At 34.9% G+C, this 72,089-nt stretch overlaps 2 non-coding genes across 2 annotated transcripts; both read right to left on the reverse strand.

Annotated features, from left to right (window-relative positions):
• Window positions 1–15,058: 15,058 nt before the first annotated feature.
• LOC131183520 (small nucleolar RNA R71) lies at window positions 15,059–15,165 on the reverse strand. Its single transcript, XR_009151570.1, has one exon. It is a non-coding gene; the product is annotated as a small nucleolar RNA R71 (small nucleolar RNA).
• A 17,217-nt stretch (window positions 15,166–32,382) lies between these two features.
• On the reverse strand, window positions 32,383–32,489 carry LOC131183732 (small nucleolar RNA R71). Its single transcript, XR_009151758.1, has one exon. It is a non-coding gene; the product is annotated as a small nucleolar RNA R71 (small nucleolar RNA).
• Between the last annotated feature and the right edge of the window lie 39,600 nt (window positions 32,490–72,089).

Below are 72,089 nucleotides of genomic sequence, written 5' to 3' on the forward strand. Positions count from 1 at the left end.
AAGACATAAAATAATGAAATACAAGAAAAAAAAATACAAGAAAAGAAAATACAAGAAAAACAAAGGAAAAATAATAGCAAAGAAATGTGATCAAGTTAAGCGAGCCGGGAAACCAAACGATGGGTGACCGCACTGGGAAGTCACGGCGTGGACCGTTGACTAGCCCTGGACTGCGGGGAACCCTAGAAAATATTTGTAGGACTTAAATAGACCCTTATTGAAGAATAAATATCAATAGAAAGATCAAAGAAAAATTAAATAATTAGTACAAAGAAAAGTGAGAAATCGAAAAACAGACAAAACCCGGTATTACCGAAAAATCGGGAATGCATCCCGAACAGGGGCATTATGGTCATTTGACATCCCGAATTGTCTTTTGACCTAAATGTCCATTAAAAATAAATAATATTACACTTAGAAAATGAAATGAAAAATTAAATTGGTGGTACCTAATGTGAATAGCAAGAATTAAGGGTTAATGTGGAATAAGTGAAAGTTAAACATAAAATATGATTTAACCTAAGTAAGTGGACCACTAAAGGAATAAATTAAAGATAATGGGGCAGGTGTACACTCATTTTATCATCTGCAATTCATCTTTCTCACTTGAATTCAACATTGCCGAATTGAAGGAAAGGAGAAAACCTCCATGGGCGTTTGCATGCAACCTTCATCCACTCCCTCATTTTACCTCTAAACACTTAGGTTCCTTCATGAAAAATTATCTACACATCACAAGGAAGAGTTTGATACCAAATTTAAGAAGTTTAATCAAGGTTTAACAAGTTCCAACTATAAGGTAAGTTAGCATTTTTGAAGATAGCTTTGTTAAACTTTGTGTGCATGTTATGGGTGTTGAATTTGTGAAGAAAATTTTTAAGTTTGAAGAGTTATTAAGATGTTCATTTTGGACAGCCATGGAGTCATGTATTTGATGAAATAATTGTGTTTATATTTGATGAGAAATGTTGTTGGTTATGGTGATTTAATATCCTAATAAATTACTTCATATGTATATAGTGATTTTTGCACTTGGATGGAAACTGATGAATTGTGGGATACTTTGGTGTTGAGGAAATTTTCGGCAGCCTTGAGATTCTTGAATAAATGTATATGTTCATGAAGGTATTGGCAGAATATTGACCTTGAGAATTGATGGATATGTATAAAGATTAATTGTGTAAAGTGTATGTAAGAATTAGTGATGTTTAGGTGTGTATATGATTGTATTTAGACTTTGTAAATGTGAGCTTTAATTGGTGTATTAAGGATGTTTGTAATCTGCCCAAAGTGATGTTAATGTAAAGTGGGATATGGTTTTGGTAATGAACCAAAACAGGAATGGTAAGGGAAGTGAACATATGGTAAGGTACATGTGTAATTGATGTGTGTTTAAGCATGGTAGTTAAGGGCAGTATGCATTTTAGTCAATAACTTTAGATGTGTAACCTCAATTGGTATGAGACCAATTGGAGGTGGAACTAGGCACAAAATGTGCCAACTTTCATTGAGAAAGCATACCAAAATTCTGCTTGCAAGGTGACATGAAAAATGACCAATTCGGATTAAGTGCAAGTGAAACCTAAAAACTGACCATTTGGGCAGCAGTTAGTGTTTAAGCCATAACTCACTCCAAAAAGGTCCAATTGACCTGACATTTTAACCATGAATAGTTAAGACCCATACCTACAAGTCTTATGAAGACACCAAAGCCCATAAATGACCATAAGAAAGTCAAAAAGCTTGCACAAGTTCGGGTCCAAAAACTGGCCGAACCAAAGTTGACCAAATTGACCTAAAATTGACCTAATTTGATACCAATTGACCAGCAATAGTATAATGACCATAACTTGGTCTACTTAACTTGGATTGACCTAAAATTTTTCCCCGCGTGCAATAAGACATAGATCTACAAGTTTGTAGTTTTGACCGAAAACCGAGGGAACTAGGTCGTCCGGCTAGGTCAAACTAATATCCCGGAATCCAGCAATTTGCAATAAAATGCAAGGAAACGCAGTATACATAGAAATGAGTTTGGTAAAACGTACCAACCCTAAAACGCTATCGAATGTGAGATATTAAGGACACTAAAACCTAATTTACCTAAAACGCATCGGGGGTCAGTATATTAGGTGATTAAGCAAATAAAGGTATTCAGTGAATAATTGAAGTCAGTGAATTATTTATCGAACATTATCGTTAGAGACAATTTAATTTAGTACTGAAACACTTCAAATTGTGTTTCTCAGTTACCAAAGACTCAGGAAAAGGGAAGGAAATACTGAGTCCAGACCAGGAGACAATTATCAGAGGTTTGTGCACAACGTCTATTTCTTTTGAATTTTTCAATTGAAATGAATTGTGACTATTGTACATTATTGTTTTAAATTATGTTTGTGCACAACTAGTTTTCAACTGATTTTACTCTGAATAAGATTTCATATGATTAATTGTATGTTATTGATTTAAATTGTGTTTGTGCACAATAGTATTTCTTTTGAATTTTTCAATTGAAATGAATTATGACTATTTGTACATTATTGTTTTAAATTGTGGAAATGTGTTTGAATGGATATTTATTGCTTGAAAAGCATTGTAAATGATTTGGTGGATACTATTGATTGAAAAGCACTGTAAATGGTTTTTGTGGAAATTAAAGATAATTATGAATTGTGTTGCCATTTTGTGAATGAAATTATAACTTTGGAAATTTATTGGATTCTCACGAATCATTTGAATAAAATGTTTGGAATTGATTTTGTGTTCACACTTAGCATGACAGTATCGTATCATTCCTTCTCCATTTAGGGGGTTGTGATCGTTTATTTTCCTTCTCCATTTATGGAGTCGTGATCGTTTATTTTTCTCCCTCTCTGGTTTACCAGTTGAGGTGATCGAATGAGTACTCATTATATAGCTAGCTCCCTTCCTCATTGATTTCGATTAGTGGGGTTGTGATTGCTTTGTCGTGGTGTACAACGCGGCATTGATCGAAAATATGTGTCATAGCTTAAGTTGTGAATGAATTGGCAACACTGTATTCTTAAATTATTTGACTAAATTGTGTTGTTATGCGATTTGATAATTTGTGAAATTGAGTTTAAATTCTTATTGACATTCACTGTCTTCTGAATTTAACTATGTTTTGATTATTGAGATTTATTGTGATATTGTGTTAAATTCCTTATGACAGTATTGTCTTGAATTTAACTATGGTTTTTAAGTATCCACTATTTATTTGAATTATGAATTGTGATTTAAATTTGTATTTAGTTAATGTTGTGCACCACTGAGACATTGTCTCAGCGATAGCTTTTTATTGCTGTCGCAGGTAGACAGATAGACAAGGCAGCAGATTAGGCTGCTAGTACCTCCAACGAGAGACTACCGGGTATAATAAGTATACCAGTATTTTGTATTTTGTAATGTAATGTATGTTCACTGTATGTACATATTGTTGTTGGTTTTGAGCAGTTGTAAATTAAAATTGTACATTGGAGTTGTAAAGTAAATTATGAGACATTTTGACTTGTAAAAATTGTATTATATTTCCTCTATCTCAGTCCTTGAAAAATTACTGTGAATTTGACTTGAGAACTGTGTTGGGTTGAGAAAATGTTGAAGTTGAGATTTGGAAATTTATTGAAGTGTTTTTCACAGGTTTTCTGAAGAACTGTTTTATCCAAAATACAGATGGCACTCTGCCAAAATTTTTACAGAAATTCCAAATAATCTAAATGAGTTAGCTATTTCACTTCAGTTCACAAAAGTTTTTAACGCCTGTAAATAGTGCTCACCACTGTAAAAGAAGTAAGAAAAGTTTTTAAAATCCCTTGTAGTGTATTTAATGGATTATTAGTAGACGAAGTTGGTAATTCATTAGGTATACTACGGGATCATGTTATGCCTTACAGAGGGATAGGGTGTGACATGTTTTAGTGGTATCAGAGCAAAGTTTTTAAATTCTGTTTTCACCTGTTACTTGAATATTCTTTCTTCATAGTACAACTGCTCAATATCATTGTTTGATACATACAGTACATTACATTATAAATATGCACTAACGGGAGGAAATCTCCTTGTGTTATTGGTTCAGGAGATCTAAAATCCTCGCTTTTACTATGGAAGAGGGTGATCGTTCAGTCGATCAATCTATTGAGGCTGAGGTGCAAGGGGATGCCCCAGGCCTACATAATGTTAGTGGTTCACCGCACCACCCTGCAAGCTGATTTCTGCTCGGTTGCTCAGCAGATGGCTGCAATGTTCCAACAAATGGCTGGTAATGTACCTACTCAAGTCCCAATACAGACACCGGTGGTACAACCACAGTCTCCTACCAGGCACTATGATAAAATGATGAAATATGGGGCTACAGAGTTCAAAGGGACAGTAGATCCTTTAGAAGCTGAACAGTGGTTAGAGAGGATGGATAGGGTATTCAAGAAACTGCATTGCACGGAGGAGCTCAGATTTGAATACTCTGTGTCCTTGTTACAGGGGGATGCTTATGATTGGTGGAAAACCATTCCCCACAGTCTGGTAGAACCTGCAGTGCTAACATGGAATGACTTTCTCAGGAATTCGCATGAAATATGTCCTCGATGCTTATGTAGACCGAAGTCGCAAGAGTTCCTAAGTCCAAATAGGGGCGATCGGTCGAGTATGAAAGGGAATTTTCCCGCCTTAGCCATTATGCAGTGAGTCTACTCTCTACCAGCAGGGAGAGATGCAAGAGGTTTGAAACTGGCTTGAAGCCCAGTATCAGATTACAAGTAGTCGGCTTCAAACACACTAACTTCTCTGAACTTATTTCTCAAGCTCTAGAGTTAGAAAGAATCGAGTTTGAAGCTGCTCCTGAGAAAAAGAGATCAGAAAAGACAGAGAAAGAGGGAAAATCAGTAGAACAGAGTTCTAGTGGTCCCACTGGAAAGAGGAAGAACTATGAGGGACACAGCAGAGGTGGCAAGAAGTCTGGTAGGGGAAGACATTCAGGACAGAAACCTCCTCTATCCAGTCAGCAGAGTACCGGAGGTTCCTACCATTCCCGCCAATGTGAAAATTGTGGAAGATATCATGGTGGGATATGCTATAAGGCTATTGGAGCCTGTTATAATTGTGGAGGCACAGGACATTTTGCCAAGGACTGCACCAGTAGTCGCAGAGTTGGACCACCTCCTACTACTGCAGAAGGGTCAGTTCAGAGCCCTGTCACCAGAAGCTCACAACCACCTAGCAGAGGTAGAGGTAGGGGTAGAGGTAACCCAGCAGGCAGCCAAGGCAAGGTAAAACATTCAGAGCAAGATAGTGCTCCGGTCAAAGTCTATGCATTGAGACAGAGGGAAGAGGCCGAGACATCTGATGTTGTGGCTGGTACCTTCTCAACTTTTAATCAGAATGTGTTTGTGTTATTTGATCCGGGTTCTACCCATTCTTATGTGAGTGCTAGCATCATTGATTGCATTGCTGTTCCATGTATAAAAATGGACTTTGAGGTGCTAGTAACAAGTCCGCTAGGACAGGAGGTCAGGGAAATAAATTTTGATACATTAGTGATTAGTCCTTTAGGATAGGGATTGTGATAATAAGTGAAATTAGTTTTGGAAGAGTTTATCGGCGAAAAGTATTTCCTCACACACCATAAATTATAAAGCTAATTGGCGAGCCTATTTAATGTAAAGCAAGAGGACGTAAAGGTAAGTTACAGTAATAGAATTGCTCTAGATGAAGGCAGAGATGTTACTATTAGTAATTGTTAATGGATATTGTAATCAGAATAAGTTCGGATATCAGTGAATTCAAAAAGGACAAAGGATAGGAAAGTTTGATCTATTGGGATGTATTGTAGTAACTATGCAATGTTTTTGATTGTTTATACTGTAAACTGCAGATTACAGTACTAACTTGAGATTATTGTGTAGAGCTACATACTATCTGATAGTACACCTAGATGAGGATAGTTGCCAACGGCATCTGTTTTGGTATAGTTAAGCCAGGACATAATTTAATTGTTAGAAATAAGTTTGAAAATCCTACTTAGGGATCTAAAACTCAAAAGTTAGAATATCGAAAGGTTATAGTTCGGTACAAAAGAAAGTAAGTTATAAAATATTGACAGATAAAAAGAGTTATGGAAGTAGAGATTTGAACAGTTGATTCATATATAACAAAGAAATATTACTAATGTGAGGAAGACTATGGACCAGAATGGTCAGAGGACCAATGACTGATGAATGATTCTAACATGACCTCAAGGGTCATTCAAGAAGCAACGTGAACCAAAATATTAGACAGCATAATTATAAGAGGAGATTGGTGTTATCCAAACAAATTAAACATTGTATTAGATTGTTAAAAGTCTTACGATCATATAGAAAGGAGAAAATAAACATATGACTATTGTAAGATGACTATTGGGTAAAATTGCGTGGACGAAATTTATTTAAGGGGGGGAGAATTGTAACACCCCTAAGTTTGGTAGTGCGTTCTGCTGTTCCGGTGACCAGTGTTGTCTAGACAGCTAAGATGCCTAGAACTACACTTCGATATGAGTGAGAAGACATAAAATAATGAAATACAAGAAAAGAAAATACAAGAAAAACAAAGGAAAAATAATAGCAAAGAAATGTGATCAAGTTAAGCGAGCCGGGAAACCTAACGATGGGTGACCGCACTGGGAAGTCACGGCGTGGATCGTTGACTAGCCCTGGACTGCGGGGAACCCTAGAAAATATTTGTAGGACTTAAATAGACCCTTATTGAAGAATAAATATCAATAGAAAGATCAAAGAAAAATTAAATAATTAGTACAAAGAAAAGTGAGAAATCGAAAAATAGACAAAACCCAGTATTACCGAAAAATCGGGAATGCAACCCGAACAGGGGCATTATGGTCATTTGACATCCCGAATTGTCTTTTGACCTAAATATCCATTAAAAATAAATAATATTACACTTAGAAAATGAAATGAAAAATTAAATTGGTGGTACCTAATGTGAATAGCAAGAATTAAGGGTTAATGTGGAATAAGTGAAAGTTAAACATAAAATATGATTTAACCTAAGTAAGTGGACCACTAAAGGAATAAATTAAAGATAATGGGGCAGGTGTACACTCATTTTATCATCTGCAATTCATCTTTCTCACTTGAATTCAACATTGCCGAATTGAAGGAAAGGAGAAAACCTCCATGGGCGTTTGCATGCAACCTTCATCCACTCCCTCATTTCACCTCTAAACACTTAGGTTCCTTCATGAAAAATTGTCTACACATCACAAGGAAGAGTTTGATACCAAATTTAAGAAGTTTAATCAAGGTTTAACAAGTTCCAACTATAAGGTAAGTTAGCATTTTTGAAGATAGCTTTGTTAAACTTTGTGTGCATGTTATGGGTGTTGAATTTGTGAAGAAAATTTTTAAGTTTGAAGAGTTATTAAGATGTTCATTTTGGACAGCCATGGAGTCATGTAATTGATGAAATAATTGTGTTTATATTTGATGAGAAATGTTGTTGGTTATGGTGATTTAATATCCTAATAAATTACTTCATATGTATATAGTGATTTTTGCACTTGGATAGAAATTGATGAATTGTGGGATACTTTGGTGTTGAGGAAATTTTCGGCAGCCTTGAGATTCTTGGATAAATGTATATGTTCATGAAGGTATTAGCAGAATATTGACCTTGAGAATTGATGGATATGTGTAAAGATTAATTGTGTAAAGTGTATGTAAGAATTAGTGATGTTTAGGTGTGTATATGATTGTATTTAGACTTTGTAAATGTGAGCTTTAATTGGTGTATTAAGGATGTTTGTAATCTGCCCAAAGTGATGTTAATGTAAAGTGGGATATGGTTTTGGTAATGAACCAAAACAGGAATGGTAAGGGAAGTGAACATATGGTAAGGTACATGTTTAATTGATGTGTGTTTAAGCATGGTAGTTAAGGGCAGTATGCATTTTAGTCAATAACTTTAGATGTGTAACCTCAATTGGTATGAGACCAATTGGAGGTGGAACTAGGCACAAAATGTGCCAACTTTCATTGAGAAAGCATACCATAATTCTGCTTGCAAGGTGACATGAAAAATGACCAATTCGGATTAAGTGCAAGTGAAACCTAAAAACTGACCATTTGGGCAGCAGTTAGTGTTTAGGACATAACTCACTCAAAACAGGTCCAATTGACCTTAAATTTTAACCATGAATAGTTAAGACCCATACCTACAAGTCTTATGAAGACACCAAAGCCCAGAAATGACCATAAGCAAGTCAAAAAGCTTGCACAATTTCGGGTCCAAAAACTGGCCGAACCAAAGTTGACCAAATTGACCTAAAATTGACCTAATTTGATACCAATTGACCAGCAATAGTATAATGACCATAACTTGGTCTACTTAACTTGGATTGACCTAAAATTTTTCCCCGCATGCAATAAGACATAGATCTACAAGTTTGTAATTTTGACCGAAACCCGAAAACCGAGGGAACTAGATCGTCCAGCTAGGTCGAACTAGTATCCCGGAATCCAGCAATTTGCAATAAAATGCAAGGAAACGCAGTATACATAGAAATAAGTTTGGTAAAACGTACCAACCCTAAAACCCTATCGAATGTGACATATTAAGGACACTAAAACCTAATTTACCTAAAACGCATCGGGGGTCGGTATATTAGGTGATTAAGCAAATAAAGGTATTCAGTGAATAATTGAAGTCAGTGAATTATTTATCGAACATTATCGTTAGAGACAATTTAATTTAGTACTGAAACACTTCAAATTGTGTTTCTCAGTTACCAAAGACTCAGGAAAAGGGAAGGAAATACTGAGTCCAGACCAGGAGACAATTATCAGAGGTTTGTGCACAACGTCTATTTCTTTTGAATTTTTCAATTGAAATGAATTATGACTATTGTACATTATTGTTTTAAATTATGTTTGTGCACAACTAGTTTTCAACTGATTTTACTCTGAATAAGATTTCATATGATTAATTGTATGTTATTGATTTAAATTGTGTTTGTGCACAATAGTATTTCTTTTGAATTTTTCAATTGAAATGAATTATGACTATTTGTACATTATTGTTTTAAATTGTGGAAATGTGTTTGAATGGATATTTATTGCTTGAAAAGCATTGTAAACGATTTGATGGATACTATTGATTGAAAAGCACTGTAAATGGTTTTTGTGGAAATTAAAGATAATTATGAATTGTGTTGCCATTTTGTGAATGAAATTATAACTTTGGAAATTTATTGGATTCTCACGAATCATTTGAATAAAATGTTTGGAATTGATTTTGTGTTCACACTTAGCATGACAGTATCGTATCATTCCTTCTCCATTTATGGGGTTGTGATCGTTTATTTTCCTTCTCCATTTATGGAGTCGTGATCGTTTATTTTTCTCCCTCTCTGGTTTACCAGTTGAGGTGATCGAATGAGTATTCATTATATAGCTAGCTCCCTTCCTCATTGATTTCGATTAGTGGGGTTGTGATTGCTTTGTCGTGGTGTACAACGCGGCATTGATCGAAAATATGTGTCATGGCTTAAGTTGTGAATGAATTGGCAACACTGTATTCTTAAATTATTTGATTAAATTGTGTTGTTATGCGATTTGATAATTTGTGAAATGGAGTTTAAATTCTTATTGACATTCACTGTCTTCTGAATTTAACTATGTTTTGATTATTGAGATTTATTGTGATATTGTGTTAAATTCCTTATGACAGTATTGTCTTGAATTTAACTATGGTTTTTAAGTATCCACTATTTATTTGAATTATGAATTGTGATTTAAATTTGTATTTAGTTAATGTTGTGCACCACTGAGACATTGTCTCAGCGATAGCTTTTTATTGCTGTCGCAGGTAGACAGATAGACAGGGCAGCAGATTAGGCTGCTAGTACCTCCAGCGAGAGACTACCGGGTATAATAAGTATACCAGTATTTTGTATTTTGTAATGTAATGTATGTTCACTGTATGTACATATTGTTGTTGGTTTTGAGCAGTTGTAAATTAAAATTGTACATTGGAGTTGTAAAGTAAATTATGAGACATTTTGACTTGTAAAAATTGTATTATATTTCCTCTATCTCAATCCTTGAAAAATTACTGTGAATTTGACTTGAGAACTGTGTTGGGTTGAGAAAATGTTGAAGTTGAGATTTGGAAATTTATTGAAGTGTTTTTCACAGGTTTTCTGAAGAACTGTTTTATCCAAAATACAGATGGCACTCTGCCAAAATTTTTACAGAAATTCCAAATAATCTAAATGAGTTAGCTGTTTCACTTCAGTTCACAAAAGTTTTTAACGCCTGTAAATAGTGCTCACCACTGTAAAAGAAGTAAGAAAAGTTTTTAAAATCCCTTGTAGTGTATTTAATGGATTATTAGTAGACGGAGTTGGTAATTCATTAGGTATACTATGGGATCATGTTATGCCTTACAGAGGGGTAAGGTGTGACAATGTATTGACTATCGACAGTTGAATAAGGTGACAATAAAGAACAGATATCCATTACCCCGCATTGATGACTTGTTTGATCGGATTAGAATGGCTGCTCAGAATGATAAGAAGTATCAGAAGCTGATGGAAGAAGTCCAGCAGGGTAAGAAACCAGAGTTCTCAATTAGAGATGATGGTCTATTGCTACACCAGGGTAGAATATGTGTTCCTAATGATGTTGATTTGAGGCAGATCATTTTGAAGGAAGCACATGAGTCTCCTTTTGCCATGCACCCTGGTGGTACAAAAATGTATAGAAGGCTTAAAGGAGCATTACTGGTGGATGGGTTTAAAAAGAGACGTGGCAGAGTTTGTATCCAAATGCCTAACTTGTCAGCAAGTAAAGGCAGAGCATTAAGTACCCACTGGGTTGTTACATCCACTACCATGCCAGAATGGAAATGGGAGAGAATAACTATGGATTTTGTAATGGGACTTTCGAGAACACAGAAGAGTCATGATGCAGTATGGGTCATTGTTAACAGACTGACTAAGTCTGCTCATTTTCTGCCAGTCTGAATGGACTACAGTTTGGACAGATTGGCCAAGTTGTACATTGATGAGATTGTGAGACTGCATGGAGTGCCAGTATCCATTGTGTCAGACAGAGACCCTAGGTTCACTTCTAGATTCTGGGGTAGTCTTCAGAGAGCCCTAGGAACTAGATTGAACTTCAAGATCGCATTCCACCCACGCATGCATGGCCAGTCTGAGAGGGTAATTCAGATCTTGGAGGATATGCTACGGGCTTGTGTGATTGAGTTTAAGGGTAGTTGGGATACACACTTGCCTTTGATTGAGTTTGCTTATAACAACAGCTATCAATCAAGCATTGGGATGCCTCCATATGAAGCTTTGTATGGCAGCAAATGTAGATCCCCGTTGTGTTGGGATGACGTGGGTGAAAGAAAAATGATTGGACCCGAAATTATTCAACAGACAGAAGAGAAAATTAGGGTAATCAGAGATCGACTTAAAGCTGCATCAAACCGTCAGAAGTCGTATATTGATTTGAAAAGAAGGGATATTCAGTATGCAGTGGGTGAGAAAGTTTTCCTCAAGGTTTCTCCTTGGAAGAGGATTATGAGATTCGGCAGGAAGGGGAAACTAAGTCCTCGTTTTATCGAGCCATATGAGGTATTAGAAAGAGTGGGTCCTTTGGCATATCGTTTGGCACTACCTCCAGAGTTGGAAAAGATACATAATGTCTTCCATGTGTCTATGTTGAGGAGGTATCGATCAGACCCATCTCATGTACTACTAGTAGAGGAAATTCAAGTAAATCCAGACCTCACATATGAAGAAGAACCCATAAAGATTCTGGTCTATGAGGTGAAGTAGCTATGGAAGAAGCAGATACCATTAGTAAAAGTGCTATGGAACCATCATTCGGGCCAAGAAGCTACTTGGGAACGAGAGGAGGACATGAGGAGACAACACCCACAGCTGTTCAAAGATTGATACCAGGTAAAATTTCGAGACGAAATTTATATTAAGGGGGGGAGAATTGTAACACCCGTTTGCATAGCCTGGTATATTTCACTGTTCCGATGACCGGTGTCGGTCCGAACAATTAAGGGGATTAGAACCATACTTATGACAACTAGAAAAGCCATAAACACAAATAATTAGTAATGTTCAATTAGTTAAGTATAAATAAGAAAAACAGAACATAAAAAGTTAAACGAGCCGAGAGTCACAGCGATGGGTGACCTCCTCGGGAACGACTGCAAAGTCATTTTAAACTCAAATTTCAAACCGTAAAATATGACGCTGTGGTCCTTAGGACCATTATAAACACAGTGGAAAAGAGAAAATCACGAAAAAGAACTGTTAAGCCAGTCAAATAATTAGGTCAGGGAGTCGGAAGAAATATGGAATTATTTACAAACCGGGATGAACCGGCGAATGGCAATTTGGTCAATTGACCCCGAGAGCTGACTTCTGACCTAACTGTCAAACAAAATCGGAGAAAATAAAATTTCGGAATCGAAAATTAAATTAAAGAACTAATAGAAAAAAATAAATAGAAAAAAAAAGAAAGAAGATGGAAAAGTCAAAAGTGATGACATCATGCATGATGTCATAAACAAATTAATTAAATTATTTATTAAATTAGATTTTTAATGGTCTTCCATAGCAAAATAAATAAAAGCAAACAAAAGAAAAGAAAAATAGAAAATCTCTTCTTCTCCTCCCTTGGTTGCCGCCTCACCATCACCACATATCCTCCATGGAATTTTCTTCCATTAAGCTTACACTAAGCTTAATTTTCCTTACTCAACCTTCATAAATCCTATAAAAACTCTACTAAAGCTTGTTATTACTACATTGAGCAGTAATGTTTGAAGGGCTATAACTCTCTTTAGGAAACTCTGATTTAGGTGATTCTTGAACCGATGGAAACCTAAGACATAGTAGAACATTTCATATGAAGAAAGTTAGACCAAATTATGAACTTAACTTGATCAAATTACTAAACATATTTGGACCAAAAATCTACCAGAACCAAAATCTCAGCATGAACAGTGCACGTGAACAGTAATTGTATTTTGGCCATAACTTGAGCTAAAAAACTCCGATTGGTGTGATCCAAAAATGATAATACACTTAAGACAATAAGGAACACTTTCTATGAAGGAAGTTTTGCCAAATTCCAACAGTAGATTGACCAATGGAACAGTGCAACTTCGGAGCACCAAAACCGAAAATTGGCAATTTTGCCAAAATGACTTAAGCTTTGAGAAAATGACCAAAACCAACAAGTTTAATGACCAAAATGTGGTATGTGGGTGAAGTTGGAGTTCCCATACCTATTAAGCCTTAGAAAGTCAACTATTTGAATTGAATAGTGCAGTGAATAGTAACCCGAAACACAAAATTTAAAGAACGTCGAATTTAGCACGTTAGAGCTAGGTAATTGTGAAGCTAAATTTATTTTGGATTTATGTTAAGTTCTAGTACTGAAACATTATAAAATTGTGTGTTTCAGTTGAAAAGAATATCGGGAAGGAACCCGAGGAACCGAGTCGAGGCTAAGGGACGACTCGTTTGAGGTTTGTGCACAATAAACCCTATTTAAGCATTTTACCCTTGAAAAATTGATTTAGCACGCATTATGAATTTATGAACTTCTGTGTTGCCACCTTGTGATCAAATTGTAACTTTGGAAATTGATTTGATTTTTGTATGCAATATTTGAATGAAATGTTTGAAATGGATTTTTGATTCACACTTAGCATAACAGTTACTTATTATTCCTCCTCCATTTATGGGGTTGAGATCGTTTATTTTCCTCCCTCTCTGGCTTGCCAGTTGAGGTTGTAGATCGGATGAGTACTCATTAGCTAGCTAGCCACCTCCCTCATTGATTTCGATTAATGGGGTTGTAGATTGCTTTGTCATGGTGTACAACGCGGCATTGATCGGAAATTTTGTGTCATGGCTTAAGTTGTGTATGACTTTGGCAACACTGTGTTTATGAAATTGTTTGACTAACTGTGTTTAATGGATTATTTGACAAAATGGTGTTATTATGAACTTTGATCATTATTGAAATGTGATTGAGAAACATTTGAATTGTGTTTGGCAATGAATGATTTATTTATTGCATTTTAAATTTTTATTGTGCACCACTGAGTACTTTTATACTCAGTGATAGCTTATTTTGCTATCGCAGATAAGAGCAAGGGAAAAACAGCAGAGTGAGCTGCGATTAAATCGAGGATTACATTGATCTTTTGTACGGGTATTATTTTATACCCTTGTAGATAATCTTGATGTAAATATAAAAATGTTGTATGTATCAATGTAGTTGAGCAGTTGTAAATAAATTGTAATAATATTATTTTGGATTCTCTTCTGTAAATTTAAAATTTGTACATATGGATTTTCTGCTTTATGCTTGGTGAATGGAAATATTAAATATTTTGAGATGAGAAAACTTGATTTGTATTGTGAAATTATTTTGAAGTGCATTGAATTGAGATGATTGAGTTATTGAAGGTTGGGAGTTGTGAAATATTTTTGGAAGTGCTTTTTACAGGTCTTTGAAGAACTGGTTTCTCAAAATATAGAGGGAACTCTGTCAAAATTTTTATAAAATTTGCGGCAAAAATAAAATGGACAAAAATTTTTACTAGTATTTAAGCTTTGAATAAATGGTTTTTAATTCTCACTAAAATGCTCACCACTTCCAAAATGTAAGAAAATCGTTTTAAAATCCCTTGTAGGGTACTTAATGAGTTATCAGTAGGTGAAATTCGGTAGTTCATTAAGTATTCTACGGGATCATGTTATGCCTTACAGAGGGGTAAGGTGTGACAGGATCCACATATTCATTTAAAGGAATTTCATGTTGTGTGTTCCAGCATGAAACCTCAAGGAGTTTCAGAGGATGAAATCAAGCTTTGAGCTTTTCCCTTCTCACTGGAGGGATCAGATAAGGATTGGTTGTATTACCTTCCTTCCGGATCTGTCAACTCATGGAATGGGATGAAGCAGATATTTCTGGAGAAGTATTTTCCTGCTTCCCATGCTGCCAACATTAGAAAAGAAATTTGTGGCTTTAGGCAGTATAATGGAGAGAGCTTGTATGAGTACTGGGAGAGATTTAAGAAGCTGTGTGCAAGCTGTCCCCATCATCAAACAAGTGAGCAGCTGTTGATTCAATATTTCTACGAGGGACTTATACCAATGGACCGCAGTATGATAGACGCTGCTAGTGGAGGAGCTTTGGTTGACAAGACACAAGAAAAAGCAAGAAGGCTGATTGCTAACATGGTAGCAAATTCTTAATAGTTTTGAATGAGAATGGATCACACACCTATGAAGGTTAATGAGGTAAGTACATCTAACCTTGAGAAACAAATTTCTGATTTAACTTCTTTGGTGAGACAGTTGGCTGTAGGGAATATGCAAACTATTAAGGCATGTGGAATTTGTTCGGGTTCGGGTCATGCTATTGATATGTGTCCTGCGTTACAAGAGGATGAATCAATGCAACATGCTAATGCAGTAGGACATTATGGACAGCCACAACACAGGTATGATCCCTATTCGAATACTTATAATCCAGGATGGCGAGATCATCCCAATCTGAGTTATGGGAATCAACCAGTGCAAAACCGATACCAGCAGCAAAGACCACAAATGAATCAACCACCTCCACCTCCACCTCCACCTCCACCTCCCTCAAATCAAGGTATGTCACTTGATGAAATTGTTAAGGCTTTGGCTAACAATACCCAAAAGTTTCAACAGGAGACCAGAAATAGCATTCAAACTATAGAGAGGCAGATTGGTCAGTTAGCCTCATCTGTGAGTAAGCTGGAAGCTCAAGGTTCTGGAAAGCTTCCATCACAAACAGTCATGAATCCTAGAGAAAATGCAAGTGCGATACTGTTACAAAGTGGGAAAGAAGTTGATAATCAGATTCCACATGAGCCAATAAAAAAGAGGAAGCAAGGAGAAAAAGAACAAGGAAAAAAAAGAGTCTGAAGTTCCTGAAGTTGAGGTAAATACTGAACCTAACTTGAATACGATGGATAATTCGGTTCTTCCTCCATTCCCCTGTAAGTTGGCTAAAAATAAGAAAGAAGAATGAGAGAAAGAAATTTTGGAGACTTTTACGAAGGTAGAGGTGAATATACCTTTACTTGATGCGATCAAACAAGTTCCTAAGTATGCTAAATTTCTTAAGGAACTATGTACAACAAAGCACAAGTTGAGGAATAATGAGAAGATCAGTGTGGGGGAAAATGTGTCAGCATTAATTCAGCAAAAATTAACCCTAAGTGTAAGGATCCAGGTTCGTTTTCTATTCCCTGTAGAATAGGTGATTTTAAATTTGAACGTACAATGGCAGATTTAGGAGCATCTATTAATGTTATGTCAAATTCAGTTTTTCAAACTTTAAATTTGGGTCCTTTGAAAGAAACCAGTGTCATTATTCAGTTAGCTGATCGTTCTAATGCTTACCCATTAGAAGTAGTTGAGGATGTGTTGGTGCAGGTTGGAGAATTGATTTTTCCTGTAGATTTTTATATTTTGGATATGGAAGAAAGTATTCCCACATCAAAGTCAGCTTTGATTTTGTTTGGAAGACCTTTCCTAAAAACTGCCAAGATAAAAATTGATGTGGATGATGGTCCCTTAACTATGGAGTTTGATGAAGAGACTGTCAAATTTAATATCTTTGATGCCATAAAGTATCCTGCTGATGATCATTCTGTTTTTTTTATTGATGTTGTTGATACAACTGTGCAGGATGTTTTTGAGTTAAGTATGGAGGATGACTTAGAAGTGGTGATTAGTCAAGAAATTCAAGAAATCGGTACCAATCAACCATTAAGTGTAGAGGTTCAAGAGGCAGTAACGGCATTGTAGGCATTGTAGTCATTAAGTATGGAGGATGACTTAGAAGTGGTGATTAGGCACCAGCCCTTGAACTCAAGCCTTTACCTGAGCATTTGAAGTATGTTTACTTGGGAGACAATGAGACACTTCCAGTTATCATCTCAAGTAATTTAACAAAGATTGAAGAAGACAGATTGACTAGGGTTCTGAGACTACACAAGGAAGCAATTGGATGGACAATAGTTGACATCAAAGGTATAAGTCCATCAGTGTGCATGCACAGGATTTTACTGGAAGATGAGGCTAAATCGAGTAGAGAAGCCTAAAGGAGATTAAACCCACAGATGATGGAGGTTGTGAAGAAGGAGATTTTAAAGCTACTGGATGCAGGAGTGATTTACCCAATTTCAGACAGCAAATGTGTAAGTCCAGTCCAAGTAGTGCCAAAAAAATCTGGAGTCACTGTGGTAGCGAATCAAGATAATGAACTTGTTCCAACAAGGATTCAAAGTGGATGGTGAATGTGCATAGACTACCGCAAGCTGAATTCAGCAACAAGGAAGGACCACTTCCCACTACCATTCATTAATCAGATGCTTGAGCGGTTAGTAGGTAAGTCTTATTTCTGCTTTCTCGATGGCTTTTCTGGATATAACCAAATTGTGATTGCACCGGAGGATCAAGAGAATACTACCTTCACTTGCACTTTTGGAACTTTTGCTTTTAGAAAGATGCCCTTTAGGCTTTGTAATGCACCTGCCACATTTCAGAGATGCATGCTGAGCATATTTTCATATTACATTGATACTTGCATTGAGGTGTTCATGGGTGATTTTACTGTGTATGGTGATTCATTTGATGCATGTTTACATCATTTAACTTCTATTCTTGAGAGATGCATTGAGAAAAATCTTGTTTTGAATTATGAGAAGTGTCATTTCATGGTGGAACAGGGGATTGTTTTGGGTCATGTTGTCTCTAATAGGGGTATTGAGGTGGATAAATCTAAAAATGATTTAATTGTGAACTTACCCTACCCCACAACTGTGAGGGAAGTATGCTCATTTCTTGGTTATACAGGTTTCTATCGTAGGTTCATTAAGGATTTCTCTAAGATAGCATTGCCTTTGTCTAAACTCTTGCAAAAAGATGTTTCTTTTGAGTTCAGTGAAGAGTGCAAGGAGGCTTTTGACAAATTGAAATCTGCATTGACATCACCTCCTATTATCCAGGCTCCTGATTGGATTATACCATTTGAAATTATGTGTGATGCGAGTAATTATGTAGTGGGAGCAGTTTTATGGTAGCTTGTTGGGAAGCTATTTCAAGTGATTTATTATGCATATAAAACACTCAATTTAGCGCAGCGCAATTATTCTACAACCGAAAAAGAGTTTTTGACTATAGTTTTTGCTTTAGATAAATTTCGGTCATATTTGTCTGCTTCTAAAATAATTATCTTCTCTGATCATGCAACGTTGAAGTATCTCTTGGCAAAGAAGGAAGCAAAACCAAGGTTGATTAGATGGATCCTTATGCTGCAAGAATTTGATCTTCAAATCAAAGATAAGAAAGGAGTAAAGAATCTGGTAACAGATCATTTGAGCAGGTTTGGAGTTCATAGAGGTATAATCAGTGACTAGGGCACACATTTTTATAATAGAACTGTTGAGGCATTATTGAGGAGATATGGTGTTTTCCATAGAGTATCTACAGCTTATCATCCTCAAACAAGTGGGCAAGCAGAGGTGTCTAATAGAGAGATCAAGTCTATTTTGGAAAAAACAGTGAAACCAAATAGAAAAGATTGCAGCCTTAGACTTGATGATGCATTTTGGGCTTATAGGACTGCTTATAAGACACCAATAGGTATGTCCCCCTTCGGATTGGTATTTGGTAAGTTGTGTCACCTTCCTGTGGAGTTAGAACATAAGGCTTATTGGGTTGTTAGACAATGTAATTTGGATTTGGATACTGTTGGTGTGGAAAGAAAATTGCAATTGCAGGAATTAGAGGAAATTCGACTTGAAGCTTATGAGAACTCTAAGATCTATAAAGAAAAGACCAAGGCATTCCATGAAAAACTAATTCTAAGGAAGCAGTTTGTGGTTGGACAAAATGTTTTATTGTATAATTCCATATTGAAGTTGATGCCTGGTAAGTTGTGTTCTCGTTAGATTGGACCCTTTGTTGTTATTAATGTGTTTCCTTATGGTGTAGTTGAAATTCAAATTTTAGAAACTAATAAGGTATTCAAAGTCAACGGTCAGAGACTCAAGCCATTTTATGAAGGGTTTCAGGAGCATATAGTGGAGGAACTCAAATTGAGTAACCCAATTTATGAGGATTAAGGAGATTTGCCATGTCGAGCTAATGACAATAAACAAAGGCGCTACTTGGGAGGCAAACCATGGGTGGCTTGTTAGCCACAATCAGATTTGTTTTCTTTCCTCTATTTTATTTTATTTTCTAGCATTTTTTTTCTTCTTTTCTTTTGCATTTGGGCTTTACATTGGGGACAATGTAAGTTTTAAGTGTGGGGGAGGAGAAATTTGTTGCTTTAATTTAAAAAGAAATAATAATAATAATAAAATAAAAATAAATAAATAAAAATAAAAATAAAATTTGTTCTCATAAGCTTTATTCATGATTCTATATTAACTCTCGGAGAGAAGTGCTTTGTCCTTGAAATGACTTTTCTATTTTAGATTGAATTTTTGATATTTTAGTAAAGGTAATAGTAACTTTAATGATGGATTTTCCCTTTTCTCCATACCATAGAAAAATTTTTTCTAGCATAAATCATTTAAGCTTGACTTAATGGTGAAATGATTAATTATGTGTACTTTAAACAGTGTCATGCATATTTCAGAACTTTGTTTAATCTATCAGGGCACTTTATAATATGTAGATGCATAAATTGGGGGAAATAAAATGTTGAACTTGAAAATTGCTCTGCTATTTTAGTTAAGCAAGCTAACCAGGGGTCTTCATGAATTCCATGTCGATTATCAGGCCAAAAGCTAGCTAGGATTTGTGCAAGGTACTTCTCTAAAGGTGACGGTTGAAAAAAAAAAAAACGGTGACACCCCTTACTCATCTACAGTGTAACCGAGCAGGATATGCAACTCAGTGTGCCGGAGCACCAATTCATATTTTAATTACAATTTATCCCTTTTAATTCATTTATTTACAATTTTTGATAAATCTGAATTTTTCTAAATTTTTTTATAGAAAATCTGGCAGAGTGCCGGCTGTAAATTGGAAAAACAGTTCTTCTGAACCTGTTTAAAAATACTTCCAATATAATTTCCAAATTCAAACTCCATTATACACATTTCAAATCAATCTCAATATCTCAATCTCAAATCACAACATTATTTTCAAAATTTTTTTCTTTTCACTTCATTACTGGAAGCACATTCATAAATATTTCTCAACATAATATACAGAAAATTTCAATAATATGAAATTTCATAGATTTACATCATCAAATAATTTCAAGAGTTTATAGTTACAATCCCAAAACTAATACAAAATACAACATACAAAATGCTACCCAAAACCCTAATGTCCTACCATATGCACTGCAGAGGTGAGGTGACTATGGACTCCGGATGCAGCTCTGAAGGCTCACCCTGCCTAATGTCTGCTTGGCTCCCCAGCTAGGTCTCTAGTACCTGCACATGCCAAAAGCGACGCGCTAAGCAATTCTGCTTAGTGGTGACAATATAAAATAAAATAAAATAAAATAGAAATAAGTATGCAGAATGTATGATTACATTTTTTGGGGTATACTTAATTTCTGATATTATTTGCAATATTATTCGATTAAAATTTAGTAAGGTTTATTATCATTGCCCGAGTAAACCATATTAGTTGACTGGACTGGATAAACGGGTAAACTAGCACTGAGTACTAAGTACCTCGGACCATCACACTATCGGTCACATTTGATCTCCCGGTGTGCAACAGAACAGCTAATAAGCTGTAATAATTATCAAGGTTAAAACCTGAGTGTAACAACTCAAATAACATAGCCAAAGGCTATTATGTCACAGAATGTCATGGGAAGCCATGAAACACAGAATGGCATGAAGCCATATGCAGTAGTGCTAACAGAACCCTATTGGCATGCCAACCTATCCAAACCAAGTTGACCAAAAGTTTGCCCTAATCTGGGTGACCTGCATTCTACCTGGGCAAAATAACCAAATAAACAGTGTTTAGTCTTTTGGCCATAACTCAGTGTAGAAAGGTCCAATTGACCTGAAATTTTACCAGCAACAAGCTAAAATATAGAGCTACAACTTTCATGAAGAAACCTAATCCAAATTATGACCAGAACATATTCAAAAAGTGAGTTGCAATCATTGTTCCAAGTACTATAGATTTGGTCAGTCCAGAAATTCTGGACAAAATTTTAATCCGGCTAGTTGTGGTTTTTGGGCCATAACTAGAGCTACAAAACTCCAAATGGAGTGATTCAAAAAGGGAAATACAACTAGACAAAATAAGGAACAACTTTCATGTTGATTATTTTGCCAAATTCCCACTGTAAAAATGACTAATAGAACAGTAAAAACAAAGCATGAAAACTAAAAATTCTGTCCAATTAACATTAAGTTTAGAAATGGTATTGGCAATCAATACCAATAAATTTAAAATGCAAAATGTGGTATTTTGGGAGTATTAGAACCAATGTACCTATTGCCTATGCAAAAGTCAACATTTTTGTTGACTAATGAATGGAATAGTAACACTAAAACTTAAATTTCAAAAATTGTGAAACTTAAAAGTGTAAAATGCCCTAGTATACCTAGCAAGATTGGTTTGGATACGTTGGCATGCCAATAGGGTTCTGTTAGCAGTACTGCATATGGCTTCATGCCATTCTGTATTTCATGGATTCCCATGCCATTCTGTGACATAATAGCCTTTGGTTATGTTATTTGAGTTGTTACACTCAGGTTTTAACATTGATAATTATTACAGCTTATTAGCTGTTCTGTTGCACACCGGGAGACACAATGTGACCGATGGTGTGATGGTTCGAGGTACTTAGTACCCAGTGCCAGTTTACCCGTTTATCCAGTCCAGTCGACTAGTATGGGTTACTCGGGCAATGTTAATAAATCTTACCAAATTTAAATCGAATAATACTGCAAATAATATCAGAAATTAAGTCTACCCAAAAATGTAAACATATATTCTGCCTGCTTATCTTTATTTTATTTTATTTTATATTGTCACCACTAAGTAGAATTGCTTAGTGCGTTGCTTTTGCCATGCGCAGGTACTGGAGACCTAGCTGGGGAGCCCAGCAGACATTAGACAGGGTGAGCCTTCAGAGCTGCATCCGGAGTCCAGAGTCACCTCACCTTTGCAGTACATATGGTAGGACATTAGGATTTTGGGTAGCATTTTGTAATTTGTAATTTGTATTTTGTATTAGTTTTGGGATTGTAACTATAAACTCTTGAAATTATTTGATGATGTAAATATATGAAATTTCATATTCTTGAAATTTTCTGTATATTATGTTGAGAAATATTTATGAATGTGCTTCTAGTAATGAAGTGAAAAGAAAAGAATTCTGAAAATAATGTTGTAATTTGAGATTGAGATTTTGAGATTGATTTGAAATGTGTATAATGGAGTTTGGATTTGGAAATTATATTGGAAGTGTTTTTAAACAGGTTCAGAAGAACTGTTTTTCCAATTTACAGCCGGCACTCTACTGGATTTTCTATAAAAATTTCGACAAAAATTCAGATTTATCAAAAATTATAAATAAATGAATTAAAAGGGATAAATTGTAATTAAAACATGAATTGGTGCTCCGGCACACTGAGTGGCATATCCTGCTCGGCTACACTGTAGACGGGTAAGGGGTGTCACAAAAACTGTGATAAGAGAGAAGTACCATTTTCAAATATAAAATAAAAAAAAGGGCATTCCTACCTCCCCTAAGATTTGCAAAGAGCTATAATTGTTATGCCTTGATAAATTAGCCTTGTGTTTTGGTATGTATTGACTTAAAATTTTATGGAACTTTAATTGTGTGAGCTTAATTGAATTCAAGCCTTTTGTTTTGTGTTGGAAAATTATTGATATATTGGTATGGTGTTGATGGAATTTATTATGATGGTTATTACCTTACTTGCCTCTTCTTTCAAACTTTTAATCTTTTATTAGAGAATGTTGTGATAGGCTGAAGTTAAGGAACTTCTAAGTGGAGTTGATTGAGAGTTTAAGTCATGCTTAAGGACAAGCATGGAATAAGTGTGGGCCAATTTGATAAGTGCATAATTTATTAATTTTACTCCCATCACATTTAGTGTTTTTAAAGTGTTTTTATGTTTAATTCAATTGGTTAAGTATAGTTATCTATTAGGCACATGTTTAGAGAATTGTTGAAATAATTGTGTTAAATGGAGAAATTTGACTCTTACTGTATTTTTCAGGGTTTTGGTGAAGTTCCAGAGCAATATATTGTGGAAGGAAGCTTGAAAAGGTCGAAGGATTGAGAAACATTATTGATACAAAGTACATGGGCCGTGTAAGCATAACTAGAGACCCGTGTAACATTCTGCAGAAGGAATCCAGAGAACCGAGGAAGAAACAAAGTACACGGGCCGTGTAAATTGACGTGTAAATCCTAGAGACCCGTGTAACTTTCTGTGCCCATGAGAAACATGCCCATTCAACTCTAGTAAGTTACACGGCCCTGGGCCATGTAGTGATACACGGGCCGTGTATCCGTCGACAGTCAGATTCCTGATTTTGCTCCAGTTGCAGTTTTTGATAGAGACTCTAGAAAAACCTAACCCTAAACCATTTATTATAAATAAAAGAGATAGCAACCACACTAGATAGATTGAGACGCCTGCAAAATCATTCAGCATCCTCTCCATTCATTTTTAGAATTCTTCTTTATTTTCCTTTTATTTTTCTGTAAGCCATGAGTGGCTAAGTTTTAATTCAATTCAAGGGATTCAAGTTCTTTTGCTTGATTTGTGAGACCAGGTTCTTAATTTAATTTATGTCTTTTTGAATATCTATTGTTTTCTGATTTCTTTGTCTTTAATCTATTGAATGATTTGCTAAAAAGGCCTATTAGTTAATTGTTTGATGAGATCAATTGCTAGTTCATCTTTATAATCTATAATTGTTATGTAAGATTGAACATAAGTAGCAATTAGGTTTTATTGATTATGATCCTAGTTTTCAATAATAACCTAAGGAAACAATATAGTGGATTAAATGATTTATGCTTCATAAATTGTTGTTCAGCTTAACTACTTCCTTTTCTTAAAGCAGTTATTAATTTGATGAAGATTGTTTAATACCAACTCAGTTAATAATTAGAGTCAATAAAAGTGCTGGGCTCGAATTGATGAGTATAGGGAAGTCAGGGGTTTACCTCGTTGTTTGGTAAATCTATGTTAAGTATTCAATAAGAGATAATTACATTTCTTTTGTCTATGATCAAATCAATGCATTGGAATCAGAATTACCTTAGACTGAAGATTGTTTAAATTAAGATTTTCATATTTAGTTCATGAATTTCTAATTTCTTCTGATTTTGTGTTACAAAACCCCCCACCAATCTTTATCTCTTCCATTTCCTATTACACAAGTCACGAAAATCCAATAATTCAGTCTCTAGGGTTCGACCTGGACTTACCATTTGCTATTGAAAATATTGTATAGTTGGTAATTTCAGTTAATTTAATTTTTAGTGGATTCGACACCCATCAGGACTATTGCGAACACAGTAGAAAAGAGAAAATCACAAAAAAAGATTTTTTAAGTAGGTCAAATAATTATGTCAAGGATCCGGAAGAAATATCAAATAACTTGCAAACCGGATTGAACCAGCGAGGGGTAATTTGGTCAATTTACCCCTAGAGCTGACTCCTGACTTAACTGTCGAATAAAATTTGAGAAATGAAAATTTTGAAATGTAGATTTAAATTGAAGAGGTAAATGAAAAAGAAATAAAAAAAGAAGTGAAAAATCAAAAATCAAATATTTATGACATCACCCCCATGACATAAGCATGATCTCATTAAAACTATTATTTTAAATTATGAAATTTAAGGATAATTACACATTCATAAAGATAAAAATTTAAAAAGAAAATACACTTTCTTCTTCCCCATAATCAGTTGTCCCTCTCTCTTGGCTCTCTCTCTCAAAAAAATCCTCCATAACTAAGCTTGCTCAAGCTTTCAAACTCCTAACCTCACCCTAAAATTTCATAAATTATTTACTAAACACCCTTAACTAGACCTTGGTGAGAAGCTTGGAACAAGAAAGAAAGGGAGAAAGTGAAAGAAAGAGAAGATTGGATATTCAAGAAAATGTTAGTGGTTTGAATTGAAAAGTTATGCTTAATACTTATGTATTTAGTGTAAGTAGCTTAGATCTTAACTTAAAATCAAAAGAGAATAATTATTGGGGGACCAAAAAGGAAATTTCGTCCAGCCTTAGTTATGGTTTGAAATGAATGATTTTGATGTGTTTAATTGGTTGTTGAGGTTGAATGAAGTATGTAAACATTGCATGTGCACTTTGAATGCATTAGATTTGAACTCTATGTAATTAAGGCTTTGAGCATGTGAAAAATTGAAGAAAAAGTTGAGAATTAGTCAATTGATGTAAATGACCTTATTTGAGTTGAGAAATGGTCAATTGTGACCACTTGTGGTGTGTGTGAATTGTTAGAACCAAGTTTCAATTCGGATTGGTTAGGGTCAATATGCTGATAGCTTGACCTAGGTCCTTTTTAGGGACCAAAACTGGAAATTTACCATCCCAATTGATGTGAGGTCAATTGGGAATGAAATTAGACACAAAATGGACCATTTTTCATTTAGGAATCATGCCCAAAAAATAACCATAACGTAGTGAACAATTAGGCCCAATCTGGATTTGGGCACACTGCCCTGTACAAAAATGACTAAATAAATAATAGTTACTTAAAAGACCATAACTTGGTCTAGGAAGGTCCAAATGACCTGAATCTTATACCAATGGAAAGCTGAGACATAGCCCTATAACTTTCATGAAGAAAGCAAACCCAAATTTTGACCATTACTGATCCAAAAACTCACCTGCAGTCAGCACACTAAAAACTGCCTATATCCAGAAAATGCCCAGAATTCTGTCTAACGCCAAATCTGGCCAGCCTTAGAAAAATAGGCATAACTTGGGCTAAAAAACTCCAAATTGAGTGATTCAAAAAGAGAAATAAATTTAAGACAATAAGGAACAACTTCTGTGAAGAAAACTTAGCCAAATTCTCACAGTAACCAGACCAATGGAACAGTAAAAAATAAGGGACCAAAATTGAAAAATTATAATTTCTCTTAGGAGACTTAGAAATTGAGTTGGCAATCAATGCCAACAAAATTGACACCCAAAATGTGGTATATGGGTGCAATTAGAACTAATAAACTATTAAGTATAGACAAGTCAACATTTTGACTTAAATAGTGCCATGAATAGTGCCACCATACACAAAAAATGTGAAAGACCTAAAATTTAAAAACCGTAATAGGTAGGATAAGTCTACAAAGAAATTGTTGGAATTTAAGTATTAGAAATGGATACTGAAGCACGTTAAATTTATGTGTTTCACTTGGAAAGGGATCTTCAAAGGAGAAATGAAAGTTTGAGTAAATTGAGTCGACAAAAGACATTTGTGCACAACTAGATTTTAATTGAATTTGTTTTGAATATTTTACATAATTAAATTATTTTATTTTTCCTTATGCACTATGTTTATCAATTATGGGATTTATTTCAATGATTATTAAAATTGGTATAGCAAGCATGAGTTTAGTTTTGTGAAATATTATTTCAACAATTATTGAATACTGTTTTGGATTGGATAAATTATGTTTGGAAAATTGTGTTGGAATTATGTTTTGAATTGTGACGGGTAATTTGTATGAATAAAATACAAAATTTTGTTTTGGATTGTGATGAGCATAAGAAAATTATGGAATATTGGAATTGATCTTGAATTAATATTGTGTTGTGATTTATGCTCACAAAAAAAAAAAGATAAAGAGATTCATGATATTGTTTTATATCCCACTATAGATGCTTGACTAGGTTATTACCCATCTCTATATCATTTGTTGATGAGACGATGGAGTTAGCTTTTTTTTGTTTTGAATACCATGGTATGTGCACAGGCTTAAATTCTCCTCTTATTAAAGGTTAGATCTAAGTTTTTCATTGACCCTTTCGGAAGTTCCATTATTGTGTTGTGTATTGTGCACGATGATTCGACCTCCCCGACCATAGGGAGTTAGAATTCTGATTCGAACTCCCCGACCATAGGGAGTTAGAATCATCCCGAAGATGGCCCTTCAGATTAGTCTTGCATAGTTAGTGAGATAAAGAATGGGTTTTGATTGATAAGAAATTGTGATTTTAAATGAGATCGTGCACAAATGATTTTGTTAAAATAATTGGTTATTTCCATAATTGCAGGAATTGTTTTTATTATTCAGTTGTGATTTGACAAATTGAAATTTTGATTAAGGTTATTTTGACAAATGACTATTATTATTGTCAATGAAAATTTTGAAATTTGGAAATTGATTAAATTACGAGACTCCAAAATTTTTGGTATAATTATTGTCAATGTGTATTATATTACATTTTAAATTATAGTTGTGCACTACTGAGTTCACCACTCAGTGATAACTTTGTATGCTATTGCAGGTGAGAGTAGAAATAGAGCAGTTGAGTGAGATTTCTGCAGCTACACCTTGAAGACTGCTTGTGATTAGCCTTGGGTATATTATAGGTATACCCTTGTATATTAGATTTTGATTATGCATGTAAATATGTGTGTGTAAATTATTTGAGCAGATGTATAAAACTTTTGAAATGTTATTCTGCGTGTGTAATGGAAATGCAAATTTAGTTGTAACAATAATTTTTAGTACCTTAATGAATGAATTATTTACTTTCTTCTGGAAATTGAAAATTATGGACGATTTCTTTTATGTTGAGTTTGGCTTGAAAAGTGAATTGAATTGATTGTGATGAATGAGGATATGAAAATGAGTGTATTGGAGCTGTGGTTGTTTTGAAAACATGGAGAGTGTATTTCTTTGTAGGTTTTAAGTTTGGTTTTCTCAAAATACAGATGGCACTCCGTAGAAAATTTTCCAAAATTTGCGTAAAAATAAAAGTGGACAAAAATTTTAACTATTCTTTAAACTTTAAGTAAATGTTTTTAATACCTACTATAAAAGCTCACCCCTTTTAAAAAGTAAGAAAATTGTTTTAAAATTCCTTGTAGTATATTTAATGGGTTACCGGTAGGCGAAGTACGGTAATTCATTAGATGTACTATGGGATCATGTTAAATCTTACTAAGGGGTAGGGTGTGACATGTTTAATGGTATATCTTAATTTATGACTTAGTGTCAATTAAAGGTGTTAGATACTTAATAAAAATTTGCTCACCACTTTTAAAATGAATGAAAATTGTTTTAAAATCCCTTGTAGTATATTTAATGGGTTATCGGTAGGCGAAATACGATAATTCATTAGATGTACTACGGGATCATGTTACATCTTACTAAGGGGTAGGGTGTGACATACCAATTGATCAATTTGAACATTAATAAGACCAATTGGCCATCAATTCTCAAAAATCCCTAATTTTACCCTAAAATCCTAATTGCCAAGAACCTTAAGTATCCAATTAGCACAATTCATACAAATTCACTTCACTAACCATGCTCAACACCTCTTAACACATCACAAATTATATTTAATTTAATTAAACTCATCAAATCCATCACCCTCACAAGCTGGCCGAATTTTCTAGGTTACCTATGAAGGAGCAGAAGCATGGAAATTGGTGCATTGGAGCATTGAATTTTAAAATTTTTTTTCTAGGGTTTCATGCATCATGCCACATCTCTTATGTGCCTAATTAATTTTAATACTCAATTGCATATTAAAACACTTTTAATATGCATTAGGATCTTCATTTTCCATTAAGATTGTGAATTAACAAATTAATTTAATTAGACCCTAATTTGAAAGAGGAATTTGGGCATTAACCTCTTTGATGCACTATGGATGCAATTGACACCTTTAGGAAGCTCCTAGGACCCCAAGTGTTGTCCCTCTAGATTGTCCACACCAAGATCACCAATGGCAGCCCCCAATTTTGCTTCTCAAGCCTTTGCCAACCAATTATAATTTGGGGTTTTACTTTTAGAGAGGTTATATATGTGTATAGGACACTAGAAACAATTCCTAGCAATTTGAATTCAAAGGGAATGAATGATTCTCTTTGAATTGATGATGAAAACAAGAAGAGGGAGAGGGAATAGTAGCTACCGCCACCCTTAGAATAGTGAGAGGTATAATTTTAATTCTTCTTTCTTTCTCTTTTATAATTAGGTCAAATAATCACTTAAACCCTTTGCCACATGTTACCACCACATTGCATCTTATTTTTAATTGACTTCATCTCATTAAGCCAAGTGTTAAAGCTAGACTTAATCTTGACTTAGATCATCTTGCATGATAGGAAGACAAATGGCAAATTTATATGGTGCCACATGTCACCATCTCATGGTGCCACATGTCACCATGTGAAATGAGCAAATTACCCTTATGTTTTAATTTTGAGTTCTCAATCCAAAATCATTATTTCCCATCTTCTAATCAATTTATATTAAATATAAATTAATTAATTAATCTCTATTAATTAATTTCTCACAATTAAATTCATATTTAAACACTTTAAATATAAGTTTAACTTTTACTGTACATCCAATAACCTAGATTTGGTTTCAAGCCATGCTAGGGACTTTGCAATCTCATTGCAAACCAAACCTATTTAATTAATCAATTAAACTCTTTAATTAATCAATTAAATCACATTCTTCTTGGTGATTAACTTGTGTATTTGTGTGACTTACTAGGCTCATCACTAATTGGCAATGAGATATGATATTAACTCTTAATATCATCAGAACTCTTTCTTACCATAAATGATTTCTCTAAATCATTTTAGGCATCTCATAGATTGTTGCACTCATTTCATATAGGCATTTTAGGGTAGTTTTTGTTGCACTCATTTCATATAGGCATTTTAGGGTAGTTTTGCATCCATTTTGCCCTTATATTTTAGTTTATTTTTTATTTTTAGCTTTATTTTAGCTTATTTGTTAACTTTAGATACTTTATATTTGATTTTTGTAATTTTTTTATTTTTTATAGGATTTTGTGGCAAATCGAAGATCAATGAATGCATTAGGAAGTGATTTGAAGAAATTTGGAATCCTTATGCATGGAGGAAAGTTGAAAAAATCAAGCCTTGAAAGAGCAAGTTAGCTGAAATTTGCTTGAGACTTTGCTTATGATGTTGCTTAGCGTATGTCATATAAGCTTAACCTTAACCCTGTTCAAGTTGAAAGTCAAGCACGGCTTAAATCCTACACATTCAAGCTTTTACTCCACAACCTGCCGAGAATTGCTTAAGATCTTGCTTAGGGTAAAGCGGCAGTGCTTAAGGTGCAGCACAAGTCAAGCATGAGCAGAAAAGTCCATTTTACTCCAAACCTATCGAGATTTGCTGAGGGTCTGCTTAACCTTAAGCAGATAATGCAACCAGAGGCTGAAATTTACTAAAGAAGCTGCTTAGGGTTAAGCCATACCCTAAGCAGACTGCCAGAACGTGAATAATGCTGCTGACTTGGATAATTTTATACCTCATTTCCTATCCACTCCTTGGCTCCTATTTACTTTTATGACAACTTTTTGGGACCATATAAATTCATCATTTCCTAGTTTTTGCCATAAGGGGAAATGGGAAGAAGCAAAAAAGAAAAGAAATATAAATAGAAAGAGAAGGAGAATGCCATTCTTCGGATGAGGAGCTGCTGCAACCATCTTTTGAAGCTCCAGAAACTAGAGTTTTGGGTTCTTCTACGTGGGTTTTTCTATTTTAGTCCTCTTATCATGTTTTTCTTTACTTTTCCATCAATCTTTCTTGTAAATACCATTATGAGTGAGTAAACTCTTTAGATTTCAGAGTTGGCAAATATGTTTTAGATTAATTTGTGGATTTCGATTGGGTATTTCCTTATTTTACATAAATACGAGTTTTGATCATTCCTTGTGTGCTTGATTTACTTACCTAATGTTGGTACCCATTGGGTATTGTGTTAATCATTGATTGAAGGACCGAAAGGTGAAAGTCATTGATAGATAATCAAGGATTGGAACTTAAAATCACCTAGATTTAGAAATAAACTAGGATTTTAAGAAGAATTAATGATTGGTTACAAAACTTAATGGGTTTTAAAGTAATCAAATAACATACGAAAGTAGGTTTGGTTATTTTAGAACACACTTTGGTTTGCTTGAAAAAGATATCAAAGGAATTTAGAATCAATTTCCTTCAAACTCTATTTTTCCCTTAAAAGTGGAATAGCCAAGACAAGTCCCAATTAATTAATGCATAAACCCCTAACTCTAGAATCACTTTTAACATAATTAGACTTTGATTTAAATTACCCATTATTAATTTAGTTTAATTGCAAACTAGATTTAGAATTTATTTGTTTGCTCTTTACCCGTTCTAATCAAATTAATCAATTTACCTTGCTCATTTACATTTACCATTTATTCATCAATCATTAGCCCAAATAATCGCTTCATTCATAGTTTGGTACTCAAATGGCAAATCCTCGTGGGAACGATACTTGATTCATCACTTTATTACTTGAGACGACTCGTATACTTGCGGATACGCCCATTAAGTTTTTGGCACCATTATCGGGGATTTGATTTTTGTTTGATATTGAACGATTGTTTGTTTGCTTAATTTGGGCATTTTATTTTATTTTCTTTTTACCATTTTACTTTGAGAATTTGTTTATTTTGTTTTTCAGGTACTTTATTTTATGAGAAGGACAAAAAGTGAAGAAATCAATTTATTCTTTGATCCAGAAATAGAAAAGACAACAAGAGCTTTAAGAGCATAATCTAAAAGAAGAAAAGCTGAATTTAAAGCTCAACAACAACAACAAGAAAGAGCACAAGAGCAAGAGCAATTACAAGAAGAAATGGCCAACAACAATAACAACCGCTCTGTGAGGGATCACGCCTTTCCTAACATTGGGGATTTCATGCCAAGTATCATAAGACCAAGAGTAGAAGCTAATAATTTTGAATTGAAGCCTGCACTCTGTCAGATGGTACAACAATCACAATTTGGAGGAAGTCCAAGTGAAAGTCCACATGTGCATCTAGCACACTTTTTTGAGATCAGTGATATGTTGAAGATAAATGGAGTTTCTGATGATGCAATTCGACTCAGATTATTTCCTTTTTCTTTGAAGGACTGAGCTAGAGAGTGGTTACATTCTTTGCCACCGGGTTTTATCACAATATGGGATAAACTTTCTTAAGCATTTTTAGCTCAATATTTTCCATCAAGCAAGACAGCTAAGCTAAGAAATGAGATGACTTCTTTTAAACCTAGAGATGATGAGAGCTTGTATGAAGCATGGGAGAGATACAAGGATTTGCAAAGGAGATGTCCACATCATGGGATTCCTAAGTGGATGCTTGTTCAATACTTTTACAATGGAGTTTCACCAGCTATTAGAAGTACAATTGATACATCTTCTGGAGGTGATTTTATGGAGAAATCTGAAGATGAAGCTTTTTCTGCTCTTGATAAAATTGCTTATAACAACTACCAATGGAGTTGTGAGAGGAATGAGATCAAGAAAACATCTGGTATGTTCGAGCTTGATGCCATGAATATGATTAATGCTAAGTTTGATGCTTTGATAAGGAAAATGGATAAGCTAAGCATGAAAGTAGATTCTTCAGCTGGAGGTTCTAATAATTCAGTAGAAGTTAGAGCTGTAAATGCCAATTGTGCAGCTGATTTTTTTTGCACTTAGTCAAGATTTTTCAAGTGAACAAGTGGATTATGTGGGGAACTACAATCAAAGACCAGGTGGTAACCCATTTTCTGCAACTTATGATCCAGCATGGAGAAACCACCCCAATTTTTATTGGGGAGGTAGATAAGGACAACACCAAAATTTTCAGCAACCTTCTGGGTATCAACAACATCAGAATTTTCAGCAGAATAGAGGTCCTTCTCCTAGAATTCCTAAACCTCAAAATGCACCTGCTCCACCTCTACCACAACAAGCACAACCAGATAAGACAGCTAGATTGGAAGCTACGATTAAGACTCTACTTGTGAGCCATCAAAGTCAACAAGATATGATTTCTCAATTAGCATCTAAAGTAGATCAAATGGCAACACATAATAAGATGTTAGAAAATCAAATAGCTCAATAAGCTAGTGAAGGAACGGAAGCGTGAAAAACACAAGATTATACCATTGAATTCAAAAAAAATTTCCCCTAGGGTCACATGCACCATGCAAGATTTATTTTTATCTATTTGATTTCAATGATAAACAACATATTAAAACTCTTTTAATATGTTTTTGGATCTGTATTTGCCATTTAAGATTTTAAAATTAATCAGATTAATTTTAGAACCCTAGATTAAATCAAGAACGATTACACTAACCTCTTGATGCACTGCAGCGTGTCTGCGCCTTTGAGATTCGTCTTCAGGACACCAAATGTTGTCCCTCTAGCTTGTCCACACCAAGAACACCTATGGCAGCCCTTGAACAGCCTCTAAAGCTTTTTCTATTAATTAGAAATTTAAGTTCTGCCTTTTAAGAGATTAGAGATGTAAACAGGACACTAGAAACAATTTCTAGTGTTCTTAATTCAAGAGATTGATGGCTAATCTCTTTGAATTGATGAGAGATGAAGAAGAATAGCTGGAGAGCCTCAAAGTGGCGTGACAAATGAGAGGTGAGGCTGCTAGTTATTTTTTCTTTTCATAACCACACTTAAATAGCTAGGTTAACACATTAAACCCTAGTCACATGTCACCTTTTGATTAGCTCTAGGTTTAAGTGACCCAATCACATTGTGCCAAGTGTCAAACCTATATTTAATCTTGATTTTAATCATCTTACATGATTTAAAAACATTTGGCAAGCTTATGTGTAATCCCATGTGTCACCATCTCATGGTGCCACGTGTCACACTGTGAAATGACCAAAATGCCCCTGTGTCTTAATTTTGAGTACTTAACCCAAAATAATTATTTTCTTCTTCTAATTAACTTATATCAAATATAAATTAATTAATTAATCTCTATTAATTAATTTCTCATCAATTAAATTCATATTTAAACACTTTAAATATAAATTTAATTTATACTACACATCCAATAATCTAGATTTGGTTTCAAGTCATGCTAGGGACTTTGCAATTTAATTGCAAACCAAACCTATTTAATTAATCAATTAAACTCTTTAATTAATTAATTAAATCATATTTAAATAGGTGATAACTCGTGTATGTGTGTGACTTACTAGGCTCATCACTAATTGGAAATGAGACATGATATCAACTCTTAATATCATCAGAACTCTTTCTTACCATAAATGATTTCTCTAAATCATTTTATGAACCTCATAGACCATGTTTAACACCTAGCATAGCATGCCATGGCCACCCAATTAGTAATAAGATTTACCTTAAATGAACCTATAATCATATGTTACCATGCACTAGAATCTCTCTGTTACAAAATCCCAACTCAAGGAGTCATGGTTTATGTCAAACTCCATTTGCTATGAATATTATGTTCTCTTTTAATTCCAGTTCTTGATTAAAAGATTTTTCTCATCAGAAACTCTTTTCTGAATAAATCTATCTGTCCTGGCCAGGAACTTGAAACATCAAGAACAATTAAATGAACATAGGATTTTATCTCTATTTACTTAGAGGAACAGATTCCATCTTGATCAACACCTATCTCCATATATAACTAGTGGGAGCCAACACATGCCCATATACCCATACATAGTACAAGTATGAAAGCAATATCAAACTCAAACTACCTATATACAAGATAACTGTGCTATCTCAGGTCTAAAGATTATATGCACTGATATAATTTATGACAAAACATTGACAAGAGTAAACTCCATGTGCTTGTCATAAGTTTCACTGGTTCGGCCTACTTATCATTTATAAGTGCCTATCATGTTTGTTATATGGCATGAGACTCACCATTCCATCTTATTTATATCTCATATAAATAACTTGGGAACAAACATGAATACAATCTTTTTGGATAAGTCACGTCCTTATTATGAAGTATCCTCGATTGTGAACCTATTTATGATACTTCGTGCTAGAAATATTGTCACTCATATTCTTAACAACTTAAGAATAATATTTCTAACAAAATATCAATGGACCTTTTCTATTACACATAAATATATTATGTAAACGGAAAAGTGGAAATGCCTTTTATTAATAAAAATATGTACAAGATACATACTAAATGATATGCTCTAGGGCATACTACTAACAATCTCCCACTAGCACTAGAGCCATTCATTTCAATAACTTAGACCTATCTTCTCAAGATATCGGTCTAACTGAGTCTGTGACATAGGCTCAGTGAACGGATCAGCTGGATTTTTCAGCTGATATTATTTTTTCTGCATGGCTATATCGCCTTGCCCAACTATATCTCTGATAATGTGGTAGTGCCTTTCTATGTGTTTGGATTTTGGTGAGACCTTAGTTCCTTAGCTTTGTATGATCGCTCCATTATTGTCACGATGTAGTGGAACTGTTGACTCAATGGAAGGAACTCATGTAAGTTCATCACGAACTTCTTTATCCAAATAGCTTCTTTGCGACATCGATGCGAGAATATACTCGACCTCGATGAGTGGAATCTGCGATCGTGCTCTGTTTGGAACTCTTCCAACCGATCGCACCTCCATTACAAATGAACACATATCCAGAGGTAGACTTTCTATCATCGATATCTGATTGGAAATCAGAATCAGTATAACCATCCAATTGCAAGTCTCCACCTCCATAAATCAAGAATAAATCCTAAGTTCTTCTCAAGTACTTAAGAATATTCTTGATAGCTATCCAGTGTTCCAAACCTGGATTGGATTGATACCTGCTAGTCAAACTAACAGCATATGTGATATCTGGCCTAGTACACAACATTGCATACATTAAACTTCCAATAGCCGAAGCATATGGAATCCTGGCCATCTTATCTCTTTCTTCGGGTGTCTTTGGAGACATCTCTTTAGAAAGATGGATACCATGTCTCACTGGTAACAGTCCTCTCTTGGAATCAAGCATGTTAAACCTCTTTAACACCTTTTCCAAGTATAGACTTTGGGATAAACCAATTATTCTTTTCGCTCTATCTCTATAGATGTGAATCCCAAGAATATAGGTTGCCTCCCCTAAGTCTTTCATGGAGAATGTATTTGACAACCATACCTTTATAGTTGTCAACATACCTGTGTCATTACCTATCAACAGTATGTCATCCACATATAAGACAAGGAAAGTGATAGCTCTGTCACTAACCTTCTTATATACACATGGCTCATCCTCATTTTTGATAAAACCAAAGGATTTAATGGCTTCATCAAAACGGATGTTCCAACTCCTCGAAGCTTGTTTCAACCCATAAATGGATCGCTTTAGCTTGCATACCTTGGAACCATCTTGGGATTCAAATCCCCTAGGTTGTTCCATGAAAATGTTTTTTTCAATGTATCCATTGAGAAAAGCTATTTTGACATCCATATGCCAAATCTCATAATCATAGTATGCAGCTATTGCTAATAAAATCCTAATTGATTTAAGCATGGCAACAAGCGAGAAAGTCTCCTCATAGTCTATTCCTTGCCTTTGGCGAAACCCTTTCGCTACTAGCCTTGCCTTATAGGTCTCTACCTTTCCATCAGAACCAATTTTCTTCTTGAAAACCCATTTGTTCCCTATAGGTACAATACCTTCAGGTGGGTCAACAAGATCCCAAACTTGATTCTTATACATGGAATCAATCTCGGATTTCGTAGCATCAATCCATTTTGAAGAGTCTATATCTGATATAGCTTCTTCATAGGTAAGTGGATCATCTCCATGATCTACTTCTTCATGAGTAGACAACTCTTGTTCTTCTTCATGAAGAAAACCATATCTCACCGTGGGTGAGATACTCAGTTGTTCTACGAGGAACAGCTGTAGATGTTTCATCAATGGGTATAGGTTGACTAGATGGATTTATATCTATCTGATCTGTTGGTTGGTCAGAATTCTCCAATTCTAACTCTATTTGCCTTCCTTTGCCTCCTTCTTGAACAAACTGTTGTTCAAGAAATGTGGCATCTCTACTTATCACAACCTTTTGTGAAGTAGGAAAATAAAAATAATATCCAAAACTATCTTTTGGATATCCAACAAAATCGACCTTTTTCTGATCTGGTCTCCAATTTATCAGTGTTCAGCTTTTTGATATAAGCTGGACAACCCCAAATCTTAACATGCTTTAGACTTGGTTTTCTTCCATGCCATATCTCATAAGGTGTGGAAGAAACTGATTTTGATGGAATCCTATTCAGAATATACAAAGCTGATTCTAATGCAAATCCCCAAAAGAAGATTGGCATATCAGTATAGCTCATCATACTACGTACCATATCCAATAGGGTACGATTTCTCCTTTCAGATACACCATTCAGCTGTGGCGTTCCTGGAGGAGTCAGCTAAGAAACAATGCCATGCTCTCTCAAGTATTCATCTAATTCAGTACTCAAATATTCACCTCCACGATCTGATCGAAGAGCTTTAATACTCTTTCCTGTTTGATTTTCTACTTCAGATTTAAATTCTTTGAACTTTTCAAAAGATTCATGTTTGTATTTCATCAAATACAAATACCCAAACCTTGATTTATCATCAGTAAAGGTAATAAAATAATGAAATCCCCTTCTAGCCATTTCTTTAAATGGACCACATACATCACTATGTATTAGCTCCAAAATATTTTCAGCTCTTAGCCCCTGTCCAACAAAGGGTGATCTAGTCATTTTGCCCTGAAGGCAAGATTCACAAGTTGGAGTAGGCTCAGAGTCCAATAAGGATAGAATCCCCATTTTCTCCAATTTTGTAATCCTATCTTCTGCAACATGACATAACCTTAAGTGCCAAATATATTTTGAACTTGAGTTGGTTTTCACCACGGCATTGCATTCATTTAGATTGCTATACTCTGGCCAGTGGAAACACTTTCTTACTGGCAATGGAAACACTTTCCTATTAGCAATAGAAACACTTTCCTGTTGGCAGTGGAAACACTTTCCTTTGCCTTCATCAGCTTTAGTCTTCCTTTTCTGTTTAGCTATTTTCTTAGAAGGACCAGGAATCTGAGGTTTCTTTTTCTTATTGCCCTTCTTCTTATTGGACTTTCCAGCAGAAGAAGATGCAACCAAAGCTACCTCTTTTCCTTTATTGCCTGGCATATTCTTTTGGGCAATAACCAGCATGTTGAGTAAACCAGCTAAGGTGCATTCCTGTTTAGTCATATGGAAATTTGTCACAAAATTCCCAAAAGACTCAGGAAGGGACTGAAGGATCAAATCCGTTTGTAGTTGAAAATCCATGTTAAAGTCAAGATGTTCCAACTGCTCAATCAGCCGAATCATCTTGTGGACATGATCCCCAACATTCTGTCCCTCAGACATCCTCATACGGAATAGCTGTCTAGATATCTCATGCCTAGCATTCCTGCTGTGCTCACCATACAACTCTTGTAGGTGAAGGAGGATCTCACTCGCACTCTGCATGTTCTCATGTTACTTCTGTAACTCATTACTCATGGAAGCAAGCATGTAACACTTAGCTCTCATATCATGCTCCTTCCACTTGTCCAAAGTTTCATGTTCCTCTTGTGTGGCCTCTGGAGGTAAGGGACCAGGAACATTTGAATCTAGAACATATCCTATATGTTCAAGGTTCAGGACAAGTTTCAAATTTCTTAGCCAATCAGACAGATTAGGTCCTGTCAACCTGTTGTGATCAAGTATGCTTGCAAGGATATTGGATGGTGGTGGTTGTTTTGTGCTCATTTTTATTAGAAAATTAGCTGCAGAAAATAACCAGATTAATTAGTAAATGTATCATGTAATTAACCAAAATGATTATGGTCTTTTAATCAAATTGGTCCTCCCACTAACTTAGCGAATCCTACACTTCCAGAGTAGAAAACGGAAATCCTAGTTGGATGGATTTCTAGTGGGTGATTGAATTCTTATAATTCTATTGATCATCCTCAGGTACATCCATTATTGGAATTACAATAAACTATAAGTGAGCAACTCCTTGCCCATCACATCTCATGTGAGGTTCAATCCTTTACCTAGCCCCTAATGCTCAAAATCTCAGGTACATCCATTATTGACTTATCTTGCATTAGTTAAGTTGATCCCATTGAGTCGATAATTATGCAAATAATTTTAATGTCCTCAGGTACATCCAATATTGGCCACCAAACCATTTACATATTTACAACATCTCATGCTTAACAATTATTCTTAAGAAAATCTCTTAAATTAATTGCATCTCATGCAACTATTTAAAATTTCTTAAAATAATTGCCCTAATGGAGGGCTTATGTTATAATTACTTTAATTATAGCATTTCCAACTTAATCATTTGTTTGGAAGATTTTATAGCCATCCTTATTACTATTAAGGTCTCACTTTGCACATTATCCATTTAGCATGCATATATCATATAATTGCATACATTCCCATACATCTCATGCATTCATGGATAAGCAGTAAATATGGTATGATCATGGACTTTCTAAGGGATTCAATTCTGAGCCTCCAAGAATTGAATCAGGGCATTCCTAGGTGCATTTCATTCATTCATTTTATAAGAGTTGCTGAAGGAGTACATAATCAACACTTGATATTGAATTCCTCCCACTGGTCCCACCAATGCTCTTGACCTCCTTGAACTTCTTGCAATCCAATATTACATAGTAATCCTTGGCATACCAAGGCGAATTTACAAGAACTTAAATAAATGAAATTACAACCCAAAAATATTACAAACTTAATAATACATGCCCAAAATAAATTAAAATAAATTAATTAATTTACAATCCCAAAGAAACATAAAAGAAATAAATCCAATCACATTGGTCTTTTATAGTCCATGATCATCCATCATGCATATCACTATTTAACAATTAAATAAAACATACATACTTATATTAAATTGAATATCTCATATTTATCTTAAAAATCATGTTTTGTTTATGATTCAATTAAATTTAAAAATTCAGATTTGACTCTCATTCAAACAAATTTAAAAATTCAGATTTGAATCACATTCAAACAACTTCAAAAATTCAGATTTGAATCACATTCAAACATTTTTTAAAAAATCAGATTTGAATCACATTCAAATATTTTTTAAAAAATCAGATCTGAATTTTATTGAATCAATTTTAAAAAAGCAGATTTAAATATGATTCAAACAACTTTAAAAATTCAGATTTGAATCACATTCAAACAACTTTTAAAATTCAGATTTGAATCACATTCAAACAATTTTTTAAAATTCTGATTTGAATCATAATTTAATTGTGTAATTAAAACAACTAATTAAACACTTTAATTAGTCAAAGAATAGGCCTTAGATCATACAACAATTGCAGAATTAAAAGCCAAACCTTGAATCACCCATGGAACCATTGTTGCCGCCACCAATGGTGGCTTCACCATGTGTACCGCCACACCTCTTAATCCAACCAGCAATGAATCAATCATCTCATCATCAAATCACACAATTAAATCATATAATCAACAATCTAAATGGCAAATATAGTGGCTCTGATACCAATTGAAGGAACGGAAGCGTGAAAAACACAAGATTATACCATTGAATTCAAAAAAATTTAGTGGTCACATGCACCATGCAAGATTTATTTTTATCTATTTGATTTCAATGATAAACAACATATTAAAACTCTTTTAATATGTTTTTGGATCTGTATTTGCCATTTAAGATTTTAAAATTAATCAGATTAATTTTAGAACCCTAGATTAAATCAAGAACGATTACACTAACCTCTTGATGCAATCGCAGTGTCTGCGCTTTGAGATTCGTCTTGTGACACCAAATGTTGTCCCTCTAGCTTGTCCACACCAAGAACACCTATGGCAGCCCTTGAACAGCCTCTAAAGCTTTTTCTATTAATTAGAAATTCAAGTTCTGCCTTTTAAGAGATTAGAGATGTAAACAGGACACTAGAAACAATTTCTAGTGTTCTTAATTCAAGAGATTGATGGCTAATCTCTTTGAATTGATGAGAGATGAAGAAGAATAGCTGGAGAGCCTCAAAGTGGCGTGAAAAATGAGAGGAGAGGCTGCTAGTTATTTTTTCTTTTCATAACCACACTTAAATAGCTAGGTTAACACATTAAACCCTAGCCACATATCACCTTTTGATTAGGTCTAGGTTTAAGTGACCCAATCACATTGTGCCAAGTGTCAAACCTATATTTAATCTTGATTTTAATCATCTTACATGATTAAAAAACATTTGGCAAGCTTATGTGCAATCCCATGTGTCACCATCTCATGGTGCCACGTGTCACACTGTGAAATGACCAAAATGCCCCTGTGTCTTAATTTTGAGTTCTTAACCCAAAATAATTATTTTCTTCTTCTAATTAATTTATATCAAATATAAATTAATTAATTAATCTCTATTAATTAATTTCTCATCAATTAAATTCATATTTAGACACTTTAAATGTAAATTTAATTTATACTACACATCCAATAATCTAGATTTGGTTTCAAGTCATGCTAGGGACTTTGCAATTTAATTGCAAACCAAACCTATTTAATTAATCAATTAAACTCTTTAATTAATTAATTAAATCATATTTAAATAGGTGATAACTCATGTATGTGTGTGATTTGCTAGGCTCATCACTAATTGGCAATGAGACATGATATCAACTCTTAATATCATCAGAACTCTTTCTTACCATAAATGATTTCTCTAAATCATTTTATGAACCTCATAGACCATGGTTAACACCTAGCATAGCATGCCATGGCCACCCAATTAGTAATAAGATTTACCTTAAATGAACCTATAATCATATGTTACCATGCACTAGAATCTCTCTGTTACAAAATCTCAACTCAAGCTGGAGTCATGGTTTATGTCAAACTCCATTTGCTATGAATATTATTTTCTCTTTTAATTCCAGTTCTTGATTAAAAAGATTTTTCCCATCAGAAACTCTTTTCTGAATAAATCTATCTGTCCTGGCCAGGAACTTGAAACATCAAGAACAATTAAATGAACATAGGATTTTATCTCTATTTACTTAGAGGAACAGATTCCATCTTGATCAACACCTATCTCCATATATAACTAGTGGGAGCCAACACATGCCCATATACCCATACATAGTACAAGTATGAAAGCAGTATCAAACTCAAACTACCTATATACAAGATAACTGTGCTATCTCAGGTCTAAAGATTTTATGCACTGATATGATTTATGACAAAACATTGACAAGAGTAAACTCCATGTGCTTGTCATAAGTGTCACTGGTTCGGCCTACTTATCATTTATAAGTGCCTATCATGTTTGTTATATGGCATGAGACTCACCATTCCATCTTATTTATATCTCATATAAATAACTTGGGAACAAACATGAATACAATCTTTCTGGATAAGTAATGTCCTTATTATGAAGTATCCTCGATTGTGAACCTATTTATGATACTTCGTGCTAGAAATATTGTCACTCATATTCTTAACAACTTAAGAATAATATTTCTAACAAAATATCAATGGAACTTTTCTATTACACATAAATATATTATGTAAACGGAAAAGTGGAAATGCCTTTTATTAATAAAAATATGTACAAGATACATACTAAATGATATGCTCTAGGGCATACTACTAAAAAGCATTTGGAAAGCTCTCTAGCCAACCAGAAAATTCAAGGGAGCATTGCAAGGCTATTACATTGAGACGTGGAAAAATATTGGAGAGTGGAGATAAAAGGATTGAAGAGAAAATTGAAGAAGAGAAAAACAGAGAAGGAGATGAACAAACTGAAGTTGAAGTTAGAATTGAAGCTGAGAAAGAGAGTTCAGTGGAAGAAAAAGAAAGTAAGGAGAGAGAGAGCAAAGAGGAAGAACCTAAATATGTAGCACCTAAAGCCTACATGCCACCTTTACCATTCCCACAAAGGTTCTAGAAAGTGAAGTTGGATAAACAATTTGGGAAGTTTTTAGAGGTATTGAAGTCTTTACATGTGACTATTCCTTTCAATGATGCTTTAGCACAAATGCCTTCATATGCTAAATTTTTGAAGGAGATTTGTCTAACAAGAAGAAATTGGAGGAATTTGAGACCGTAGCTCTCACAGAAGAAAGCAGTGCTATTTTGCAAAATAAACTTCCACCCAAACTAAAAGATCCTGGAAGTTTTTCCATACCTTGTCACATTGGGGATATCAGTATAGATAAGGCTTTATGTGATCTTGGAGCCAGTGTTAGTCTAATGCCATTGTCTATCTATAAGATAATGAAGATTGAAGAAATAAAGCCTACCACCATTTCACTATAGTTAGCTGATAGGTCTATTAAATTTCCAATTGGGGTGATTAAGAATGTTCCTCTAAAAGTTGGAAAATTTTTCATACCAGTAGATTTTGTAGTATTGGAGATGGAGGAGGATGTACACATTCCTATTATTCTTGGTAGGCCTTTCCTTGCTACTGCTGGAGCTGTGATTGATGTAAAAAATGGAAGGCTTACATTAGAAGTTGGGGAAGAAAAAGTTGAATTTAATTTGTTTCAAGCAATGAAAAAGAAAGATGATTCAAATTCATGCTTGAGAATTGATGTGATAGATGAAGTGGTCAGAGAAGCGCTCAAAAAGCAACATCCTGAAGATCCCTTAGAAGCTTGTTTGGTTTATAACATCAAAAAGGGGGATGAGATTGAAGAAGTTGCAGAATATGCTACAATCTTGGAAGGAAATCCACCTTTACCTATGGCTAATATTGAGAAGATTGGAGATTTGAAGCAAAATACAACTTCAACAACAAAGCTTGAAAAAAGTGAAGCACCGAAGGTAGAGTTGAAATCTCTTCCAACAAATCTCAAGTATGCTTTTCTTGGTCAAAATTCTACATATCCTGCGATTGTTAGTGCTAAACTGAATGATTGTGAAGTTGAAAATTTATTAAGATTCTTAGAAAGCATAGAAGGATAATTGGTTATACCATTGATGATATTAAAGGAATACATCCTTCTGTGTGCATGCATAGGATTTTGTTGGAAAATAATCATAAAGCCTCTAGAGAGTCACAGAGGAGATTGAATCCAAATATGAAAGAGGTTGTGAAAAAGGAATTCTTGAAATTGCTTGATACAGGTATAATTTACCCTGTTTCTGATAGCAATCGGATAAGTCCAGTTCATGTTGTACCCAAAAAGGGGGGCATCACAGTAGTGAAAAATGAAAATGATGAACTAATACCTACTAGGACTGTAACTGGATGGAGAATGTGTATAGACTATAGGAAGCTAAATAATGCAACTAGAAAGGACTATTTTCCATTACCATTTATAGATCAGATGCTTCAGAGATTAGCTCATCATTCTTATTTCTGCTATTTGGATGGCTATTCAGGGTTCTTTCAGATCCCTATTCACCCAGATGATCAAGACAAAACCACCTTCACATGTCCCTATGGTACCTTTGCATATTAAAGGATGCCATTTGGATTATGTAATGCCCCAGTTACATTTCAAATATATATGATGTCCATATTTTCTGACATGATTGAGGATATTATGGAAGTGTTCATGGATGATTTTTCTATGTATGGTAAATCTTTCGATGAATGCTTATCTAACTTGTCTAAAGTTTTGCAGAGATGTGAAGAGTTTAATTTAGTTTTGAATTGGGAAAAGTGTCATTTTATGGTACATGAAGGAATTGTTTTGGGACATCTTGTGTCAAACAGGGGTATTGAGGTGGATAAAGCAAAGGTAGAAATTATTCAGAAAATGCCACCCCCGACATCTGTGAAGGGAGTGAGGAGTTTCTTGGGGCATTCTGGATTTTACAAGAGATTCATCAAGGATTTCTCTAAGATTTCTAAACCTCTTACCAATTTATTGAGTGAAGATGTAGAATTTCATTTTGATACTAATTGTATGAATGCTTTTTGCAGGATAAAAGAGGCTTTGATATCTGCTCCTATTATGCAGCCACTCGATTGGTCATTACTTTTTGAGTTGATGTGCTATGCTAGCGATTATGCCATTGGGGCTGTTTTGGGACAAAGGAGATATAAGAAGGTGTATGCAATATATTATGCAAGTAGGACCTTAAATGATGCTCAAATAAATTACTCTACTATAGAGAAAGAGTTTTTAGCAGTGGTATTCACAGTAGATAAATTTAGGTCCTATCTTGTGGGTTCCAAGGTAATAGTGTACTCAAATCATGTAGCTATCAAGTATCTCCTTCAGAAAAAAGAGGCCAAACCTAGGTTGATAAGGTGGGTACTACTCCTTCAAGAGTTTGACCAGGAAATTAAGGACAAGAAAGGAGTAAAAAATGTAGTAGCAAATCATTTGTCTAGATTGAGGTAAGAACAAGGAGATAATTTGGGAAAAGAGCTTCCAATAGATGATGAGTGCAAAAATCCCTTGGTATGCAGATTTCGTGAACTATTTAGTGTGTGGAATCCTTCCACCTAATTTAACATGGCAGCAAAAGAAGAAATTTCTTTTTGATGTGAAGGATTACGATTAGGAAGAGCCATTTTTGTTTAAGAGATGTGGAGATGGGTTAATTAGAAGATGTTTAGCTGATGAGGAGATTGGGAATGTTATTAAAGATTGCCATTCTTCACTTTATGGGGGTCATATGAGTGTGACAAAGACTGCAGAAAAAGTTCTTCAAGCAGGGTTCTTTTGGCCACATTTTTTTAGAGATGTGAGAAAGTTTGTAAATGCATGTGATAGCTGTTAAAGGATGGGTAATATCTCAAAAAGAGATGAAATGCCCCTCCAAAACATATTGGAAGTGGAACTATTTGATGTGGGGGGTATTGATTTCATGGGACCCTTTCCATCATCCTTTGGACACAAGTACATTTTAGTTGGGGTAGATTATGTGAGCAAATGGGTTGAAGCTATACCATCTCTAACTAATGATGCTAGAGTTGTGATCAAATTCCTTAAGAAGTTCATTTTTACAAGATTTGGAACTCCATGTGCCATTATAAGTGATGGAGGTTCTCATTTTTAAAACTATCAATTTGAGAGATTATTACAAAAATATGGAGTAAAGCATAAGGTTGCAACACCCTACTATCCATAAACTAGTGGTCAAGTGGAGATCTCAAATAGAGAGTTGAAAAGAATTCTTGAGAAAACAGTTAGTAGTTCAAGGAAAGATTTGTCACTAAAGTTAGATGATGCTCTTTAGGCCTATAGAACAGCTTTTAAAAATCCTATTGGCACCACCCCATTTAGATTGGTTTATGGGAAAGCTTGTCATTTACCTTTAGAGTTGGAGCATAGAGCATATTGGGCCATAAGGACACTGAATTTTGACTTAAAAACTGCAGGAGAAAAAAGAATGCTGCAATTAAATGAACTTGAGGAACTTAGATTGGATGCTTATGAAAATGCCAAGCTTTACAAGGAAAGAACTAAGAGATGGCATGATAAGCATATTAGGAGGAAAGAATTTCAGGAAGGGGATGTTGTTCTCTTATATAATTCTAGGTTAAGGTTATTTGCCGGAAAATTAAAGTCAAGATGGTTAGGGCCTTACATTGTTATAAAGGTATATCCCTATGGAGATGTTGAGATAGGGAACGAAACCTCAGGTACTTTCAAAGTTAATGGGCAGAGATTAAAGCATTATATTGTTGGAGAACCCACACAAAAGGTTGTAGAGGTTTCATGGCTTAATTCCCCAATTGGAGATATTTAGGTGATTTGAAGTCGAAGGTCAAGCTGAAGACCTTAAACAAGCGCTTCTTGGGAGGCAACCCAAGCGTATCCTTTTATAGTTTATTAATTTTCTATTTCATTTCATTTTCAATTTTTACCCTTATTAAACTCAAAAGTGACATTTGTTTATCTTTTATAGGTCATTCATGAAGATTGGACAAACTGACACTTGTAGCAAAAAGAAAGAATTGAAAGGGAGAAAGTATAAAACAAAATTCTGCACTTTATCCACCCTTTTGTTTTTGCTCCCAAAAGAATCTCCAAGGTGTAAGAACACTTTTTTTTGTTGGAAGTATAAGGTTTAGTGTGGTAGAAGCTAGTGAAATCAAGCTTTCAAAAGCTTGAAAATGGGTGACTATGGAGGAGGGTCACAGAAAAGAAGAAAGAAGAAGAAAGAGTTCTAATTTTTTTTTTTCATTTTTCCAGCCCATTTTGTCTCTTTTAAATAAGTTTATGCCATATGTCCACATTGGGTAGGTTGGGAGAATCTTAATGACATCATTATGATGTCATAAGTCCATTTTCTTTTATTTTCTCATCTTTTCTTATCTATTTAATTGCAATTAAATTTTTAACAATATTTATTCATATTTTATGTGGACAAGTTGGCCAAAAATCATCTCTGAAGACGAAATGACCAAAATGCCCTCCATTTGGCTTAACGAGCCAAAATTATTTGTAACAATTGAAAAATTTTTCTAAGCATTTTCTTGGCATTCTAATGCCATAAGAACCTCAATAACCCTTCTCTGGAATCCCAACAATTATTTTATAATTTTTCCCCTAGGTCTAGGGTTACTAACGGCTTTCACCGTCACTTCCCCTTCGGGTTACTTATCCCTAGGGTTTCGGCTCATTTAACTTGGTTGTATTTTATTTCTAAGACTTTTTCTAAATTTTTCTTATTAATATTTGAGTTAATTATGGTTCCTCAATGTAGCTTAAATATTTTTTCGGATGTTCTAGCTATCCGAACTGACACTGGTCACCGAAACAGTAGAATGTATGGAGTTGCTACAAGGAGGGTGTTATAGCCTCGCCCAACTATCTCTTTGATAATGTGGTAACACTTTTCTATGTGTTTGGATTTCTGGTGAGATTGGGGTTCCTTAGCTTGTATTATCGCTCCATTGTTGTCACAGTAGAGAGGAACTGCTGACTCAATGGAAGGAACTACTGCAATTTCTGTCACGAACTTCTCTATCCAAACAGCCTCTTTTGCAACATCTGATGCAGCAATGTACTCGGCCTCTGTAGTGGAATCAGCAATTGTACTCTATTTGAAACTCTTCCTACAAACTACACCTCCATTACAAATGAACGCAAACCCAGAGGTAGACTTTCTATCATCGATATCTGATTAGAAATCAGAATCAATATAACCATCCAATTGCAAGTTACCACCTCCATAAATCAAGAATAAATTCTTAGTTCTTCTCAAGTACTTAAAGATATTCTTGACAGCTATCCAGTGTTCCAAACCTAGATTAGATTGAAACCTGCTAGTCAAACTAACAGCATATGCGATATCTGGCTTAGTACACATCATTGCATACATCAAACTTCCAATAGCCGAAGCATATGGAATCCTGGCCATTTTATCTCTTTCTTCAGGTGTCTTTGGAGACATCTCTTTAGAAAGGTGGATACCATGTCTTACTTGTAACAATCCTCTCTTGGAATCAAGCATGTTAAACCTCTTTAACACCTTTTCCAAGTATAGACTTTAGGATAAACCAATTATTCTTTTCGCTCTGTCTCTATAGATGCGAATTCCAAGAACATAGTTTGCCTCTCCTAAGTCTTTCATGGAGAATGTATTTGACAATCATAACTTGACAGTTGTCAACATACCTATGTCATTACCTGTCAACAGAATGTCATCCACATATATGATAAGGAAAGTGACAACACTATCACTAACCTTCTTATATACACATGGTTCATCCACATTTTTTTATAAAACCAAATGACTTAATAGCTTCATCAAAACGGATGTTCCAACTCCTTGAAGCTTGTTTCAACCCATAAATGGATCGCTATAGCTTGCATTGTAACACCCCTTACCCGCCTACAATGTAGCCGAGTAAGATATGTCACACTAGGTGTCGAAGCACCCTATCTTATCTTACTTTATTATTTTAGTAATTTTGAATTCATTTAATTTAATATCAATTTTTTTTCGTCGGAGAAACTGATAAAGTTTCCTCTATTATATTATCGTTTGACGCATTTTACTATTCACCTGCTTGAAATTTTCAATAATATTTTACAATAAGAATATCATTCATACTCATCATAGTCATTTTACATTCAATTCTTGCGACTCACATACTTATTTGTACATATCTATTTATTTCCATACATTCCATATCATGCTCGGTTCATACACAAAATTCTCAACTTCATTAATCTATATGATTTACAAACTATTTACATAATTTATAAATTACATGATATACAAATTAATTACATCTGAAATAATCAATTTATAAATTTACATCACATAAATATTACTTACAAATTCTTAATTTACATTACAACATACGAAATATTTATAACATACAAAATACATAATGTGATATACATGGTCCCTAGCTACATGCATTGCTGAGGAGGTGACAACCTTTGATACTCTACAGATCTGGACTCCCAAAAATCCCAGTTAAATGTCCACTGGGTTTTAGCTTTAGTACCTACGCGAAGGAAATAATTCTATCACGTTAAGCATTGCTGCTTAGTGGTGCAATAATATAACAAGAAAATAATATGCAAATAAAGATAGAAACAAAACATAATTTGGATAATTAAGATTTATTTATACTTCACATGCGGTTTCTAAAATTTAATATATTTTATCCTAATTTAGTCTTCTTTGAAAGTGTTTATTTCGCAAATGTACAGTAATAATGTACAATAGAAAAATAATCTAAAAATAATAAATTTATTCTTATATTATTATGTAAGTCACATTTGCAATATTTAGTTATGTTATAATTTCCTTTGCTAATCTTTTAGAATTTTCTCAATACTTTCTAGATTGTCTCAGATTATTTCATGATAAGTGAATTTTAATATCGGTCCAATTCATTTCGATTCTTTCTAATAAATAACTATTCTAATTTATTTTAGATCATCTTACTCATTTATTTTATTTAATTTCTAACATTTTTAATTGCTAATTTTCTTAACTTATTTCAATAAATTTCACTGCCTAAGTAACCTATGACAGGCTAACTAAACTGGATAAGCGGGTTGTTGGCACTGGACACCGTGGTGTCTCGGGCCATCGTACCATGGGACGTGAAATACAGTACATCAACCACGTATGCAGTCAGTATAGCTAAAAGCATTGATAACATATCAGTATGGCTAAAAGCCATCATAATAGAAAATCGGGCATACAAGCCATGAGTGCGGGCATAAAGCCATAAATATAGGCATAAAGCCTTACGCAGTACTGCTAAAACAATACCCTATTGGCATGCCAATTTATCCAATCTGACACACGTGTCTAAGTAATACATGGGCACATAATACCATTATAGTATTTATACCATTAAATACTCCGATTCTAATTTATAGTATTTTAATTTTTATTCATAGAAAAAGCATAAAATACCCAAATTTCATTCCTATACAATTTATACAATTCATTATACCATTTATGATAATTTCAATTCACATCAATCAACTTTCATGTACCATTTGTACATCAAAATATTTTCCTAAGGCCTTCCACATAGGTCATTCTCGTATGTCCTAGAATCATTCAAGTTTAAGAATTAAAATTTACTAATTACATTATATGTTCCAATTATAATTTTTAGTATTTTAATCTTTTTCATAATAGAAATATAAATCTCTAAGTCTAATATTTACATAATTTAGGCATTCATAATAAATATATATTCATTAGATCACCCATAATTGTTGACAATCCAAAACAATGGTTCTCATGCACCATTGTACTCAAAATACTTTTTCTTATCCTTTCTCCAATAATGGGAACTAAAGTCTTATTTATACATTCATTTATTCATTGCCCCATTTATATAAACTATTTTTCATATTCCAAGTAATCCATGAATATTTCATGGATTTCAAATTTAGCTAAATTTTTCTTAAATCCTAGTGTCACTCAAATTCAAAAATTTAAATCAACTATTTACATTATCTATATATTAACCATTACAATAGCTTTCTAATTTATTATACCCTTTTCTATATCATTGGGGTAACTCAACTTCACCATTCACAATTTACCTACCACATCCTGTATTAACAACTACAATGGTTCTTATAGTTTGTTTTTCTACTTCACATAATTTAGTAGTTACTATTCATTTGACCATTTCCATTCAAAGGTTGACTTTTTGATTCATAATAGATTTGTTAAGCCTAAGTTCACCAATATACCACATTTGACATTTTATTTTTGTTGGCATTGATTGCCAAACTCAATTCCTAGTCTCCTAGGTTTTATTTCAAATTTTCAAAATTTGAGGTCCAAAGTCACTATTCCATTGGACCTTGCCACAGTAAAATTTGATAAAACTTTCTTCATGAAAGTTGTTCCTTTATGTGTCTTCTTTAGTTCCCTTTTTGAATCACTCCATTTGGAGTTTTGTAGCTCAAGTTATGGCCTAAACACCATAACTGGCCGGATTGGGCAGTACCCAGAATTTCTAGGTACAATTTGATTCTAGCAGTTTTTGTGGCCTAACTTTGGCTAGAAATTTCAATTGGTTAGGGTCTAAATTTGAGTTTGTATTCTTCATGAAAGTTGTTCTAAATTGTCTAATCTTTCCATTGATATAAATTTTAGGTCAATTGGACATTTCTACAGTGAGTTATGACTAAATGAACAAACATTGTTCATTTTGTCAATTTCCAGGGACAGCATATTGGTCACCCGAATTAGGTCAATTTTTAGGGCAATTTAAGTTGGTTTTCTGGACTAGGTTTCTTCATAAAAGTTGAACCATTATATGTCTAGTTTCATTTCCAATTAGTCTTGCACCAATTGGAGTAACATAGCTCAAGTTATAACCCTAGGAATACATTGGACTCAAGTCCAGTATTCTGGCACCTTAAGAGGCAGCATACTAACTCCATTTCTAATGCCATAACTCACTTCAATTTAAGGTTCCTTTATCATAAATGGTCACTAATTGACCATTAAAACTCTAATTAGATATCTAAAGATCAAATCCCTAATTTAGTCACAAGCCCTAACCCTAACAATCCATTAATTCATCAAACACATATAATTCAACATCTAACTCAAATTTTCTCATCACTAGCCACTTTTGAACAATTCAATTCATACAAATCAACAAATCTCATCGTTCCCCCATGGCTGCCAATTTGAATACTTACTTCAATATAAATGTTTTGTTTAATTTTACAACAAATTCTCATTGAATTTGACTTCCTAACAATGGTTAAAAAGAGAGGGAAGTAAGTATAGGCACTAACCTCTTTTAGAACCAAACTTGAGCTTGTCAACCTCCTTTATTTCTCCTTCAAATTGCTGTCTAAAGGTGTTCTAAGGTGTGAGGATCAAATTTAGTGAATTAAGTAGGTGATTTTATGGTAGAAATTCAAGGTTTGACAAGCTTATGGGTGAGCATCAATGGTGATTTTCTCTCTCTCCCTTGGTTTGGTTCTGCTGGGTTAAAAACAAAGTGCAGATTTCTTTTTTTCATTTTTTCTCTTTTATTTAGTTTTTATCCCTTTTAATTAGTTTGTCAAGTTGCAATTGGGTAGAGAGTTTTTAATGGCATCATTATGATGTCAAAATTTAAGTTTTCTTTCATTTTCTTTTTCTTTTCTTTTCTACTCATTTTTAGTTTAATTTTTAGCAATATTTATTCATATTTTATATCATATAATTTATTTACTTAATTGGACAAGTTGGCCAAAAATTGTCTCTGAAGGCAAAATGACCAAAATGCCCTTTGTTTTGCTTAACGGACTAAAATTGTTTGTACCGATCTTAAAAATTTTTCTAACATTTTCTTGACATTTTAATGCTACCTAGGGCACCGTAACTCTTCTCTGGCATCCCAGAAATTATTTCACAGGGTTCCGCTACGGGTATAGGATCGATAACTATCTTTACAGTCGCTTCCCGTAGAGTCACCCATCGCTGGGGCACCTGCTCATTTAACCTTATTGTATTTCATTTCTAAAATTTTTCCTTAATTTTTCTTACCATTATTTGAGTTATTTATGACTCCTCACTCTAGTCTAAATATAGTTGCAGACATTATAGATCTCCAGACAGCCACTAGTTACTGGAACAGTAGAATACATGAAACTACCTAAAGTGAGGGTGTTACATGCATACCTTCCAACCATCTTTGGATTTAAAACCCCTAGGTTATTCCATGAAAATATTTTCGTCAATGTATCCATTGAGAAAAGCTATTTTGACATCCATCTGCCAAATCTCATAATCATAGTATGCAGCTATTGCTAATAGAATCTTAATTGATTTAACCATGACAACAGGCGAGAAAGTCTCCTCATAGTCGATTCCTTACCTTTGGCGAAACCCTTTCACTACTAGCCTTACTTTATAGGTCTCTACCTTTCCATCAAAACTAATTTTCTTCTTGAAAACCCATTTATTCCCTATAGGTACTGTAACACCCTAATGTTCGGTAGTGCGTTCTACTGTTTCGGTGACCAGTGTCTGTCCGAACAGCTAGGATGCTTAGAACTACATTTAAATGTTAGTGAGGAGACATAAAATAATGAAATACAAGAATGGAAAATACAAGAAAAACAAAGGAAAAATAATGGCAATGAAATGAAACTAAGTTAAATGAGCCAGCACTGTAGCGATGGGTGACCGCATGGGGAAGTTACGACACAGGCAATAGCAGACCCCAGGACTGCAGGGAACCCTCGAAATTTAGTTTCAAGACATAATTAAAGACTTATTGAAGTATAAGTAGCATTAGAAATGTCAAAGAAAAATTAAGTAATTAGTACAAAGAAAAACGAGAAATCGAGAAACCGACAAAAATCGGTGTTATCAAAAAATCGGGAATACAATCCGAATAGGGGCATTGTGGTCATTTGACACCTCTAGTTGCCTTTTGACCTAAATGTCCATTAAAAATAAATGATATTAAAGTTTGAAAATGCCATGAAAAATGAAATTTTATGTGTTGCATAAATAAGGAAAATTATGGGGTATAATGTTAAATAAATGAAAGTTTAACATTAACTTAAATTTTCTAATAACTTAGTGGACCACTATGGTGTATCTAAAGCATTAAAAAACCAGAATTTTCCCACTAACATTCTGCAACACCATTTCTTCTTCAAATGCTCTCTTTGCCGAACTCAAATTCCCTTCTGAATCACCATTGCCACCCCATTGTGAGCTCCATGCATCCATGATCCAAGCTCCCAATGGTTAAGGTTTCTTCATCAAAATTTACCACCACACCTTGGGCAGAACATAGGGAATAAGAAAGAAGGAATTTGGTGGAGTTTTGAGGAAGTCCATAAGAGGTAAGTGGCCATTTCTTCATCCTTTCCTTGTTAAACTTTGAGTTGATGTTGTGGTGAGTTGATTTATGGAAGAAGTTTTGAGGTTTGATGAATTATTGGTGATGTACCATTTTGGCAGCCATGAAAGTTAAAATGTTTAGCTTGTTTTTGCATGTAAATTATGGGAAAGTATGTTGATTAATGTTATAAGATGTTGTAGCTAATGTGTATTAAGTGTATGTGGTGATTGAGCAATTGATCTTGAAGTTAAAGAAAGTATGGGAAACTTTGGTAAATTAGAGCATTTTGGCAGCCTTGATAAGGTCATGAGGAATGCTTGAATTCATGAAGATTATTTGATGAAATGTGATTTTAAAGTTGCTAAGTATGGATGTAATTTATTAGTGAAATTATATGTAATAATTAGGAGTGTTTGTGTGTATATATTATTGGATTTGGACTTTGTGAATTATGATTGCATTTGGTGTACTGTGAAGTTTTTATATTCTATCCAAGTTGACCTATAATGTAAACAAATGAATGGTTATGGTTAGTGCCAAATGCAGAATTGTTTGGGGAAGTGAAGATGTAGTTGGTAAATATGTGTTTGATTTGGTGTTTGAGAGGCATGTAGAGGGCAGTGTGCAAATGAGCCTATAACCCTAAGTGTGTGACTCCAATTGGTATGAGGCCAATTGGAGGTGAAACTAGGCACAAAATGTGCCAACTTTCATGAAGAAAGCCTACCTAAATTCTGTCCAAAAAGTGACATGAGAATTGACGAAATCCGGATTGGTGACTTTGCAAACCTGAAAATTGACTATTTGGACAGCAGTCAGTGTTTTGGTCATAAATCACTCAAACCAGGTCTAATTGACCTGAAATTTATACCATGGATAGTTTAGATATAGAGCTACAACTCTTATGAAGATACCAAAACCCAAAAATGATCATAAGCAAGTCAAAATGCTTGCATAATTTCTAGTATAAAAGCTGCCAAAACCGGAAATGACCTAAAAATGACCTAAGTTTGCTATTTTAGTGCAATCTGACTAGCAATAGTAAAATGACCATAACTTGGTCTAGTAAACTCCAAATGACCTAAAATTTGTGGCAAAAGTTCACTAAGACATAGACCTACAAGTTTGTAAGTCAGATAAGAAATCGAAAACCGAGGAAACTAGGTCATCCGACTAGATCAAAATAGCATACCGAAATCCGATAAATTGCAATAAAATGCAATATACTTAAAAATGAATTTGGTAACATGTATCAACACTAAAGGACTATAAAATATGATATATTGGTATATTAAAATTTATTCCCCTAGAGTGCATTAAGGGTTAACATTATAGGTTGTCTGAGGAAAGCAATAGTATTAAGTAAATTAATTGTTGAACCTTAGTGTTAGAGACAGTTTAAATGAGTACTGAAACACTTTAAATTGTGTGTTTCAGTCAGCAAAGACTCAAGGAAGGGGAAGGAAACACTGAGTCAGAGCCAAGAGGTTACTCTTCAGAGGTTTGTGCACAACAGTATTTCTTTTGAATTTTCAATTGGAATAAATATTGATAATTTGTATGTTATTGCCTTAATTGTGGAAAACTTATTTGAATTGATTTTGATGGATACTTATTGCTTGAAAAATATTGCAAATGGTTTGAAACCACAGCTATCATGTATATTTGATTGAATTCCTCACTAGTTTGTCTAGTGGGATGAATTGACTTTGAATTCCCTCTCTGACTGAAGTGTTGAAGTGTGTGTCAGTTGAGGACGAATAGGATGAGTACTAACATAATTACAAGCTAGCTATGTTAATCCTCACTAGCCATCGGCTTTTGAGACAAATTAGACTTTGGAAACATGATTAACCTGTGTATGTGATTTATTGATATTTATTGAGATATTGTGAAATGGAGTTTAAAGTCTTTATGAAATTCTCTATCTTTTGAATTTAACTATGATTTTAAGTATCCACAATTCATATGATTTATGGTTTATGGTTTTAAATTGTATTTTCTTAATGTTGTGCACCACTGAGATGCTCAACAATAGCTTTTTCATTGTTGTCGCAGGTAGACAGACGGACAGAGCAGCAGGGTAGGCTGCTTATGCTACATTTTGAGATTTCGCCAGGTATATTGAGTATACCATATTTGTAGTTTTTGTTGTAATATATGTGCACTGTATGTATATATTATACTTGGTCTTGAGCAGTTGTAAACTAAAATTGTAAATTATTTTGGCCTATAAAAATATTGTGACATATTTCTCTATCTCAGCTTTTGGAAACATTGGAAAATTGATGTTGAATTGAGTTGACAAATGTTGAGAAATTTATTGTGTTAAACTATTATTAGAGTTTGGGATTGAAAAGATATATTGGAAGTGCTTTTTACTAGTTTTTGAAGAACTATTTTATTCAAAATACAGATGGCACTCTGCCAAAATTTTTACAGAAATTATTGATACTCAAATTTGTTATTTGGTTTCACTTCAGTTAAAAATATTTTAACACCTGTCAAAAGTGCTCACCACTATAAAAAGAAATAAGAAAAGGTTTAAAATCCCTTGTAGTGTATTTAATGGGTTATCAGTAGACGAAGTTTGGTAATTCATTAGGTATACTACAGGATCATGTTATGCCTTACAGAGGGGTAGAGTGTGACGTGTTTTAGTGGTATCAGAGCTAGTTTTTAAATTCTATTTTGAACTATAATTTAAATATTCTTTCTTCATAGTATAACTGCTCAATGTCATTGTTTGATACATATAGTACATTACATTATAAATATGCACTAACGGGAGGAAATCTCCTTGTTTTATTTGTTCAGGAGGTGTAATATCCTCTAATTGACTATGGAAGTAAGGGAACGTTCAGTCGATCAATCAATAGAGGCTGAGGTACAAGGGGAAGCCCCAGCCCTTCATAATGTGAGTGGGTCAGCCGCACCAGCCCCCTCAGTACCGCAGTTCCCTACTCAGTTTGCTCCAACAGATGGCTGGTAACATGCCTACCCAAGCCCTACTGCAGACACCAGTGGGACAACCACAGTCTTCAGCTAGGCAGTATGACAAGCCGATTAAATATGGGGCTACAAAGTTCAACAGGACAGTAGATCCACTAGAGGTAGAAAAATGGTTGGAGAGAATAGATAGGGTGTTCAAGAAACTGCACTGCACAGAAGAGTTGAGATTTGAGTTTTCAGTTTCACTACTACATGGGGATGCATATGACTGGTGAAAAACCATTCCTCATAGTTTTGTGGAACCTCTAGTACTAACCTGGGATGACTTTTTGCTGGAGTTTAGACAAAAATATGTCCCTGATGCCTATGTAGACCAGAAGTTACAGGAGTTCTTAAGTCTGACATAGGGAAGTAAGTCAGTGGCAAAATATGAAAGAGAATTTTTTCGCCTGAGCTACTATGCTGGAAGTCTCCTTTCTACCAGCAGGGAAAGATGTAAGAGGTTTGAAACCGGCTTGAAGCCTAGTATCAGATTATAGGTGGTCGGATTCAAACATACTAACTTCTCTGAGCTCATTTCTCAAGCACTAGAATTAGAAAGAATTGAGTCAGAAGCAGCCTCAGAGAAAAAGAAATAAGAGAAGACAGAAAAAGAGAAAGAGGGGAAGTCAGTAGATCAAAGTTCCAGTGGTCCTACTGGAAAGAGAAAGAACTTTGGGGGACACAGCAGAGGTGGTAAAAAGTCTGGTAGAGGAAGATTTTCAGGATAGAGACCTCCTCCATCTGGTCAGCAAACTACCAGAAGTTCCTACCCTCCCCGCTAATGTGAAACTTATGGATGAAATCATGGTGGGGTATGCTACAAGGCCACAGGAGCCTGTTATAACTGTGGAGGCACATGACACTTTGCTAAAGACTGCACCAATGCCCGTAGAGTTGGGCCACCTCCTACTACTGCAGAAGGGTCAGTTCAGAATCCTGCCACCAGAGGTTCACAACCACCTAGCAGAGGTAGAGGCAAGGGTAGAGGTAGTCCAGCAGGCAGCCAAGGCACAGTGAATCAGTCAGAGCAAGGCAGTGCTCCAATCAGAGTCTACGTAATGAGACAGAGAGAAGAGGCTGAGACATCTGATATTGTGGCTAGTACCTTCTCAACTTTTAATCAAGATGTGTTTGTGTTATTTGATCCGAGTTCTACCCATTCCTATGTGAGTACTTGCATCATTGATTGCATTGTTGTTCCATGTGTGAAAATGGACTTTGAGGTGCTAGTAACAAGTCCACTAGGACAAGAGGTCAGGGTTAATAGAATGTATAGGGATTGTCCTTTGGTGATCCAAGGATATACTTTTCTGTCTGATCTCATTGAAATGCCCTTCAGAGATTATGATATCATCTTGGGCATGGATTGGTTAGCCAGGCATCATGCCATGATTGATTGTAGACTGAAGACAGTCACTTTTGGTCTCCCTTAGTACAGTGATGTGGTAATACATGGGGAGAGGCAGCTATTGCCATCAAACATCATTTCGGCTGCACTAGCCAGAAAAATGATCAGAAAGGGGTGTAAAGCATATTAGCACATGTGGTAGACACCCAAGTGGGGAGTCCAGCATTGAGGGACATCCCTACAGTAAATGGCTTTCCAGATGTGTTTCCTGATGAATTGCCAGGATTACCTCCGGAAAGAGAAGTGCAGTTTGAGATTAATGTTATGCCTAGTATGGATCCAATCTCCATAACACCATACAGAATGGCACCAGCAGAGTTGAAGGTACAGTTGCAAGAACTACTTGAAAAGGGCTTCATCCGCCCTAGTGTGTCACCTTGGGGAGAGCCAGTATTCTTTGTTAAGAAGAAAGATGGCACTATCCGCTTATGTATTGACTATTGGTAGTTGAATAAGGTGACAATAAAGAACAGATATCCATTGCTTCGCATTGATGATCTGTTTGATCAGTTGAAGGGTGTAGCTGTGTTCTCCAAAATTGATTTGTGATCTAGTTATTATTAGTTGAAAGTTCAAGAGCAGAGTATTCCAAAAACTGCTTTCAGAACTCTATATGGCCACTATGAGTTTCTAGTAATGCCATTCAGGTTAACTAGTGCTCCAGCTGCTTTTATGAATCTGATGAACACTATCTTCAGACCATACCTTGACCAATTTGTGGTGGTGTTTATTGATGATATTTTGATATATTCGAGGAATGCAAAGGAGCATGACAGACATCTGCAGATTGTACTACAGACCTTAAGGGAGAAACAATTGTACGCTAAATAGACAAAATGTGAATTTTAGCTGAAAGAAATCTCTTTCTTGGGACATGTTATGTCAGCTGAAGGGATCAAGGTAGATTCCAGTAAGGTAGAAGCTATCCTTAATTGGAAGCCACCCAGGAATATCACAGAAATTCATAATTTTCTGGGTTTAGCTGGATACTACCGCCTGTTTGTGAAAGGGTTTTCTATGTTAGATTCTCCACTGACCAAGCTGCTTCGAAAAGATGTAAAATTTCAGTGGATAGATAAATGCCAGTAGAGTTTTGATGAGTTGAAGAGGTATTTGACTGAAGCTCCAGTCCTTACTTTACCTACACTGGGTAAAGAATACACAGTTTATAGTGATGCTTCTCACAATGGGTTAGGCTGTGTACTGATGCAAGATCGGAATGTCATTACTTATGCATCATGCCAGCTAAAACCGCATGAGAAGAACTACACAACACATGACTTGGAGCTTGCAACTATTGTTTTTGCTTTGAAGATCTGGAGACACTACTTGTATGGGGAGAAATGCTATATTTACACAGATCACAAGAGCTTGAAGTATCTGGGCACCCAGAAGGAATTGAATTTGAGACAGAGGAGATGGTTAGATTTGATTAAAGACTATGATTGCTTAATAGACTATCAGCCAGGGTAAGCAAATGTGGTGGCTGACACCTTAAGTCTCAAGACTATGGCAAGTCTCAGAGTTTCTCCTTTGTCCATGGTACATGAGTTGAAAGCACAACATGCCAGTTTAGAGATTGATGATGAGGGACAGACAGTAGTTGCATGGCATGTACAGCTAGTGTTGATTGATCAGATCAGAATGACTGCTCAAAATGATGAAAAATATCAGAAGCTACTGAAAGAAGTCCAGTAAGGCAAGAAACCTGAATTTTCTGTGAGAGATGATGGTTTACTACTACATCAGGGCAGAATGTGCATTCCTAATGATGTGGAATTGAGATAGATCATTATGAAGAAAGTACATAAGTCTCCTTTTGCTATGCACCCTGGTGGAACTAAAATGTACAAAGGGCTGAAAGAGCATTACTGGTGGATGGGTATGAAAAGGGATGTAGCTGATTTTGTCTCCAAATGCCTAACTTGTCAGCAAGTGAAGGTAGAACATCAAGTTCTAGCTAGTTTGTTGCATCCATTGCCAGTACCAAAGTGGAAATGGGAATGGATAACTATGGATTTTGTGATGGGACTTTCAAGGACACAGAATAGTCATGATGCAGTATGGGTTATAGTTGATAGACTGACCAAGTCTGCTCACTTTTTGCCAGTCCAAATGGACTATAGTTTGGAGAGATTGGCCAGATTGTACATAAATGAGATTGTAAAACTGCATGGAGTGCCAGTATCGATTGCATCAGACAGAGATCCTAGGTTCACTTCTAGATTATGGGGTAGTCTTCAGAGAGCCCTAGGAACTAGATTGAACTTTAGCACGGCATTCCACCCACAGACAGATGGCCAGTCTAAGAGGGTAATTCAGATCTTGGAGGATATGCTACGAGATTGTGTGATTGAGTTTGAAGGCAGTTGGGATATACACTTGCCTTTGATTGAGTTTGCTTATAACAACAACTACCAATCAAGCATTGGGATGCCTCCATATGAAGCTTTATATGGTAGAAAGTGCAGAACTCCCCTATGTTGGGATGAAATAGCTGAAAGAAAGATGATTGGCCCAGAAATTGTTCAGCAGATAGAGGAAAAGATCAGATTAATCAGAGGTCGAATCAAGGCTGCATCAGACCGTCAGAAGTCCTATATTGATTTAAAATGAAGAGATATTGAATATGCAGTGGGTGATAAGGTGTTCCTCAAAGTTTCTCCTTGGAAGAGGATTATGAGATTTGACAAAAAGGGGAAACTGAGTCCTCGTTTCATCGGACCATATGAGGTTCTGGAAAGAGTGGGTCCTTTGGCATATCGGTTGGCATTACCTCCAGAGCTAGAAAGGATACACAGTGTCTTACATGTGTCCATGTTAATAAGGTACAGATCTGACCCATCGCATGTTCTATCAGTTGAAGAGATTGAGGTAAATCCAGACTTCTCATATGACGAAGAACCCATAGAAATTCTGGCATGTGAGGTGAAGCAGCTGAGGAATAAACAGATACACCTGGTTAAAGTGCTGTGGAACCATCATTCAGGCCAGGAAGCTATTTGGGAACGTGAAGAGGACATGAGGAGACAACACCCACAACTGTCCATAAACTGATGCCAGGTAAAATTTCGAGACGAAATTTATTTTAAGGGGGGGAGAATTGTAACACCCCTATGTTCGGTAGTGCGTTCTACTGTTTCGGTGACCAGTGTCTGTCCGGACAGCTAGGATACCTAGAACTACATTTAAATGTTAGTGAGGAGACATAAAATAATGAAATACAAGAAAGAAAAATACAAGAAAAACAAAGTAAAAATAATAGCAATGAAATGAAACTAAGTTAAACGAGCCAGCACCGCAGCGATGGGTGACCGCACGAGGAAGTTACGGCGTAAGCAATAGCCGACCCCAGGACTGCAGGAAACCCTCGAAATTTAGTTTTGAGACATAATTAAAGACTTATTGAAGTATAAGTGATATTAGAAATGTCAAAGAAAATTAAGTAATTAGTACAAAGAAAAACGAGAAATCAAGAAACCGATAAAAATCGGTATTACCGAAAAATCGGGAATACAACCCAAATAGGGGCATTGTGGTCATTTGACACCCCGAGTTGCCTTTTGACCTAAATTTCCATTAAAAGTAAATGATATTAAAGTTTGAAAATGCCATGAAAAATGAAATTTTATGTGTTGTATAAATAAGGAAAATTATGGGGTATAATGTTGAATAAATGAAAGTTTATTATTAACTTAAATTTTCTAATAACTTAGTGGACCACTATGGAGTATCTAAAGCATTAAAAAACCAAAATTTTCCCACTAACATTCTGCAGCACCATTTCGTCTTCAAATGCTCTCTTTGCCGAACTCAAATTCCCTTCCAAATCACCATTGCCGCCCCATCGTGAGCTCCATGCATCCATGATCCAAGCTCCCAATGGTTAAGGTTTCTTCATTAAACTTGACCACCACACCTTGGGCAGCACTTAGAGAATAAGAAAGAAGGAATTTGGTAGAGTTTTGAGGAAGTCCATAAGAGGTACGTGGCCATTTCTTCATCCTTTCTTTGTTAAACTTTGAGTTGATGTTGTGGTGAGTTGATTTATGGAAGAAGTTTTAAGGTTTGACGAATTATTGGTGATGTACCATTTTTGCAGCCATGAAAGTTAAACTATTTAGCTTGTTTTTGCATGTAAATGATGGGAAAGTATGTTGATTAATGTTATAAGATATTGTAGCCAATGTGTATTAAGTGTATGTGGTGATTGAGCAATTGATCTTAAAGTTGAAGAAAGTATGGGAAACTTTGGTAAATTGGAGCATTTCGGTAGCCTTGAGAAGGTCATGAGGAATGCTTCAATTCATGAAGATTATATGATGAAATGTGATTTTAAGGTTGCTAAGTATGTATGTAATTTATTAGTTAAATTATATTTAATAATTAGGAGTGCTTGTGTGTATATATTGTTGGATTTGGACTTTGTGAATTATGATTGCATTTGGTGTATTGTGAAGTTGTTATATTCTGTCCAAGTTGACCTATAATGTAAAGAAATGAATGGTTATAGTTAGTGCCAAATGCAGAATGGTTTGGGGAATTGAAGATGTAGTTGGTAAATATGTGTTTAATTTGAAGTTTGAGAGGCATGTAGAGGGCAGTGTGCAAATGAGCCTATAACCGTAAGTATGTGACTCCAATTGGTATGAGGCCAATTGGAGGTGAAACTAGGCATAAAATGTGCTAACTTTCATGAAGAAAGCCTACCTAAATTTTGTCCAAAAAGTGACATGAGAATTGACCAAATCTGGATTAGTGACTTTGCAAACCTGAAAATTGACCATTTGGATAGCAGTCAGTATTTTGGTCATAAATCACTCAAAACAGGTCCAATTGACCTGAAATTTATACCATGGATAGCTTAGACATAGAGCTAAAACTCTTATGAAGATACTAAAACCCAAAAATGATCATAAGTAAGTCAAAATGCTTGCACAAGTTCCGGTATAAAAATTGCCAAAACCGGAAATGACCTAAAATGAGCTAAGTTTGTCATTTTAGTGCAATCTGACTAGCAATAGTAAAATGACCATAACTTGGTCTAGTAAACTCCAAATGACCTAAAATTTGCGGCAAAAGTTCACTAAGACATAGACCTACAAGTTTGTAAGTCGGACCAGAAACTGAAAATCGAGGAAACTAGGTCATCTAACTAGGTCAAAATAACATATCGAAATCCGATAAATTGCAATAAAATGCAATACACTTGAAAATGAATTTGGTAACATGTATCAACACTAAAGGACTATAAAACGTGACATATTGGTAACATTAAAATTTATTCCCCTAGAGTGAATTAAGGGTCAACATTATAGGTTGACTGAGGAAAGCAATAGTATTAAATAAATTAATTATTGAACCTTATTGTTAGAGATAGTTTAAATGAGTACTGAAACACCTTAAATTATGTATTTTAGTCAGCAAAGACTCAGGGAAGGGGAAGGAAACATTGAGTCAGAGCCAAGAGGTTACTCTTCAGAAGTTTGTGCACAACAGTATTTCTTTTGAATTTTCAATTGAAATACATATTGATAATTTGTATGCTATTGCCTTAATTGTGGAAAACTTATTTGAATGGATTTTGATGAATACTTATTGCTTGAAAAATATTGCAAATGGTTTGAAACCACAGCTATCATGTATATTTGATTGAATTCCTCGCTAGCTTGTCTAGTAGGACGAATTGACTTTGAATTCCCTCTCTAACTGAAGTGTTGAGGTGTGTGTCAGTTGAGGATGAATAGGATGGGTACTCATATAATTGCTAGCTAGCTATGTTATTCCTCACTAGTCATTGGCTTTTGGGATGAATTAGACTTTGGAAATATGATTAAGCTGTGTATGTGATTTATTGATATTTATTGAGATATTGTGAAATGGAGTTTAAATTCTTTATGACATTCTATGTCTTTTGAATTTAAATATGACTTTAAGTATCCATAGTTCATATGATTTATGGTTTATGGTTTTAAATTATATTTTCTTAATGTTGTGAACCACTAAGACATTAGCTCAGCAATAGCTTTTTCATTGCTGTCGCAGGTAGACAGACGGACAGAGCAGTAGAGTAGGCTGTTTGTGCTCCATTTTGTGATTTCGCCCAGTATATTGAGTATACCATATTTTGTAGTTTTTGTTGTAATGTATGTGCACTGTATGTATATATTGTACTTAGTCTTGAGCAGTTGTAAACTAAAATTATAAATTATTTTAGCCTATAAAAATATTGTGAAATATTTCTCTATCTCAGATTTTGAAAACACTTGAAAATTGATGTTGAATTGAGTTGACAAATGTTGAGAAATTTATTGTGTTAAACTATTATTGGAGATTGGGATTGAAGAGATATATTAGAAGTGTTTTTTACTGGTTTTTGAAGAATTTTTTTATTCAAAATACAGATAGCACTCTACCAAAATTTTTACATAAATTATTGATACTCAAATTTGTTATTTGGTTTCACTTTAATTAAAAATATTTTAACACCTGTCAAAAGTGCTCACCACTGTACAAAGAAATAAGAAAAGGTTTAAAATCCCTTGTAGTATATTTAATGGGTTATCAGTAGACGAAGTTTGGTAATTCATTAGGTATATTAAGGGATCATGCTATACCTTATAGAGGGGTAGGGTGTGACAGGTGCAATACCTTCAGGTGGGTCAACAAGGTCCCAAACTTGGCTCTTATGCATGGAATTAATTTCGGATTTCATAGCTTCAATCCATTTTGCAGAATCTATATCTGATATAGCTTCTTCATAGGTAAGAGGATCATCTCCATGATCTACTTCTTGATGTGTAAACAATTCTTGTTCATCTTTATGAAGAAAACCATATCTCACTGGTGGGTGAGATATCCTGGTTGATCTGCGAGGAATTACTATAGATGTTTCATCAATAGGTGTAGGTTGACTAGATGGATCTATATCCATTTAATCTGTTCATTGGTCAGAATTCTCCAATTCTAACTCTAATTGCCTTCCTTTGCCACCTTCTTGTATAAATTGTTGTTCAAGAAATATGGCATCTCCGCTTACCACAACCTTTTGATATGTAGGCAAATAAAAATAATATCCAAAAGTTTCTTTTGGATATCCAACAAATCGACCTTTTTCTGATCTGGTTTTCAATTTATTAGTATTCAACTTTTTAATATAAGCTGGACAACCCCAAACCTTAACATGCTTAAGACTCGGTTTTCTTCCATGCCATATCTCATAAAATGTGGAAGAAACTGATTTTGATAGAATCCTATTCAAAATATGCAAAGCTGATTCTAATGCAAATCCTCAAAAGGAGATTGGCATATCAGTATAGCTCATCATACTTCGTATCATATTTAATAGGGTATGATTTCTCCTTTCAGATACACCATTCAGTTGTGGCATTCTTGCAGGAGTCAGTTGGGAGACAATGCCATGCTCTTTCAAGTATTCATTAAATTCAATACTTAAGTATTCACCTTCACGATCTGATCGAAGAATTTTAATACTTTTTCCTATTTGATTTTCTATTTCACATTTAAATTCTTTGAACTTTTCAAAGGATTCATGTTTGTATTTCATCAAATACAAATACCCAAACCTTAATTTATCATCAGTAAAGGTAATAAAGTAATGAAAACCGCCTCTAGCCATTTCCTTAAATGGACCACATACATCACTATGTGTAATGCCCTCACTTTAGATAGTCTGCACGTTCTACTGTTCCGGTGACCAATGTTTGTATAGAAAGTCAAAATTTCTATAACTATATTTAAACTGTAACACCCTCCCAGTAACTACTCCGTACATCCTACTGTTCCGGTGACCGGTGTCGGTCCGGACAGCTAGAATGTCCGGAAAAATATTTAAATTAAAGTCAGGAACCAAAATTAACTCAAATATTAATAAGAAAAATTTAGTAAAAATTTTAGAAATAAAATACAACCAAGTTAAACGAGCCGGTGCCCTAGCGATGGGTAACCAGAGGGAAGTTGCGGTTCTCGCAACGAGGAGCCTTAGACCCGGGGGAAATATTATAAAATAATTTTTGGGACTCCAGAGAAGGGTTATTGAGGTTCCCATGACATTAGAATGCCAAGAAAATACCTAGAAAAATTTTTCAATCGGTACAGACAATTTTGACCCGTTAAGCCAAACGGAGGGCATTTTGGTCATTTCGCCTTTCGAGATGATTTTTGGCCTACTTGTCCAGTTGAGTAAATAATTAATATAACATAAAATATGAATAAACATTACTAGAAATTAAATTGAAAATTACTAGTGGAGGAAAGAAAAGAAAATGAGGAAAAGAGGTATTTATGACATCATGGTGATGTCATTAAGAAAACAATGACCAATCAAAATTAAGCCATTATTTGACTAACTATTAAAAGAGATAAGAGAAGACCAAATTGATAAAATGTAGCAGCCATCTCCCTTTCAAGAAAACCAGCCGAAACTTCCTCAACTCCTCCCTCCATTGATGTTCACTCCAAACCTTCAATTTCCTCTTCAATTCACCCTAAAACCCTAGAAACCCTTCACTAAAATTTGCCCTAGCACCTTGCTAAAGCTTTTGGCAGCCAAGAAGGAGAAAGAAAGTGAGGTTTAAGGGCTTGGAAAATTCTGCCACTTGAGGTTAGTGCACTTATATCCATTAAACTCTTTATTTTCATGGTTTGGGACTTGAAACTTAGTGAGAATTGTGGTTTAAATGAACATAAACCTATGTGTTTGAGCTTGTGAATTTCGGCAGCCCTAGCTATGGAATAGGAGGAAGTGTTTTTGATGAGCTTAAAGTGAATTAGAAACCATGTTTGAAGGTTATAAACATAAGAATGGTGAATTAATAGCTAACTAAGGTAAAGTGTAGAAATCATGACTTTGAACTAGGGTTTTTGGAGTAAAATGTGAACTTGGCCTATGAAATTGTTAAAGAACCATTTAATGGTCAATTAGTGACCATTTTAGGTAATTTGACTAACAAATGGACTGAAAAATGAGGTTGCAAAGTGAGGTTGCAGGCTGCCCTAGGACAGCAGCATAGGGACTGAAAATTCAGTCCATTTGCACTGCCATAACTTGGGCTGTGTTAGTCCAATTGGTGTTTGGCCAATTGGACATTAAATTAGGCTTATAATGGCACATTTTTGCTAAAGAAACCATGCCCAAAAGACCAAAGCAAGAGGACCAAAACTTGGCCCCAATCCGGATACCCTGCAACTAGTTCTGCAGAATTGACCAAATGAACAGTAACTGTTCATTTGGCCATAACTCACTGTAGATATGGTCAATTGACCTGAAATGTTTACAGCAACAAGTTAAGACATAGACAAACAACTTTCATGAAGGAACCTACCCCAAATTATGGCCAGAACCTAACCCAAATGGTAGTGGAAGTTACTGTTCCTGTTACTGTAGATATGGTATTTTCTGCAGAATGGGAATCCGGCCAGCTGTGGTTTTTAGACCATATCTGAAGCTACAAAACTCCAAATGGAGTGATTCAAAAAACGAAATTCAACTAGACAAAATAAGGAACAACTTTCATGTTTTACATTTCTTCAAATTCCCACAGTAACAGTGTCCAATGGAACAGTGAATTTAACTCACCAAAACTGAAAATTCTGCTTGTGTGGGTTTACACTTTGAAATGGTATTAACACTTAATGCCAACAAGTTTTAAACACCAAATGTGGTATGTTGGGAGTGCCAAAGTCAATGTACATATTTTCTATCCAAAAGTCAACATTTTTATTGACCAATGAGGTGAATAGTAACACCAAAACATGAAATTCACAAATTGAAGAATTTAAAAGTTTCAAATGCCCTAGTATACCTAACAAGATTGGTTTGGATAGTTTGGCATGCCAATAGGGTTCAGTTAGCAGTACTGCACATGGCAATATGCCATTCTATGATTTCATGGCTTTTAGCCATTCTGACTTTGTATTGAGACTTGGCCTTGTGCCTGATATTATTCTGACTTGTTAGTCGCTCATTGCACACCGGGAGATGCATATGTGACCGATGGTGTGACGGCCCGAGGTACTAGGTACCCAGTGCCAGTTTACCCGTTATCCAGTCCAGTCGTCTAGTGTAGGTTACTTGGGGCAACCAAATGAATAAAAGTGAACAACGTTAATGAAATCACGAATGTACCAATACCGAACAAAGAAAGCATACACATTCCATACACATTTAATTTCTTGTTATTTTCTTCTATTATATTATTGCACCACTAAGCATCATTGCTTAGCGCGTTGCTTTTGCCACGCGTAGGTACTGGAGATCCCGATCGTAAGCCCGATGAGACCACGCATGGGTGAGTCCATCCGGCAGTTCTGCTCAGTGTCCGTGTCACCTCAACTTCTGCAGTGCATTGGTAGGACACTAGGTGTCATTTTGGCATTCTGTAATTAATTTTGATTTTCTCATATGTATTTGGATCTATGTAATGTATTTTGATGTTTATGTAAATAATGAAAGTTATGGTTATAAATGCAAAACTTGAGCATTTATTTATTGTTTGTATATGAGGAATGAATGATTGAAAAATGTTGAGAATTTGATAAATGGAGTTGAGATGATGGAATATGAATATAGGAAGTGTTTTTCACAGGTTCTGAAGAACTGGTTTCTCCATTTTTAGCCGGTACTCTGGCGGATTTTCTATAAAATTTTCGGAACCTCAAATAAATTATAATTTCACTAATGACTTAAATAAAACATATTTCACAAGCTATAATTAAAATTATTGATGAAAATTTATTAAGGTATAATAGAGTGTGCCGGTACACCGTGTGACATAGCTTGCTCGGCTACACTGTAGACGGGTAAGGGGTGTCACATAAACTAGAGTGAGAAGTCATAAATAACTTAAATAAAGGTAAAAAAAAATTTAGAAAAAATTTAAGTAATGAAATACATTAAGGTTAAATGAGCCGATGCTCCCGCGATGGGTGACCTAATGGGAAGCGACTGTAAAGATAGTTGTCGACCCTATACCCATGGGGGAATGTAACACCCTCCCCGTAGCAACTCCATACATCCTACTGTTCCGGTGATCGGTGTCGGTCCGGACAGCTAGAATGTCCGGAAAAATATTTAAATTAAAGTCAGGAACCATAATTAACTCAAATATTAATAAGAAAAATTTAGTAAAAATTTTAGAAATAAAATACAACCAAGTTAAACGAGCCGGTGCCCAAGCGATGGGTAACCAGAGGGAAGTTGCGGTTCTCGCAACGAGGAGCCCTAGACCCGGGGAAAAATTCATAAAATAATTATTGGGACTCCAGAGAAGGGTCATTGAGGTTCCTATGGCATTAGAATGCCAAGAAAATATTTAGAAAAATTTTTCAATCGGTACAGACAATTTTGGCCCGTTGAGCCAAACGGAGGGCATTTTGGTCATTTCGCCTTCAGAGGTGATTTTTGGCCGACTTGTCCAGTTAAGTAAATAATTATTATGACTCAAAATATGAATAAATATTGCTAAAAATTAAATTGAAATGTGGTAGAAAAGAAAAGAAAAGAAAAATAGTGGAAATTAAGGATAATGACATCACATGATGTCATTATCTTACTCCCAACCAATCACCATCTAACAAGCAATCTTAAAACACTTAAAAGAGTCAAAAATAGACCAAAAATTTCTGGTTTCCTTCTTCATCTTCAACCAGCCAAAACGTGAGTTTCTTCCTCCATAGCTTTTATTTTTTTATACCTTCCAATCTTTGATTCCTTACCCTAAAACCCTTAGGTCTCTTCATTAAAACTTGTCCACACACCTTGTAGGAGTGTTTGGCAGCCAAGAAAAGCCAAGAAAGTGAAGGAATTGCTTGGGAAAATTCTGCCCTCCTAAGGTTAGTGCACCTATTCATTTGAAACTCTTATATTCCATGATAGTGACTTGAAATAAGTTAGGAATTGTAACTAAAATGAATAAAAATTATGTGTATGAATGCCATGAATTTTGGCAGCCCTATTGAAGGAATAGAAATGAGTGTTTTGTTGGACTTAGAGTGGTTGGAAATCATGGTTAAGGTATTAATATGCATGGAGATTGAACTAAGCATGTTAATCAAGGTTTATGAGTAATTGGTTTGGACATTAGGGTTTGGAAAGGTGAAATTGTGACTTAGCTTAGGAAATGGTTAGAGAACTTTTTAATGGTCAATTAGTGACCATTTTAGGTAGGTTGACCCTAATTAGAACTGAAAAATTGGATGGTAAAGTGAAGGTGAAATCTGCCTATGGACAGTAGCATAGGGACTGAAAATTCAGTCCCTTTGCACTGCCATAACTTGGGCTGTGTTAGTCCAATTGATGTTTGGCCAATTGGACATGAAGTTAGGCTTATAATGGCACATTTTTGCTGAAGAAACCATGCCCAAAAGACCAAAGTAAGAGGACCAAAACTTAGCCCCAATCCGGAACCTTGAAACTGCCTCTGCAGAATTGACCAAATGAACAGTAACTGTTCATCTGGCCATAACTCACTGTAGATTTGGTCAATTGGCCTGAACGTTTTACAGAAACAAGTTAAGACATAGACAAACAACTTTCATGAAGAAACCTACCCCAAATTAGGGCCAGAACCCATCCAACCAAGTGACTCTAGTTACTGTTCATGCACTGTAGATATGGTAAATCTGCAGATTTGGCAATCCGGCCAGCTTGGGTTTTTAGATCATATCTAGAGCTACAAAACTCCAAATGGAGTGATTCAAAAAAGGAAATTCAACTAGACAAAATAAGGAACAACTTTCATGTTTTGCATTTCTTCAAATTCCCACAGCAACAGTGTCCAATGGAACAGTGAAGTTGACTCACAAAAACTGAAAAATCTGCTCCTTTGGTTTAATACTTAGAAATGGTATTAACACTTAATGCCAACATGTTTTGAATGCCAAATGTGGTATATTGGGAGTGCCAAAGTCAGTGTACATATTTTCTATTCAAAAGTCAACATTTTTATTGAACAATGAGGTGAATAGTGACACCAAAACTAAAAATTGGCAATTTTGCCAAAATGACCTAAGCTTTGAGAAAGTGACCAAAAACTAACCAGTTTTAAACACAAAATGTGGTATGTTGGGAGTGCCAAAGTCAATGTGCATATTTTTCTTCTAAAAGTCAACATTTTTGTTGACCAATAAGATGAATAGTGACACTAAAAATTTGAAATTTACAAATTGAAGAATTTAAAAGTTTCAAATGCCCTAGTAGGCCTAATGTGATTGGTT

Source organism: Hevea brasiliensis, chromosome 9 (assembly GCF_030052815.1).
Source record: "Hevea brasiliensis isolate MT/VB/25A 57/8 chromosome 9, ASM3005281v1, whole genome shotgun sequence".
NCBI lineage: Eukaryota > Viridiplantae > Streptophyta > Magnoliopsida > Malpighiales > Euphorbiaceae > Hevea > Hevea brasiliensis.